At 50.2% G+C, this 67,561-nt stretch overlaps 6 protein-coding genes across 13 annotated transcripts in view; 1 reads left to right on the top strand and 5 right to left on the bottom strand.

The window, feature by feature from the left end:
- Positions 1-7,006: 7,006 nt before the first annotated feature.
- CATSPER4 (cation channel sperm associated 4) lies at positions 7,007-19,157 on the bottom strand. Its single transcript, XM_004741111.3, has 11 exons — positions 19,046-19,157; positions 18,848-18,922; positions 18,236-18,379; positions 14,549-14,650; positions 11,649-11,746; positions 11,371-11,491; positions 11,027-11,160; positions 9,603-9,777; positions 8,615-8,826; positions 8,120-8,285; positions 7,007-7,465 (listed from the first exon to the last, which is right to left on the bottom strand). The coding sequence occupies exons 1-11, from the start codon at positions 19,112-19,114 to the stop codon at positions 7,412-7,414; spliced, it is 1,350 nt and encodes a 449-aa protein (XP_004741168.1). The 5' UTR covers positions 19,115-19,157; the 3' UTR covers positions 7,007-7,411.
- A 761-nt stretch (positions 19,158-19,918) lies between these two features.
- Positions 19,919-29,139, bottom strand: CNKSR1 (connector enhancer of kinase suppressor of Ras 1). 5 transcript variants are annotated; one of them, XM_013047375.2, is made up of 21 exons: positions 28,932-29,136; positions 26,734-26,891; positions 26,468-26,649; positions 25,778-25,862; positions 25,316-25,357; positions 25,126-25,230; positions 24,509-24,568; positions 24,330-24,398; positions 23,888-23,989; positions 23,736-23,806; positions 23,584-23,657; positions 23,319-23,425; positions 23,211-23,241; positions 22,699-22,871; positions 22,094-22,167; positions 21,872-21,943; positions 21,517-21,590; positions 21,295-21,356; positions 21,114-21,213; positions 20,849-21,030; positions 19,919-20,587 (listed from the first exon to the last, which is right to left on the bottom strand). In XM_013047375.2, the coding sequence occupies exons 1-21, from the start codon at positions 28,981-28,983 to the stop codon at positions 20,318-20,320; spliced, it is 2,145 nt and encodes a 714-aa protein (XP_012902829.1). In that variant the 5' UTR covers positions 28,984-29,136; the 3' UTR covers positions 19,919-20,317. The 5 variants fall into 5 exon arrangements, with proteins under 5 accessions (XP_012902829.1, XP_044919923.1, XP_012902831.1 ...); XM_045063988.1 differs by lacking the exon at positions 25,316-25,357 and having other exon boundaries at positions 28,932-29,139; XM_013047377.2 differs by lacking the exon at positions 24,509-24,568 and having other exon boundaries at positions 28,932-29,138.
- A 4,222-nt stretch (positions 29,140-33,361) lies between these two features.
- On the bottom strand, positions 33,362-34,338 carry ZNF593 (zinc finger protein 593). Its single transcript, XM_004741114.3, has 3 exons — positions 34,039-34,338; positions 33,737-33,799; positions 33,362-33,645 (listed from the first exon to the last, which is right to left on the bottom strand). Exons 1-3 carry the CDS (start codon positions 34,236-34,238, stop codon positions 33,504-33,506), a joined length of 405 nt encoding a protein of 134 aa, XP_004741171.1. The 5' UTR covers positions 34,239-34,338; the 3' UTR covers positions 33,362-33,503.
- Positions 34,339-35,672: 1,334 nt separating this feature from the next.
- Positions 35,673-39,164, top strand: CUNH1orf232 (chromosome unknown C1orf232 homolog). The gene is made up of 4 exons (XM_045063987.1): positions 35,673-35,826; positions 37,144-37,227; positions 37,316-37,413; positions 38,809-39,164. The coding sequence occupies exons 1-4, from the start codon at positions 35,743-35,745 to the stop codon at positions 39,107-39,109; spliced, it is 567 nt and encodes a 188-aa protein (XP_044919922.1). The 5' UTR covers positions 35,673-35,742; the 3' UTR covers positions 39,110-39,164.
- Positions 39,165-40,004: 840 nt separating this feature from the next.
- Positions 40,005-43,489, bottom strand: FAM110D (family with sequence similarity 110 member D). Of its 2 annotated transcripts, none has more exons than XM_004741115.3 (2): positions 43,341-43,489; positions 40,005-41,541 (listed from the first exon to the last, which is right to left on the bottom strand). In XM_004741115.3, exon 2 carries the CDS (start codon positions 41,445-41,447, stop codon positions 40,608-40,610), a length of 840 nt encoding a protein of 279 aa, XP_004741172.1. In that variant the 5' UTR covers positions 41,448-41,541; positions 43,341-43,489; the 3' UTR covers positions 40,005-40,607. The 2 variants fall into 2 exon arrangements, with proteins under 2 accessions (XP_004741172.1, XP_012902846.1); XM_013047392.2 differs by lacking the exon at positions 43,341-43,489 and adding an exon at positions 43,170-43,276.
- Positions 43,490-66,751: 23,262 nt separating this feature from the next.
- PDIK1L (PDLIM1 interacting kinase 1 like) overlaps positions 66,752-67,561 on the bottom strand; it is a 9,599-nt gene continuing 8,789 nt past the window's right edge. For all 3 annotated transcript variants that reach the window (XM_004741117.3, XM_004741118.3, XM_004741119.3), the window contains exon 3: positions 66,752-67,561. This exon is cut by the window's right edge and continues 494 nt beyond it. In XM_004741117.3, coding sequence (XP_004741174.1) covers positions 67,315-67,561 — 247 coding nt within the window. In that variant the 3' untranslated portion in view covers positions 66,752-67,314.

Below are 67,561 nucleotides of genomic sequence, written 5' to 3'. Positions count from 1 at the left end.
TGGGGCATCTGCATCTTCAAGTCCTCTTTAGGACATTTTAGTTTCATGGATCAACAAATTCTGTTTTATTTTTTTTCACGGTATCTATCTATCTATCTATCTTTCTATCTATCTATCTATTTGACTCAAGCCAGTCAGAGTTGGGTTTTCTGCCACTTGCAATACACAGTGTCCTGATACATGTCAAACAGTGATGCTTTTGGGGTGATGAAAGAGAAGCTCATACTTAACCCTTCCCTTCTTTCTGTGCCTGCTCTTTCCAAGTTTTTTTTTTTTTTAGATTTTATTTATTTATTTAACACAGAGAGAGCACAAGCAGAGGGAGCAATAGACAGAAGGAGAGGGAGAAGCAGACTCCCCATTGAGGAATGGGATGTGGGACTCGATCCCAGGACCCTGGGATCATGACTTGAGCCGAAGGCAGATGCTTAACCAACTAAAACACCCAGGCGCCCCCTCTTTCCACACTTCCTACTGAATTTGGGATGAACTGTTTAAAAGTCATTAAAAAGCAAAACATAATGGAGATACTAGTGTTAAATGCATCTGGGCTTATTATTTTGAATTTAAAGACTTTTCTCCTTTTCCTTTTTAAAAGCTCACTGTTTTCTGTTTTGGCAGGCAGGTTTGGTTGGAGGATTGGGTTATAATTTAAGAGCAGGTGCTTTGTACCAATATGTGCTCGGCGGGGGCAGGGTGGGGGTCAACTCAGTCATATAACTTTCTGCTGTTGCAGTCAGCAGTATCTTGTGATACAGAATGCCAAATAATCATATCAATAAAGCTAACCCTCATAAACACAAATGCTATGCAGTAAACATGCTCTTATTACTCCCAGCAGAAGAAAATGAGGCGTAGTTCAAACCCAGACAGTCTATGTTGCAGAGTCCATGTTCCTACCAACCCGGAAAAAAATTAACACCAAAACAAAAGCTGTCTCATTCTCAGTGCATGAAAACACAATGATATACTTCCTAATTTCTAGGGAAGGATTTTACAGCATTTTGCAAGTATCTCACCAATACGGTTTGTTGACAAATGGACAACCTTCTAATGCACCAGCACATACTCAGGGCTTTACTAACCCCCACCCCACCCCGGGTTGGGCTGGTCACCCCAGTCACTTCTGCCTGCTCCACGCTGCTCTACTTTCATTTGAATTCCTCTCCTCTGCAGCTGGGTATATTCCAAGGGGCTGCATAAGTGTTCCTCAGAATGAGGAGTCTAGGAACAGATACTCTGGGGAAATGCATGCTATGATCTGCTTTAAAAATATTATTTTTAAGGGAGTCTTGGAATTTTAAAGGCTCTGAAAAGTCCTGCAGTCAAGAAACTATTTTGTTTAATCTGGTATTTTCCCAATATATTTAACAACAGAACCCTTCTGAGTGTGTGAAACATCTGTTGAAATCCAACATTGAAATCCCATTCTCTGGTCAGCTGGGGTCCCTAGGGTTGGGGGCTGATGAATTGTCCATTCTAGCTCTGCTACAGAGTGAATTTTTATGTTAGGTTAAATCCTAACACTGAATAATGATGGTATTAGGAGGTAAGAACTTTGGGGGTGATTAGTTCATGAAGACAGGCCCACACGGATGGGATTATTGCCCTTATAAAGGAGACCCCAGAGAGCCCTCTTGCCCCGTTGTACTACGTGAGGACACAGAGAGAAGACTGCGAACCAGGAGGTGGGCTCTTACCAGATACCTAATCTGCTGGTGCCTTGACCTTAGACTTCTAGCCTCCAGAACTATGAGAAATAAAATTCTGTTCTTTAAAAGCTGCCCAGTCTGTGGTATTCTCTCCCAGCAGGCTAAACCTACTGTCACAACATATGCTCGGCTGCTTGTCCTCTTCCTAGAAAATCACCTCTACCCAACGGACTCTTCAGATGCCAGTGTCTGGCCAAACCTCACTGGTCCTCCCATAGTCGCTGGACGCACATTTTGTCTGGGCCTTCCCAGAGTTACAGTGTCCACTCTGGCCCCCGCCTCTTCTTTGCTGTAAAGACAGGAGCTGCTCCGACTCACCTGAGTGGGCACAGTAGTTGTCCTTGCACGTATAAACACCCCCACCAGCTGGGTACTCATCCAAAGCATGGGCTCCTGCTCCGGGACTACTGCTCTCAGTGCATTTAGGGACACCTGACTGGACCCGTTCAAGTCAGAGGACTTTGCTGTCCCTGAGGAGCTGGGTGATGAGGGCTATTGAGTGAGCAGCTACTGTCTCAGGTGACTAGGCTGCTGCAGCACCAACACTCGGGCTGATTCCACTGGCCAGGAAGGTGTCTGTGTGGCAGCGCTGTGATGTGTTTTAGACAGTATGCTTATCATGAGGGCTATTGTTGGGGCTGGGTGTGCAGCTGTACTTTCCCCTTGCTGAGCCCCGGACATGCTTATTCCAGGAACAGTTATCCCTAGGATGGTCAAGGCTAGTGAAGTGGTGTGGATGACCGCACTGGTTGTCGTGGGTAGAGATTCTTTCACATTGGTGATCTTGTTCAGTGTGGTTGAGGAAATCATTGTAGCTTACTCCTCAGACACAGTGGCTGTCATGGACCCCATTGATAGGACGCCATCGCCTGGTATGCTTAATGCTGTTAGAACTGTGATCGTGGCTGATATCTGAGAGTCAGTGGACACTGATGATTCCAATCCATTGATTATGGAGCTTGATGCTAATGGGGCTCTGATTGGAGCTCTCTGATTTTGTTTTAGTGCTTAGCTGAAGTAGCTGTTCTAGATGAGGCTGTGCTTCTGGATCTCTGATTTGGAGTCTCAAGTATTGGGGTAGTCTGCTCAGTGGACCCAGCAGAGCTGTTGGCTTGTGGTAAAATGGGAGGAGTAGCTAGTGGTGTACTCTTCTGGACTCTGACATTACTGTCCTCCTGGTTGTTGGTGAGAGGTTAAGGGGAACTGCAGAGCTGTTGTCTCTTCCATTGTTGGATACAGCCAAGGTTTCAGTGAGCATGCTGTAGGTCCCTTAGGCACAGAGATTTTTGTGGAGTCTGCTGTATTTGATTCAACCCCCTGAGTTGTAATAGTGCCTGTAAACAAACAAACAAACAAAAAGAAACCAATACACCTGTTCCCTCCACCAATCCAGAGTTCTTTTCAAATGTTCTGTTGATGAATTATCTTTATTTGAAGAGTCAATAAAAATCTTATCAACACCAACTACACTATTGCTGACTCACTTTCATTTATGTGCCAGCCCTGTGTGAATAGATCTGAACTGATGCATGATCTTCATTCCTCTTACAGATGAATTTCACTAGTGCTGGCAACTATGTCTCCTGTTCAATGACTACTCTAGAGACAGAGTCAGCAAAAGATGGAAATCTGCAATTGCATTTGGTCTTCAGTATCCAGATGACTTTCTTTTTCTTTTCTTTTTTTTTTTTTAAAGATCTTATTTGACAGAGAGAGAGAAATCACGAGTAGGCAGAGAGGCAGGCAGAGAGAGAGGGGAGGAAGCAGGCTCCCTGCAGAGCAGAGAGCCCGACGTGGGGCTTAATCCCAGGACCCTGGGATCATGACCTGAGCCGAAGGCAGAGGCTTTAGCCCACTGAGCCACCCAGGCGCCCCTCCAGATGACTTTCTTGATGTGAATTTCCTACTACATTGAATATGGTTCTAATATTTAAAGATATACATTTTTTGGTATAATGTGATCCCTACTTGCAATCCAAGTGCTTCATTTAATGCAGTAGCTGTCCAGGATAGTTTTGACATCATTCAGTTTTCACCTTGACCAAGTAAGGTGCTGTTCCATTGCACAAGTATTGTTGCATTTAATCCTCACAAGCAACATGAAGTAAAGATTATTATTTCTATAATAATGAAATGATGAAGAAACTGAGGTTCAGACAGGCAAAGAGAACTGTGCAAGGTCACACAGCCAGGAAGTGGTGACACTGCATTTGAAATGAGGTCTGTTAGATTCTAGAGCCCAATGTCTTCCCTGTCACACTCTACCACCCTGCAAAAATGTAGCTTCATACTCCTGGTTGAGTCAACCACTCTAGAGAGAAAGTCCCAAATCAGCTAAGAGCTGGGTCTCTTGGAAACCTTCCTCTTTCCCCTGGGCGATGGGCAGAAATAGGTCCTTAACCCAATGTTCTCTCATTGCATCCTTGGCACAGTCATCAAAGGACTAATTCCAAAAACTGGAAGTGGCCCAACCCAGGTGTTAGGCTCATCATCCTTCCCACAACCTAGCTTTGAAGAGGCACTAACCCTTGTCTTCAATCCTGCCCCCATCTGGCACCTGCCCCCTCCACACCTCACTTTATTCTAGCCTTGTGCAGAGCTAAGGGGTCACAACAGGGCAGAAGAGCTGACCAGAATGTGTGGAAAGAGTAAGAAGACCTAGGTTCTAGAGCTGGCTCTATTACTGACTTGCTGTGTAATCTTGAGGAAGACCCAACCCTCTTCATGCTTCCATGTCCCCCTCAAAACAGTGAGGGGCTTGGGCTCAATATTGTAGAAGTCCTTTAAGTTCCAGTGATCTGTGAGTCTATTTGCAACAAAAATCCTGATTGTAATGAATAGAGGCCATGCCACAAATTTTAATTTGCAGGGAGAGACGTTTCCATTGGATCTGATTTTATGGGTTTTTTCCCCCTCATGTATTTAACCAGTTGTCCCTGCCATGCTATGGTAAAGTCCATCCTTCCCTCACTGATTTGTCATGCTATATGTCATTATATATCCAGACCAATTTCCATGCTCTTTTGTTCCTTTGGTTCACTTGTCTATCACTGCACTGACATCATATTATCTTACTTTAATGTAAATCTCAGTATCTGGTAGAGTGAGTTTCCCATCTTGCTCTTCAAAATTATCTCAGCTATTGTTGGCTTTTAGTTCTACCATATAGTTTAGAATCTGTTTATCAAGTTCTACAAAACCCCTGTTGGGATTTTGGTTGGAAGTGTGCTATAATTATAGATGTGGTAAGAGTGGACAACTTTATGATAATGAGGTTTCCCCATCCACAGCAGTATTTTTGAGAAGGAGTGGGGTGTAGGCTGGCCTCTGAAGTCTGACCTGGGATAGAATCACGTTCATGAGCCTCAGTTTCTTCAGCTATACAACAGGGATATTAATAGTACCCACTTCGCTGATGGTCATGAGGGTTAAATGAGAAGATACCTATAAAGCACTTAGCATGGTGCTTAGCCCATAGTAGGTGCTCAATAAGTAGAGCCTGCTAGTAGTAATGATTATCCCCTCTGTTCCTTTCACCAAGATCGGTATCTGCTTCCTGGGTGCTCGCCAAAGATACTTCTCTCTGGCAAAAGTTATAGATTCATGGGAGCAATAAGACATCTAATTTCCTGCCACCTCCCAAGATCTTCCCCCATACTGTCCTAGAAGCTCAGGACCCAGGGATGCACTCCTATCTGGGCTCAGAGAGGCTTTGGAGATGGTCGTTGTTCTTCACTGGAGTAGGGCAGGGGAGGGCAGTAGGGGTCCAAGGCCTCCAGTCTGGGCCATCTTAAGAGGGAACTACCCAAGCTATTGGCCTGGCAACAGATGGGAAAGACAGAGAGCAAGGGAGAGACAGCTGGGCTGAAAGACAAGATGGAGGGAGTGGACAAAGATAGCATCCTGGGAGAGGATGGATGAGCAAAGCCAGAAGTCCCTTGGAGGTTATCCTGTCATGCTCCTGCCTCCAAATTCACTGGTGTCCCAAGCCATTCAGACAACTTAGGATTGGGCGGGGGATGGCTATACTCACATTATATGATCTTCTTGGGGACATTACCTTCTGTCTCTTCTTTTGACAGCTTCTTCCCCTCTATTTGGGTCTGTGAGAGCCCCCAGAGCAGGATAGATGGAAAAGGTATAATGTGGGTGCTCACCAGGAAGATTAAGGTCTCCTTCCAAAGAGATGGCAGTAGTCGCAAAAATCACTGGATACCCATGGCCCTGCTGTTGATGGTCCTGGAGAGCACTGAGCTCAAACAGGGGAACAGACAGCAGGTGATCCAAGACAGCGAGGTGCTGCTGGCACTGGTGCCATCTCTCTTCTGCTTGAGTATATTACCACCCCTGTCCCCAATTGTCCAGACTCCTTCCTAGCTGGCCCCAGGGGACTTTACAGGGCTGGAACCAATGCAGACAAGAGGTGGATGGAAGGTGAAGTTTCCCACCAGCTGCAATGAGTGGGCCTTTGGGGACTCCCTTTCCAACTGGTAAATATTCCCAAGGCCTCTGTCAGCCTTTGCTGACCAGCTGGGCAGAACTCTGGGCCTTCCAGCCTTCCCCCCAGCACAACACCAGGGAATCTGAGTCTCAATGACATGGATGATCTTACTGGTCTCCCAACTCTTGGGCTAAGAGCTGGCCGCTTGATTTTAGAGCTGCAGATCAATCTCACCATCTCTCCACTGCACACCTGGGGAAAATGAGGTCCGATGACTTACCCAAGGATAAGAATCCAGCCCTCCAGGGCAGGTCTTCTATGGGGCAGCCTATGACTGCCACAGCTTTCTTAGATTCCTGCATTCCTAGCTCAGGAGCTTGCTGTGGCTCTCGATAGTCTTTAGTGTGAAGGTCCCAAGGAGACCTCTCCGGTCCCAAGTATCCCACCAGATCTCATTCATCTGACCCACAAACTCTTTCTGCGACCTTCCAGCAAGCTCCAGGGCTCCTCTCCTCTGTAAAGCTGTACCTGCATGACTGGTTGGTGTGACCTCATCAAACTAGCCCCGCCCCCCAGAATGAAGACCAGTCTTCTCTATCTTGGGGCTGACTCCTTCATCAGACTAGGGCTCCCAACCATGAGAACCAGATTCCCACCCCCTCCCCTGCCAAAAATAAAAATTTAGAACACTAAGGGGAGATTACATTAAGTCAGAAATTTTCAGGGTACATTCTGTCTCCCATTAGACTGGAAAGCTCTAGAGGGCAGTCAGTAACTCTCCCATCAGAAGTCTTTTAAGGGGCAAGACTGGCCCAAGTTTGGAGATCTATCAGTCAGACATTTTGATCCCAACACAAAACTTTATTGTCAATACATAGATTCCTGGCCCCACTGGCTTCACCTTTCTCCTCTAAGTGCTTAGGTCAACTTGGGCCCCAGCTAGCTCTGGCCTAAAGCAGGGGACCAGGGATGTCCATCCTTAGGACTAATCTTGGCTGCCTTGGCCATCACTCCCTTTCCGCGCTCTTTCTTTGCTGTGGGGCTCCTTCTCTCATCCAGCATCCTTCTCCATCTGAATTCCTCCGGACCTGGGGCTCACAGACACAAGCCCTGGAGAAGCCACCCCCTTCACAGCCCCAGGCATTTGCCTAGGTGTAAGGCAGAAGGTGGGCTCAGGACAGACTGTGCCAAGTCACATAGAGATGCAGGAAAATGCCGCAGGGTGTGTGTGTTCAGGCCTTGGCTCCCATTCTGCCTCTCAGCGGCTACTCTTGTTTTTGTTAAGGAGTACGTTTGTGTTGGATTCCTGAACCTGCAAACCAAGGGGCTTGTGTCAGTCCCCCAGCTTCACATGGCATACACCCCCTCACTCCCCTCTGCTAGCTTTACCAGCTACCCCACCGGGCTTCCCAGGGAAGTCCTTCCTATGTCTGACTCTAGCCGCCTAGTGTCCTCTCCAAGCTTGGCAGCTGTGGACATTCACAAGGCTCTGGGTCATTCTAGCCCCCTCAGGTGGTATGGGAAGCAGAGAAAGAAACTAAGGAAAATGGAAAATGGGTGTGTGCCTTTTTCTCCTTAGAAGCTTCCTCCCTCTGGAGGAGGCTGTTCTGGGGCGCTCTAGTGTGAACCCAGGGGTCCTCTGCCCACAGTGAGCCTAGGTATCTGCCACCATGCAGAAACGGAGTTGGTTCTTACCACCCTAAGAAGGAGTAGTAGGTTTGAGGGAGACAGGGACTTAAGTGACTCAGTGGGAGGAGCCTGATGAGGGGTAGAGGCAGAGCCTCTCAGAGGGGGAAGGGGTGGAACTGAAGGGACCCGCCCAGGCTGCCGCGGGCATGCGAGGGTCCAAGCAGGGGATCCGATCTCGAGCGGACAGAAAGCTTGGCTCATGGGGCAGAGGCTACGCTGGCCTGGGGGTGCGAGGCGGGCTAGCACTTGCTGGGTAGGAGAGGGAAGCTGCACGCACCTTCTCCCTGTTGATGAGTGCCGTGATCAAGTCTTGCTGGTAGGTCATATCGCGGATGTCCAGGGAGGAGCCGCTCACCACCGACAGGTTCAGTGACAAGTGCTTGTTCAACAGCTCCTCCTCCTGCTCCTGGTTGAAGCGGATGGAGCGGACCTCCTCCACTATCCTGCGGGCGGAAGGGTGAGTACTTTCCGAGGGCTGAGCGAGTGGAAGAAGCGAGGCTGCCCTCCCAGCTCTTCCCTGGCCTCCACTCCGCTCCGCCCTGCCCCTTCGCTCCTATGGAGATCCAAGCCAAGCTGCGCGCTCGTGTGAGATGGAAGGAGCAGGAAGGTCTGGATTCCGGCTCCTCCACCCACCGACCCCAGCGAGTCATTGAAACCTCTCTGAGCCGGAGGGTCCGCCTTATAAAATGGTGAGGGCGTGAAGCCAGAAAAATCTGAGGCTCCGCTCAGCCCGGACTCACAGGACTGGGGGTACCCCCAGTACCCGCCCTACGTGTTGAGCTCATCTCGGATCTCCTTGTACTGCGTCAGGTTCTCCTGTATTGCCTCGAGCACCAAGCAAAAGTTGTCATAGGTGTTTTCTGAGAGGTTAGACAGGTGGCCCCCCGACAGTGGCTCCTGAGGGACGCCAGACATCTCCAGACGGGCAACCACACAGTGCACCACCGGCAGCTCGTTACTTTCATCCAGCTCCTGCTTGCCTCCCTGGGAAGAGGGAAATGGAGAGGAGACAGACAGCTCAGCCGGCACCCCTCCCCCAGCCCCTTCCCGCTTGGTTTGGGGGAGGATGAGTCTCTTAGGACACCAGGGTTCTAATGCCCTTCATTTCAGCTCCAACCAATCTTAGCCCTCCCACCCTGCTGCGGGAGCTCAGCTTCAAATGCATTACCCCCTCCTCCACCTCTTGGAAAATTCTCATCCCTTTTCAAAACTTAGCACCCAGTTTCACTCCTGATAAATCCTACCTAACCAACCTCTAAAGCTCTACCTACTCTCAAGTCATAGTTCCCACCCCTCAACATTTGGAACGTACTCCCCTTCCACTCCACCAACATTTTGGAAGTCCTACCCATGAATGAATAACACTGTAACTAACATTTAAGGAGTTCTACCTGTGTGCCCACTACTGTTCATTTATCCACATAATTCTCATAATAGTCCTATGAGAGCAATATTATTATTATTCCCATTTTACGGAAGAAGACGTCAAGGTTTAGATTGGTTACCTGCCCTAAGGTTACCCAGCCACCAGCCACTCCGTTTTGAGTTGCCATGGAAACCAGACATCTAGGGAACCCACACCCCTCAGATGGCACACAAGGTGGGGGATGCTGTCCCCACGTCTCAGGCTTGACTTTCTCTAGGCCCTTAAGCGTGTATGCACACATGGACACACACACACACACACACACATACGTGTGCTCCAGTCAGCACCTATACATTCACCCTCTCCTCCCTTCTGCCCTCCCCAGCCCACTTACCTCACTGAAGTTTATCTGATGCAGTTGCCCCTGCTCTCCTGCCTTCATCATTTGCTCCAGATTGGTGGTGACCACGACAACAAACAGGTTGATGCCAATGAAGGCACCAATGGTGATGAAGGTGGCAAAGTAGATGGCGCCCCCAATCTCCATTGCATAGTCTCTTGTCCCTATCCTGGAGATGACAGGCAGGGGCCCCATCACCGCCCTGGTCCTTTGAGTCTCCATTTCCCCATCTATGAAATGTGGACAATATCTCAAGACCTCCCGGGACTTCTGCTACCTCACTGCTATTGGGCAGATCTAGTGCCTGCTCTGATTGTCAAAGGATCCACTCTTTGCTGAGCACCTGCTCTCCTGCCAGGGACAGAGCATAGGCCTCAAGCCAGCCCTCCAAGGTGGGGATTTGTACATCGGCATTATCAAGTTTAATCTATTGGCTATACTCTTTATTCATGTTTTTCTTATTATCAAAAGTAATTCAAGCTCATTATAGAAGGATCAGAAGGAAGAAGTGAGATATGCAGGGAAAAAGCCCATCCATTCTTAATACCTTATTATGAATCTCCTAAGTAAGAAGGTCTTTCTCCCTTTCTCTCTCTTTCCATACATCCCGCCACCACACACATATGTATATATACACTCTGTGCCAGGCTCTATGCTAAGAGATTTATACAGCTTTTCTCTATTGATCATAGCAGTTCAGATATAGTTAATTATTACAATTCCCAACTGCCAGGGAAAGAAGTTGAGGCTTAGAAGAGAGATGAAGTAACTTGTCCAAGGTTGCATGGCTAGTGTGATGGAGCAAGGACTCAAAAGCCCAGCCTTCAGTCTACCTTTACTGCTCACCCTGTGATTTTTCCACTGCCTACATCATACTGGGCAATGCCCGCAGAAGCCCTTTGCCAACTGTTCTATTCCCTCAAGAGAAAAAAGGTATCAGTCAGAGAGATCTACTCTCTAGAGGGGACGGGAAACAAGTAGGGTTGAGATGTAAAAGGAAAAGACATAAAGAACAGAACCTGGTGGCCATCTGTGGCCAAAAATGACCTTGGGCAGCGGCTCTATGAATGAATGAAATGAGACTCCCAGGAGTCCAGGCAGTTTGATGGACTCGAATGGGGACTGGGAGGCTGTCCTGAAACCACAGATCTGCTCTCTTGCTCAAGGTCTCGCTACCCAGCTGTTTAGCATGACAGGGGCCATCTTCATGAATGGGTCTGCAGTAGGACTTCGAAAGGGGGACAAGGCCTCGAGAAAACCAAGACCAGTCCTAGGGGGTCTCCTTTTCCCTGATTTGAAGGCCCAGGCAGCCCCCTCCTGCTGGGCCATCCTCCTCCTAAGCCCTGGATCTCTACTCCTACTGCCTTGTCCCACTGGGGGTCGGGGGAGGGGGGAAGAGATACCCTACAGACACTCACTTAAAGTTATTGTAGATATCCACCCAGCCATCTTGGGTGATGCAGATGAAGAGGGTATACAGAGCAACCTGCATGTTTTGGAAATGCCTGGGCAGAAATGCACCAAAGAGAGTGACCCCAAACACGGAAAACACCTGCCGGAGAGACCAAAGAAGATGCCTGAACTTTACCCAACCACCTTGGAGACAGGGCAAGCAGCTGCCATGCAAAGCTGCCAAGGGAATCCAGGGGTTCAGGCTCAGAGGCCTCTCCTCTTCTCTATCCACCCCCTCCCCCCAGTCCCCAGTGACCTGGGGGCTCTGGTCAGGGAAAGGGAGCAGCTGGGGGTGGGGGAGGGCACTGACCAGCATGAAGAAAAGGATGAGGGTCATGATGTTGGCCATGTCAGGCACCGACTGCAGGATGACACGGATGATCCGGGCCAGAGGCTCCACCGCCATGCACACATGTACCAGACGAAGTGCCCTATGGCACAGCCTCTCAGGGGTGCCCCTCGGCCCCTCCCGTGCCCCTCCGCCCCACTTACCCTCAACCTGCCCAGAGGGGCAGAGACGATCCCCACCCCATTTCTCTCCCGGGATCCAGACAGGTGCCCTTCTTTTCCCCAGAGTTCCCAGCTCACCTGAGGGTATAGGTGATAGTGTTGATATTGAGTTCGCTAATGAACAACCCCAGGAGCAAGGTAAAGATGATAAGGAAGTTGAGGATGTTCCAGCCGTCCTGGGGGTGGTGGGGGATGGGGAGGTGGGCCAGCCCCAATGGTGTCTATCAGACCCAGCCCGTGGGGACATCCTGGGTCTGCCCTCCCACCACCCCAAGGATGGGGGAGCTCAATGTTCTTCTCAGGGCAGGGCCAGTCATCTGCTATCCACTGCTGTTATTTCTCCTGCTGCCCCGCAAATGTGCCACAAAACACACAGGCACTTGTTGTCTCCTGTGTATGTCAACAGCCAAGTGTATTCTCAGAGACACACGGTGGAGACTCTCATACACACAGCTGATTCCCAAGCTGAGCACTGGCCTTGGCCAGTGCAGTGCTGAAAATGGCCCTGACCTACAGTTAGGGGACAGAAGAGGGTTTGGGCGCTCCAGGCTTTGTGTGACACATGCTACAATTAATAATAAGATGATGGGGCGCCTGGGTGGCTCAGTGGGTTAAAGCCTCTGCCTTCTGCTCGGGTCATGATCCTGGGGTCCTGGGATTGAGCCCCTCATCGGGCTCTCTGCTCAGTGGGGAGCCTGCTTCCCCTTCTCTCTCTGCCTGCCTCTCTGCCTACTTGTGATCTCTGTCTGTCAAATAAATAAAATATTTTAAAAAATAAAAAAATAAATGAATGTTTATTTTTATAAAAGGTATAAGTACTTGATTTTTTAAAAGATTTTATTGATGTATTTGACACAGAGAGATCACAAGTAGACAGAGAGGCAGGCAGAGAGAGAGAGAGGGAAGCAGGCTCCCTGCTGAGCAGAGAGCCCGATGCGGGGCTTGATCCCAGGACCCTGAGATCATGACCTGAGCAGAAGGCAGCGGCTTAACCCACTGAGCCATCCAGGCACCCAGTACTTGATGTTTTTTTTAAAAGATTTTATTTATTTGCCAGAGAGAGAGAGATAGAGTACACACAAGCAGGCAGAGAGGCAGGCAGAGGCAGCGAGAGAAGCAGGCTCTCTTGCTGAGTAAGGAGCCTGATTCAGGACTCAATCCCAGGACCCTGGGATCATGACCTGAGCCGAAGGCAGTGGCTTAATGCACTGAGCCACCCAGGCGTCCCTCATTTTTACTTTTTAAAAGGATTTATTGGGGTGCCGGGGTGGCTCAGTGGGTTAAAGCCTCTGCCTTCAGCTCAGGTCACGATCTCAGGGTCCTGGGATCAAGCCCCACATTGGGCTCTCTGCTCAGCAGGGAGCCTGCTTCCCTTCCTCTCTCTGCCTGCCTCTCTGCCTACTTGTGATCTCTGTCTTTCAAATAAATAACTAAAATCTTTTTAAAAAATAAATAAAAAGATTTATTTATCTAAGAGAGAGAAAGCAAGTGTGTGGGCACACACATGGAGAAAGGAGCGGAGGGAGAGTCTCCAGACTCCCCACTGAGCAGGGAGCCGATATAGGACTCCATCTCAGCACCATGAGATCATGACCTGACCCGAAACCAAGAGGATTTGGGTTCAATCAAATCAAGATGCTCAACCAACTGAGCCTCCCAGTCACCCCTAAAGATTTTATTTTTAAGTAATCTCTATACCCAACGTTGGGCTTGAACTCACAACCCTGAGATTAAGAGTTGCACACTCCACCAACTGAGGCCCCCGATTGTTGTTGTTTTTTTTTCTTTTTAAGATTTTATTTATTTACTTGAGAGAGGGACAGATAGTAAGAGAGCATGTGAGTGGTGGGGAGCAGCAGAGGGAGAGGGAGAAGCAGGCTCCCCCTGAGCAGGGAGCCTGACTCGGGACTTGATCCCAGGACTCTGGGATGATCATTGCCTGAGCTGAAGTCAGATGCTACTGACTAAGCCAAACAGGTGCTCCTTGATAGGTTTTGGGGTGTTTTTTTTTTTTTAAATATTTTATTTATTTATTTGACAGATAGAGATCACAAGTAGGCAGAGAGGCAGGCAGTGGGGTTCTATTCCAGGACCCTGGGATAAAGACAGAGGCTTTAACCCACTGAGCCACTCAGGCGCCCCCCTGATAGGTTTTTTTAAAGCCTCTTCTCAAACATGCCCAAAGGCAAAATAAATCCCTTGACTTCAGAAACCACTTGACTGCAGAAGTCCTAGTGAAGCAAAGCTTGAGTCTCATTTAATGTAGCATTAAGACCTGTTCCCACCCAAATAGCTCTGACACTCTCCCGAACAGGGGTCAGCAAGCTACAGCCTCTGGGTCAAATCTGGCCAGTAGCCCATTTTTTGTAAGACCCTCAGGCTAAGAATGGTTTTTATATTTTTAAATGGTTAGGGGGCAAAATCAAAAGAATGGTACTTTGTGACATGTGAAAATTATATGAAGTTCAAATTTCAGTGTCTGTGAATAAAGCTTCCTGGGAACACGGCCATGGTCAGCATGTCTGGACTGTTTACAGGGCAGTTGTGCTCTGGGAAGAGGTCAGTGTCTGTCACAGGTCCTGTACGGCCCACAGAGCTTAAAATACTTACCTGGCCCTTTGCAGAAAGTCTGCTGACCTCTGTTCTTGAACCTTGTAAATTAAGGTGGAGACTCTCAAGCCCATTTCTCAGGTAAGCAAAGCAAGGTTTTCCCAAGATCACAGAACTGGGGAAGACTAATCCAGGGACTGGAACCCAGGGAGGATGCACTTCTAGGACAAATTATTTTCTGCTGCATCTCAGACAAACATCTCAGAAATAGTCAGTCTCTTTCTACACATCACAGACACAGACACACCCACGCACGCATGCACGCGCACATGCACACGCATTCTCAGCTTGTTGGGGCAGAAGCACAGGGTTGGGGTACAGTCCCTAAGGAGGAGCTGGGGAAAGGGCAGGAGGGCCCAGGATCTTACCTTCCAGAAAATCCAGAAGCCATTTAACCAGCCGAGGAGAACCTCACAGATGAGGATGGTCAGCACAATGTCATCTATGGTAGAGAACAACTCATAGTGTTTCTATATGGAAGACAGAGAAAAAGAGGAGCCGAGAGGTCAGTGGAGCAGAGCCTGGGGGAGGCCGGAGAGAACGGGCATCCACGGGGGAAGGAAGGCCTGTATTCCTGCTGCTTCTCAGCCTCAATATCCTTGCGGCGCCCTTTAGAGCACATTTTCCATGTACATGGGCCGTTCATGTTAGCATCACCCCCTCCTACAAAGTAGGTTTTATTCCCATGTCACAGAGGAGGAATCAGAGAGGTGCCCAAGGTCAGATAGTTAGCAAGAAAGACTGTTGTCTGGCTATAAACTTTCCCTCCTAACCTCTAGAGTAGGGACACGCAAGAAAGGGGTTTGGGAGAGGTAGAACAGTCCCCAGGACTGGGAAGAAAGGCCCTGCCCCCGAGAGGGCAGATACAAGCCTCATCCTTCCTTCTCTGGTTGTCCCAGCCACTCCTGCTTCTCCAGCTCCCAAATCCCCCAGACAAAGCCTGGCCAAACTCCTGTGTATCCCCCTTCCTCCTGGGTCCAGTTCCCTGGGTGGACTGATGGATGGATGGATGGATGGATGGATGGATGGATGGATGGATGACTTGATGACCTTGAATTCTTTTTGAAATCCAACTCACTTTCCTCACCAATCTCTCATACCATACTGACCCAACTATAGTTGTGACCCCACTAACGGCTCCGAGAACCTGTGATTCCACCCTGGCAGTTACCAAAATTCCTGTAAAGACTCTTCCCTTCCTTTACCTCCATGGTCCAGACTCAGTGCCTCAAAGCTCACTGCCACACACAGAGGCCTCCTGACTCCCCCACCTTACCAGCACCCATGTCCTCTGGTTCATGAGAGGCTGAGCAGAGCTCCTTAAACCCAGATGGGAGGTTAAGGTTATGAGCCCGCTGCCTGTTCCACATTCCCAAAGGGCATCACAGGCCAGGGATGTCTGTTTACAACAAGGGAGAACTTTCTTTCCCATCATCTGTCCCCTCAGCTCCATCCCGCTGGCCCTGGGAGGCAACAGCTCTCCTCACTGTTTACTACGTGACCTTCCTGAGTAGGCCTCCTGCCTTCTCCAAGTCATGAGATTCTAGAGTTTGCTTCCTCTGCCCACAAGCCTGCCATGGCTCCTGATGGCCTACAGGGTCTAAACCAGGTCAAAACCAGTCTGACATTCACAGGCCTCTAGGATTTTACCATCATGGACACATATCAGCATTTTTGACCAGGACCCATGGGAAGATGGATGTGCTTTGTATTTTGCAGCAGAGTACTCTCTCTTCCTCCTGCCCTCCCCCGCCTCTCTCTCTCTCTGTCTCTCTCTCTCTCTCTGTCTCTCTCTCTCTCACACACACACACACACACACACACAACTTTTACTTCCTTCTTTTTCATTTGGCTTCATTCTATCTCAGAAGCCTGGTGTCTGCAGTCTGGACCCATCTCGCAATCTGTGAGGGGTAGAAGCGGCCATCTTGGGTTTCTGCCTCCACCACACCAGAGGCCGTTCTTGTCAAGGCCACAAGAACTGAACCTGAGGGATGCTCCATGATCCTTCTCTGGCCTCCTCTCTCACCTTCTCTGGCCCTGCACCCCACCCTCCCCGACAGCCCATTCTCCCGGGTGTTCCCACTCCTCTGCCCACCCCTCCTTATTCTCCTTTCATTTGGCCGCCACCATTCTCTGTCTTCACTCGAAGGCTCTCCTCAGAGCTCTGTCCTGTGGTGCTTCCCTTCTCACTGGACACTCTCTCCTCAGGTGGCCTCATCTCCTTTAGCTTCTGGCCACCATGTACCCAGATGCTGTCAACCGTCACGCTGCCATCTCTATCCCTGATCTCTTGGTTCAGAGTTGACCTCCAACCTCTCCCTAGACCTCTCTGTGTGGATATTGCCCTGGTACCTCCAACCACCACACCACTCAACTCAATCTGACCCCAGCATCTTCCCCACACCCTCTGTGTCCCCCACATCCCAAAATCAGCACCGTCCCCACACAGTTGCTCAAGCCAGAAATGTGAGTCCTTGCTCTCCCTTTCTCTACATGTGTGAGAGGATAAGGTATGTTAAACAGTGTACATACATTAAGCGCTTACTGTTTGTTGGAAAGAATAGTGATCGGGGACGCCTGGGCACCTGGGCTCAGTCGGCTAAGCCTCTGACACTTGATTTAGGCTCAGGGCATGATCTTGAAGTCCTGGGATCAAGCCCCACATCAGGCTTCCCACTCAGTGGAGAGTCTCTCCCCTCCCCCTCTGCTCCCTTTCCCTGCTTGTTCTGTCTCTCTCTCAAGAAAATAAATCTTAAGAAGAAAGAAAGAAAGAAAGGAAGAAAAAAAGAAGGAAAGGAAGGAAGGAAGGAAGGAAGAAAGAAAAAGACCAGTCAGGAAGGCCCATGGATTTGACTCCTACAGAGCTTTAGACACATGACCTCTTTCACCCATGGCCCTTGCCCAAGTCCAAGTCCCACCACCTTTCACTGAACACAACACAGTCTGCCTGGCCCATCTTTTCCCATTCCCAGCTCCCTCCATTCTGTGTTTCACCCTGTGGGAGAAAGTGTAAGTTTTCTAAAACACATGTCTGGTCATGTGTTTAAATCATGGTTACTTCTATGCTTTAAACCATTCCTTGGCTTTCCAATGACGTAGGGTAGAGGCCAGCATCCTTAAGATAACTTAAAGACCCTCCAACAGCTGGCTGCTGACTACTTCTCTGAAATCATCAGCCATGGCACTGGACGCTTTTACAATATGGATTTCAAATGGCGCAGTTCATATATGTAGCATATTCCTTGTAGGAAATTAAAACATCAAGGATAGGGGCACCTGGGTGGCTCAAGGGTTAAACCTCTGCCTTCAACTCAGGTCATGATCTCAGGGTCCTAGGATTGAGCCCCGCATTAGGCTCTCTGCTCAGCAGGAAGCCTGCTTCCCCCACCACCCCACCTGCCTCTCTGCCTACTTGTGATCTCTGTCTGTCAAATAAATAAATAAAATCTTTAAAAAAACCCCACACACATCAAGGATAAGACCAAAAGCATACTGGATTTCAAGATGGACATACAGAACTTGCTCACAAGATCTTTCTTCTATCCGTAAACACTCTTTCCCACCTCTCTCTGCCTGGATGACTCCTACTTACTCCTTCTTCCCATCTGAAGCATTCTTTTCCCCAAGAAGCCTTCCCTAACTGTAAGATTAGGCAGGTTCGATGCCTACTTTGAACTTCCACGTACTCCGTGACACTCAGGTATCCGTAATGACATGCTTGTGTCTGAGACAGCATTCGGTCTACTGTGATCATACCTAGAACTACTCATAGTGACTTTTGATTAAATTGGAATACCCTCCCCCGCCAGGCACCCATTTGTCTGCCTCTGCTCACACTATTTTTCTCCCACCCTCTCTACAAGTCTGGGCCCCCTCCACCACGAAGTCTTCCTTGATCTCTAATTTCCTAGAAGGTCAGAGCTGGCAGGCCCGTGAAGAACATTCAATGCAACCGTCATGAACAGGTAAGGGTCCTGAGGCCCAGAGAGGAAAGTGGCTTGCCCAGGCCCCCTGTTAGATCCGTGGGGGCAGAGGTCAGGCTGGAGTCCCACCTGGCCAAGGAAGGAGTTGGTGCGCAGAGCAATGGTGATGGCGTTGACCACCAGCAGGAAGGCCAGCAGCAGCTGGAAGGCAGGGTGTCGAAGCAGCTGCTGGATATACATGCGAGTGATGAACTCCTGGATGTCCCAGGCATCCTGGGAGAGGGCGGGGGACCTTCCTTCAGGCAGGCGTCACATGGGAGGCCTCGGCCTGGACATTTGTTCTCAGTGAATGGGGGCCCCTGGATGAGGGCCGCTCTAGGGGGAGAAGCTGCCTGAGAGGGGTCTTGAAATGGGGGTGTCGATCACTACCTAAATGGCCATTGAAAGGGGGTGACTGCTGGGGAATCTTTGTGGGAGTCATTGCAAGGGAGACCTTTGAGGGCTCAGCTGGTAAGTGACTGTCATTATACGGGGCTCCCATGGGGAGCACTGCCAGGTGGGTACTACAATGCCATGAGGGGGTCACTGCAGGGGCCACCGGGAGGGTCCTCAGGGGGATGTTTAGAAACTAGAAGGGGCAGAGTTATGATGGCAGCCCGTGGTCCCTGGGATGCAGCGGCACAAGGCTGACTGTGGAGGCAGGGGAGGAGCTGCAGGCCGCCGCCCCAGCCTCCTCCTTACCTTGGTTCTCATGATGTCCTGGCGGTTGATGAGGACTTGCTCCTCTGGCCGGGCGTAGGGCTCATCAGGGGCCCTCTGCAACGGTCAGCAGAGCGCCCATCAGTGCAGCTGCAGCCCCTGGGACCCAGGGCGATGCCCCGGCGCCCTGCCCCTCCCTGGCATGCCCAGCTGGGGTGGACCGAGGAAGGGGCCACCTACCAGGATAGTCAAAGGTTTAATACTGGTATCGGTCCACTGCTGCCACCAGTTGTCTTGATTACCTATCATAGCTGCTCAGTCTCCTCCCACCCGTCAAAGAAACTTCTTTCCAAGTGGTCTTGCTCCCCCTCGTGGTGATATCATAGAGGACTCTGTGACCTCCAGCTGTCTGCATTCCACCAAGGAATTCTGAAACCGAGAAAAGCTCCTCCCACTGACTGCCCTCGGTACCCCACGGACAGAGCCAGGGACACCAAGGGGCTGGGCGGCGGTCAGAGGTCAGAGGCTGATGGGAGAAGGTCAGGGCTCTTGTGCAGCCTGGTTGGAGACACGGGGCTTGTCCCTTCTTCAGGTCCAGGAGCTAGAGGTGAGACTGGGAGGAGAGAAGAGAGGCCCCGAGGCCCTCCTCCCAGCTGACCTCAAACTGTACCGCTTCCCACCAGCTATGCCGCCCATGACCCCAGTCCCCAGGGCTGCTCACCCTGTCCTTCTATGCAAGGTGTGCTTCTCCGTCTAGAGTTAAAGGCCCGTCTGTTGCTGTTCGTGCCCCCACTGAGGATGAGGCAGGAGAGCAGCCCTGATCTCCGAAGTGCTTGGAGAGATGCTTACGTGGAAGCGCTCACTCGTCATGGATCAGCAACTCCGCATCCTGACAGGCACAGACTTCAGCTACAGGGCCCAGGCCGCTGGTCTGCACACATGGTGGCCTAGTTGCCAAGATTATCTAGTTACCAAGTTAGTTCCCAACCAACTACTAGTTACCAAGACTAACTAGTTACCAAGACTAGTTACATTCATGTCCTCCTGATACTTTCCATCCTTGTCCCCTGCGGGAGCAGATTCGGGGTTCTAATATACAAAGGCACACGCAGATTCATTTTAAATAAACTGATTTTATTTTGTTGAAAGTGTTTGTGTACCATGAGCACCTATACAAGACTGGTTTGGGGAAGGGAGAAGGGCCAGAGATGGAGGGGGACAGGTTTGTGCCCCACAGGTGGGAGGATGAGGGGGGAGAAATTTCAGCCCAGCTTGCCACTCCTTCATTGGCAAGAAAGAAGATGGCACGGAGTGCACTTCACTTTGACCCACTCCAAGGGAGAGAGGAGCAGAAATGGTGACACGTGGGCAAAGGGGGGCCTCTGGGAGTGACACACAGATTACTTCCAACCCTGAACAGAACCCAGGGATGCTCTGTCCTGGACATGTCAGGACTTGGGGGCTGAGGTGGTCCTCAAGGCCAGAGGTCAGGAGCCAGGGTATGGACCAGGGTCAGAGGTCAGGAGGTCGGAGGTTGCTTTCTGGGGTCAGGGGGCAGAGATGGGACTGCTCCTCAGGGTCAGAGGGCAGGGGGTGGGAAGACTGTTCTCTGGAGTCAGAGCTCGGGACTTGGGAGGGGCCCTCAGGCTGCACCACTCCCCAGCCTCCCAGGCCCTCTGAGTAGAGCTCTTGATTCTGCTCCTTCCACTGCCGGAACTTCTCTCCTGTCAGCTCCGGGTCACCGAGCACTTCCTCCAAGGCCTGCAGCTCCTGCAGCTTTGCCTGTGAAGAGAGTTGGGGGGGGTTAAGGGGTCATGATCACGTGGAGAGAGGGGCCAGAGCCCAAGTCCAGAGCTCACTCTGGAGTCCAGGTTTAGAACCTAGCACCTGGCTCGGCCTAGCCCCAAACCTGACATTGAGAGGCTGGCTCCAGGAACCTAGAGCTTGGCCCAGTCCAGAGCTGAGCCCAGCGCTCAGGGCCTGCAACCAGAACAGAAAGCCCAGAGCCCAGTCCCTCCCCATGCCCAGTGCCCTCCAGCCGACCTTGAGCGTGCTCTGTAGCGCGCGCACGCGGTGCACTCGCTCATTGAGCTGGGGGTCTCGGTTGCGCCTCATGAAAGAGCTCCGCCACTGTTCGTGAGTGAAGGGCTGCAGCTGGCCCAGAAGGGACACGCCCCCCTGCCTCAGCCCCTGCACCATTCCCTCCAGTGCCCCTTCGCTGCTGTCTGTGGGAGGGAGAAGCAGATGAGGATGTGCCCATCCCAGCTTCCCCCACCCTCCAGCTCAGCTCCGAACCCCAGCGCAACACCTGATGGCGGGCCAAAGGAAGTCCGTGGGCTGCCCTGGGTGGGGGTAGCTGCAGGTGACGTGTCTCCATGGAGTGGACTCCAAACTTGGGCTGGGCTGGGCTGTGGGCAGGGTATACGGAGAGGTGGGTGTCACTCTGAGCCCTATGGTCAGCTTTTAGCCCCCACCAGTCTCCTACTCACCGAGGCTGAGCGGGACCCAGCCTCATCGTCAGGGTCTTCTGCTTCTGTCTCACTGTAGCAGTCTGGGGGGGAAGATGAGCAGAGAGGGAGCCCACTAAGCCCATAGGGTTTGGGGAGGCCAGGGAACAGGCCAGGGCACTGGAGTTTCCAGCCCCCATTCTAGGAGAGACAGAGGCTCAATTGAGACCCACCTGGTGGGACCCACCCCTGTGAGATACCCACCTTCCTCTCGCGGCAGGGAGGCCCGGCCTGGAGACTGGTACTTGGAAATGCAGGTAATGAGATGGCGTACCCACCTGTTGGGAGGTCGGGGCGGGGGGACAAACAGGTCTTGGAGTTTTCATCTACCATATGCCAGGGGATTTTCACCTTTATCATCTTCTAACTTCATCTGCAGAGCACCTCTGAGAGGTAGGAACTCTTATTAACCCATTTTATAGATGAGGAAACTGAGGCTTGGAGAAGTGAGTGCCCTGACCAGCCACTATCAGACAGTGGGGCTTGGGATTCAGGTTCCTGAGCCAGGCTCGCAAGCCCTCATGTGGGAGTGGGGGTATCAGGGGGAGGTGGCACTCACATGCTCAGGTCCTCCAGGGTATCAGCAGCAAAAATGAAGGGTTTGTACATGTCATGCGTGAGCTGGAACACACTGCCAGGGAGGCCATGGGAGGCCTCACTCAGCCTGGTGGTGCCCATCCAGAACCCAGGAGGCTGCCCAGGAATCCTCCCCTCCCCCGGTCTCCTCCTCCTCCTCTCTTTCTTGCCCCAGCCCCCCATGTGTCACACTCCAGGACTTAACTATTTTTTCTTCTGATCCTGTCCACTTTCCAGACTGTAGTTGGAAACATTGATGAGGCCCTCAGCCTTCTCATCCTGGAGGGGAATCACAGAATGAGGGTCAGCCTGAAGTCCCATTACCCTGGAGGCCCAGTCAGGCTCTGGGGGCAGGGAGAGGAGAGTGTGGTTCCTGGGCTCTCCAATCACAAATCTCCCAGTGCCTAGAGCTCAGGGCAGGAATCTGGGGTGGGGGGAGGGGACACAACCAAGGGGGGGGCTCTTAAGCCAGGAAAGGGGAGCCAAAGGCAGCCAGGAGAACAGCCACAAGGGAGAAGACTGCTTATGCGTTTGTTCTGTTATCCGATGAGCTTTGCAGAGCCCTAATATGCAGAGCGAACAGGACTCTCTACGCTGCCCATGATGCCTTTCTCAGCCTGCTTTCATACAACGTATCCATTCGTTTCTCTCCAAAGAGCGAGCTCATTTTATAGATAGGGCTTGGGGTGGGGTGGGGGGGTCTGTGGCCTGCCTGTGACCACAGGTGGAGGGGCTGGAGGAATAAGGACAGGACCGTGGCTCTGACTCCCGCCTTGACCCGTGCATGGGGCGGGGGAGGAGGGGCCTCACCTGGGGCTGGCGGTACCAGTAGAGCGTGTGTCTCTTCAGCACAAACCAGCAGCGGCGCCAGCGAGGGCCCATGAAGCCACCCGGCACCTTGCGCAGCAGAAGCCATCCGTCACAGTCCGGCTGGCCCAGCTCCCGGCATGACACCCGCCGGCGACTCAGCCGCGTCGCCACGCCTGCAGGAGCACGGCCCGGCCCGGGTGATCAGACACCCCCACCTGCCCCCCACCCCCCGCACCAGCATTCCCAGCTGATCCTTCTGAACCCGTACTGTGCTTGAAGTGTTACAGGTCTCCCCCTGAGGTAGGGCTGACTCTTCCCATTTTAGAGACGAGGAAATGGAAGATCAGAGAAGCCCACAGCCCAAAGCCACAGAGCTGGTAAGAGGCCCAGGCTGCTGAGGAGACGCTGTGTGTGCAATGGGCAGGGGTGGGGGGTTGCGTCTTGCCAAACACTGGAAAGACTTTGAAGAGCTCCTGTCAGGGGACCCTCAGCCAATCAAGTATGTCTCTTACCTTTTGATTTCTTCCGACCAGAAACAGGACTCTGAAAAGGCCCTAAATGGTTAGAGAAGGGTCTGGGCCCAGAGCCACACACCCCTCCCTGCGGAGCTCTCCCCTTACCGTGTCAGGCTGTTCTGGGGCTTCCTGAGTCTCCGCTACCCCTGCTGGGTATGTGGCTAGAGGTGCAGGGTGAATGGGCCGGGACTCAAGGTCAAGGGAGGTAGAGTCTGTCAGGAAAGAGGAGAGAGAGAAGGGTCCATGAGCCCAGCCCCAGGCTGGGCAGCAGGGTGAGGATCTCAGAGTCGGTGGGGAGAGCAGGGTCAGAGCCAGGCATCCCACAAGCCTTGCCGGGGACATCTGCCACCTGCTGGGACTCTGCAACTACCTGTCCAGGTAGGGCTGGGTGCAGGACTTGGGTCTGAAGTCAGGTCAAAGGCAAAGACGTCTTCGGATGGGGCCCTGGGGAGAGCAAGGGGAGATGTGGTGAGTGAGCCCATGGCACCCCCGCCCAGACCCACCAGCGGCAGAGCCTGTTACCTGGGAGACAGTGGGGTGAAAGCCAGCAGTGGACTCGACAGTGGTGCGGAGCCCGGGGTCTGAGCAAGGGTCTGGGGAACAACCAGAAATGGTGACGGAGCTGCTGACAGGGGTCTGAAAGCGGGATGGGAGCAGGGTTGGGGGACTGGTACCTGAGGAGGGGTCTTTGGCACGGGGACCTTCTTCAGCACCAAGCTGACCCCGGCCGGCTCCCGCAGCAGCTCCCTCAGCACGTTCTTATGGGGCCAGCCCACCTGGACAGGGCAGGGGGCGGGGCGGGGCAGGGCAGGGCAGGGACCCTGGGCTGAGGCAGCGGCCCAGGAGGCTCTGGAGTAAGCCAACAGCCCCCAACCCTTGCCCTCAGCCTCCGGCCACTCCCCCTCCAGCCCCTTCCCCTTGGCCCTGCCAAGGCCACTCTGGCTCATCTCACAGACAGCAGCTCCTACAAGCCTGGTCTCCACAAGGGACTGCATGAGGCCCCCCCACCCCCACCAGCCCTGGGTTTTCTCAGCAGCCCCTTCACCACCTCCCCACCCCACCCCAACCCCACCCCCCTCTGCCCGGAACAGCCACATCCCTCTCCTCCTCACTCACCACCACCTGCTCATTGACCTGGACAATCTCGTCTCCGGGAAGGATCTGCAGCGGGGAGTCAGCAGCGACCTGGAATGTGGGGTGGGGCTTATGGGGTTCGCTCTCCACAGGCCTGAAGCGGGCTCAACTGGAGAGTAGGGCCTTGGGGCGGGCAGCTGAGAAGGACGTAGGATTCTCACCTGGGGGCCCACACGGGACACGAAGTGCAGGCAGTTACCGGTGGTATGGATTTCCAGGCCCTGCCCAAGCAGAGGCCATAGTCACTGAGTGCTGGGGGGCCAGGATTATTCTGTGGATGGAACTGAGGGGACAGCTGGCCCCAGGTAGGTGCTGCCCAACTTGCTGTGTGACTTTGGGCCTGTCACTCCTCTCTGGGCCCCTGCTGCCTCCTCTAATAAGGGCCAGGAAGAGGCTGGGCTTGCTGACTAATGAGGTCTCAGATCCTCAGCCGCCCTCCTGAAGGGATCAGTAGGGCTGGGGCAGGACAAGGGCAGGGCTGGGGACTCTGGTGTTTTCAACCAGTCAAAGATTAAAGCAACTAAGTCTGTGTCCTTTCCCCAGCCCCCTAATCTGCCACATCTGTGTCCAAGGGCTGGAATGTGTCCCCTGAGACCACATCAGCTAAAGCCCCCCAGGACTGGAGAAAGTACTTAATGACCTAAGACCCCAGTTAAGTCCTCTAGGCCTTTACCAGCTGCACAGAAGAGGGCTTCCAGCCGTAACTGTACAGCATTCCGGGGGCTCCTAGAACCATATTTCAGGGCCCAGACAAGGCTGCTGAGAGGTCATTGCTCACCAAAGGGTCATCCAGCTGCACACGCTCCAGCAGGGCCCTCTGTTCCAGCAGCTCCTGGGGGCTGCAGCGCAGGATGTGGTGGCAGATCCCGGCCACGTGGCTGCACTGGGGGAGGGGGCATGGGAAGCTGAGCCTCGAGTCCCTTCCCACTGCCACCCCAATGCCCCCACTCAACTGAAGCCACACTCACAATCCTCAGGACTTGGCTCTCCCTCTCGGCTGCCGGACTGTCCTGGAAGCAGAGAGGGCAACAGCCTTCCTTGAGGCAGGAGCACTGCCTTTGCCCAAGGGAAGGGTGGGCTTCCCTGTGGTCCCTTCCCGTGACCTGAATGCTGGTCTCCTCCCAGAATGACAAGGCCTCAGAGCTTTGGCTCCAGGGTCTCGTTCTGCTGATGCCAAGCCCCAGAAATCACCATACATCCCCTCCCCCGCTCCACCCCCATCCCCAGAGATGAACTTTCTGAGCCGCCCCTGCCAGCTAGAAGACCCCATGCCCCCATCGCCCCCTACCCCGTGGTCAGGCCTTCTTTCTTCCTGCCCGTCTCTTCCCAACCCCCACATGCCATCCTGTGCTGATTCACAGGTTATAAAAAGCTCTAGCCTGACTTGGTCTGTTACGGCCTGGGCCAAGCCTGGCCCTTGGTTCTCCTACCTCCTGCAAGGCCTGGCCCAGCTCCCCGCACAACTCCCCAATCTTCTGGCAGGCCGAGAAGTCATTTAAGTGGGAGAAGAGGTACCTGGCAGGGGGCAGGATGGTAAGGGCAGTGGTTAGGGGACTCTGATGACCAGTCAGTCATGGAACCACTCATGCGCAACTACTCGTCTGCCAGACGGGAGGTGGTGGGCGGGGGGGGGGGGAGATATCTGCTCTGATGGGTTTTGCTTGGGGTAAAGGAGAGAACTAATACATCAACAGAGCTTAGCACAGGACTCATCTGTCAAGCACCCAGGATGTGCCAGGCCCTATTCCAAGCACTAGGGAGAGACCTTACACACATGATTACATCAATGATGATATAACTCCAGGAGCTGTGAGATGTAGGGAGCTCTGAGAACCTACAACAGGAAGGCTTCCCAGAGGAGTGACATTTGAGCTGGCATCTGTGGGACCAGCAGCAGCAGCTGAAGGGAGTGGAGAAGCTTTCCATGCAGTGTCGGGACAGTTATGATGACGAGCCGCGGGGTGAATGGGAACCCAGGCTTCCCAGTGCCTCTGCATGGACCAAATAACCTCTTTGCCCATCTCCACAACATCTGAACATCAGCATAGCTCTATTCTCTCCCAGGCCGCAGAGGAGGTCAAGGATGAGAAGGGTCCCCTCCCCAGTAGGGTTTTAGGTACCTATTGAGCCAGAAAAGGAGGGTACGGGCCTCATGCACCAGCTCCACAGCTGCACTGAGGACATCAGCAGGGGGCTTGGCACAGCCTTCCAGGTGGCCCTGGACTAAGCTCTGGAAAGCATAGGTCCTCTGGAGCAAACCCTCTGTCAGGCTCTGAAGGTTCTCCGTCTGTAGGCCAGAGCTCTGGACCAGAAAAAAGGCAGGTTATCTCCTGGCAGCAGCCAGCCCCCCATTCTCGGCCAGCGTGGCCACCATTCATTCACTCACCAGGGCCCGGAGCTGTTCCACCCCTTCTAGGATGAGCTCCTGGTGACCGAGAGGCCACACAGTCAGGGCCTCAAGGCTGCGGGGACAGAGCTGGAGCAGGTACTTCCCGGGCAGCTCCCAGTCCTCAAAGCAGTAATGCTGCAGGGAGTCATCGAGGCCTGGAGGGAGGACAGGACTGCCATGGCCTCTCGGGCCACTTCCTCACTCCCACAAAGTCCCTTTCTCTCCCATCTGTTCCTAACCACAATCCTAGGACCCAGGCTGGGTTCTGCCCATTTCACAGATGAGACTAATGAGTGAGTAACATAACTGCTCTGTGCCTCAGCTGGGAAATGGCAGTAATATAAGCACCTATTTTCTGATCCAGTGCGTACCAAATGACAGGATACATGTCAAGCAGTTGGCCCATTCCCTGAATCATGGTAGTGACATCTCCCATTGTATCATTAGCAAACTCTTTCCCGGACCTACAAGGCCTTGTATGAGCAGGCCGCCACCTGCCTCTCCAGTCTCACCCCCTGGCACAGCCCCTCGAACTCAATACTTTAGATCCAGAGCACGAACTCCCTGGGGCTCCTGGAATGCTCTTTTGCCTCAGGGTCTTCGTATGTGCTATTTCTTCTGCCTGGGTAGTTCTAGCTACTTTACCTGCCTTTTTAATACAACTCCCTCCAGGAAGCCTTCCATAACTCCCCAGAGCGGGTCCAGGACTCTCCTGCTCCCACTGCCCCTCAAGTTCTGGGCCATAAATAACTGTTCATCTTGAACTCTAGCCCATGCCTGGCACAGGGTAGACAAGGCAGACCAAAAATAGGAATAATATCTATTAAAAGCTTATCATGGGCTAGGCAAAATTTCAAGGGCAATCTACATGTTAACACATTTGGTGCATACTGAGTGTAGAAGGTAGTGACTCCTGTCATCCCCACTTTACGGGACGCCTGGGTGGCTCACCCTTCGGCTCAGGTCACCATCCCAGGGTCCTGGGATGGAGCCATGCATCAGGCTCTCTGCTCAGCAGGGAACCTACTTCCCTTCCTCTCTCTGCCTGACTCTCTGCCTACTTGTGATCTCTGTCAAATAAATAAATAAAATCTTAAAAAAAAAAAAAAAGTAGCTTGCTCACCCTTTGAAGGAATTCCTTCCATTCCAAGTCAGGCTCTATCACCAGGGAGTGTGAGTGTCATTAATATTTCTCCTTCATTCCCCAGGTGACATTAAGAACACTGGACTGCGAGTTCCCAAACCTGTGACTCCAGGTATACAGCCCCTGGACAGCCCCTCTGCCCTGTGCAGTGACCCTGCTGCACTGCCTTCCTCCCCCAAAGTCTCCTACACTGAGCCACACAGGCTAGGCTCCTGCCATGATTGTCTCATTTTGTCTACCTCATGAGAGTTGCAGACTCTCTCACCTTATGGATGGAGAAACTGATACCTCTGGTCGCAGAGCTGGTGAGCGGAGGGGAGGGGCCTGGAGCTCGGCCTAGGAGTCTGACTCCAGGCCTGAATCCGTGCTTTTCAAGGGCTGGTCGCTCTGAGCCCTGAGCCTGCCAGCAGCGTCCCCCGTTCCCCTCCACTCCGTTGCGAGCTTCCCTCCCAGGAAGGCTGTCAGGACTCCCCTCCCCTTCCCTCTCCTAACTGCAGTCTGGGCCGTTTCCCACCCATCGGGGCTGACGCTGGCCAGCATGTCCTCCCTGGAGGCCCCCAGGGTGGGGCTGTGCCAACCCCTTCAGTCTGGCTGGGCCTTCTGTTTCTCTCACTGGGAACCTCAAGGTGGTGAGAAAGGAAAACACAGGAGGACCGGGCCTATTCCAAAGCCCAAGGAAATCACTTCCTGGCTCAGTGCGTCAGTTTCCGCTTCTGAAAAATGGGTTTAAGAACAGCCCACTGAGCTCTGGGGCCGAGGGAAGATAAAGGAGATTGAGTGGGCGGGGGCGCGCTGGGGCAGTCTCTCTGTTTTCCTGACACCACCTCCGCCACCCTGGCCGCCACCGGCGTTATTGGGGCGCCGGGAGACCCATTCTGAGTTCTCGGGGCCCCCGGGGTCATGCCGCCGATCCTTCTGCCTAGCACAGTACCGGGTACCTGGCAGACCGTCTATACAGGACTTGTTGACTAACCGACAGACCTGGCTCCTCCTTTTTTCCTTTCCCTCTCCCCTCGCAGCGCCCCTCAAGCCCGATTCTGCCCAGGCCCACCTCTCAGCCAAGCTGCCACCTTCCCGGGGGTCCAGGTCGCCACTGGTTCCATGGCCGAGACCGCCCGCTGGGATCTGCTCTCGCCGGGTCCCGCCCGCGCAGGAATTTCCGCCCGCGGAGTCGGGCCTGGGGAGGGACCTGGGCCGGGCGCGGGGCGGAGCCACCCGCACACCTGGGCCCAACTTGCACCGCCAGGTGAGGCGCTGCGACCGCCATTGGCCCGCCGCTGGCCCGCCTCCTACCCCGCCCTCCAGGCGTCCTCCGGCTACTCCGCGGCCCGACCCGAGGCGGTGTCCCTGCTGTGAGACCCTAGGATCCCGCCCCAAACTGCACTTTGACTTTTAGGCTTTTCAAAAAAGAAAAAAAGAAAGAAAAGAAAAAGGTGAGCAGGGAGTGCAGCAGCAAAGCACAGAGGTTAGGGAGCCAGAGCCCTGACTGCAAATGTCCCCTCCGCAGCTTCTTAGCTGTCCAGCCTCAGTTTGTCTGCAAAATGGGCTGCTGTGCATAGTACCTGCATTAACAGCTCTAAAACTTTTTGGAACAGGGGTTTTTAGTTTCCCTCTTTTTTGGCACACAGACCCTTCTGGCACTCTGATGAAAGTACAGACCCTTTCTCAGAATAGTGCTTTTGGAAGCATCCCACAAATTTATAAGACACCTGGGTGGCTCAGTCAGTCAAGCGTCTGTCTTTGCATGATCCCAGGGTCCTGGGATCCAATTCTGCATCAGGCTCCTTACTCAGTGGAGAACCTGCTTCTCCCTCTGCCTGCTGCTCCCCTGTTTGTGCTCTCCCTCTCTCTCTGGCAAATAAATGCAATCTTAAAACAAAACAAGACACAGATTTATGATTGGGGTGCTTGGCTGGCTCAGTCAGTACAATGTGTAACTTTTCATCTCAGGGTTGTGAGTTCGAGCCCATGTCCGTTGGGTGTAGAGATTACTTAAAAAAAATAAAAATCCTAGGGGTGCCTGGGTGGCTCAGGTCATGGTCTCAGGGTCCTGGAATCGAGCCCCGTGTCGGGCTCTCTGCTCAGTGGGGAGCCTGCTTCCTCCTCTCTTTCTGCCTGCCTCTCTGCCTACTTGTGATCTCTGTCAAATAAATAAATAAATAAAATCTTTAAAAAAAATAAAATCTTTAAAAAAACACACCACAAATTTATGATACAGTATTATGTTTATTAGCATTAAATAAGACTATTAAATTTTCCTTTTGTAACAATATCAGCATGTTGTTCACCTAGAAGAACGTTCAGCTGTGGGGGAGTCTTTGATTCACCTTTTTGCACGTATTTATCAGTTAACAACTAAGCAGAGGGAATGCAGGAGATAATGGGGAAGCCTAGGTCACCAGCGTGAGAACGGGTAGATGAGATGCACCATTTGGTCACGGATCCTCTGCTAGGCCACAGCTGCCCAATCAATGGTGGCTACATAGCAGGAGTGTCTGAAAGAGTGTGATTTAGCAGTGGGCTAATAACTATCACGATTTTGAAATAGTCATGAGCATATATAATGTGGAGACCGTTGAACAACTGTATATTTTGATATGAAAATATCTGTGATTTCAATAGGTGACAAAGACACAAAGATTGATAAGTCAATCCATATAGAAGGGAATGGTAAATTTGGGTTATAAGTTAGTGAAAAATGTAACATTTTTTCCCATCCAAATTTATGGGGCCCCTGAATTCTGAATCCCAGTTAAGACCCCTTCTCTTTGAACAAGTCTGAAACATACTGTTTAGACTGTCACCATCCTCACCACCACCATCACCATCATCACGCCATGCCAGGAGACTCCCCGGACTTCGTAATCAGACAGAATCAGTTCCATCTGCTCTGTGACTGAGACTAACCTCAATACCTCTCTGAACCTGTTTTTTCCCATCTAAAACAGGGACATCTACACCTTAGCACAGTGAAGATTTGCTCAAAGTACTTTGAAATCTGTCACATAGGATACACAGGAGTTATTATTGCTTTGATTTTGTGGAGAGGGGCTTGGCCCTCTGGCTGTGTCACTCTGGAATCCCTACCAGTGCCCCAATGCTTTCAAGGCCTGTCATGATCTTGCCCTAAAACCCAAATTCTGCACTTGGCCTATGGATGGCTCTTATAGTGTGTTTCAGTTGTCATCACTGAATAATTTCACATACAAATCCAGGTCTCTGGACCTTGGCCAGCTCTGCTGACCCCTTCCCACTTTCACATGGGGCATCGAACATGAATGCAGACTACTGGCTGTATCTTTCAAGGTCCCCGCAGGTCCCTGCAGGCCTTGCTCCCTCACTGGTGACCCAGGAGGCTCCAAATGTGCAACACAGCCCTCACCTCTGGCTTCCTCCTTTGACTGACGCCTCCTTACACCCTGCGCAGCATGTGTCCCTCCATCACTGCTCCACGCTGCACCCCCCTTCCACATTTTTGCCTCTTCCTTCAACAGCCTTCCTGTGGCACTCTGCGGAATCCCAATAAACACAGACCCTGTCTCCACCATCCTGATTTCGTCAAACACCTTCCCTGAGCCAGCCGGCCCCTGCCCTCCCCGAACACGAAATCCTGCAGGGGAGAAACAGACAGGAACTCACCGCTCATACTCAACTGCTCCCCTGAAAGGCCTGGGGGCCTCACACCCACAACCTTGCCTTTATTTTGTGTACCTGGTAGGGCTCGGCAGGTAAGGGTAGAGTAAATGGTAGTAGTTTTACGAGTTTATAAGAGTTACTTCTATACATTTGCTGTAAAACATTCAAAGGTTAACAGTAGGGCATTCTCTCTCTCTCTTCCATTCCCAAACGGGGACTACTGAAAGTTTCCATTCTCTACATAGGCAGATACGCCACATGCTATGTTTTTCATTTTAGGAGATAGTCAACACCAAATAAAATAATATACATTCACTGCTTAGAATACTGCCTGACACGGTTGGCCACTGGTTTTTAGCATGCCGTGGACAACTTTCTTAATCAGTATATACTGATATCCTTTTATTGTTCTCAAGCCAAGAATAGGAAAGTCCCTATAGGAACTTCATCTTGGAGAAAGAAGTGGTATGTGCCTCTCCCCAAGGTAGGGGCCGTTGATCCAACAGAAACCAAGTGAAAAGGCCTACCGCTGTTTGGGAGGATAGGAAGTTAATAAGGCACTCTGCTCCTCCTTTGCTGAGGACTGACTGGTGATATCCAACCATCTGAGGGGTAGGGAAAGAGCCGGAACCAGGGCTGGGGAGACCCTCCCAATACCTGATCCAGGTCTAAGACTCCTGAGCGCTGCCAGGCAAGGCCTCTCCTGACTACCCAGCCTGGCCTCCCTGGCGAGTGGGGGAGGTGCTGCTCAGGCCTGATGCTGATCTCTCTTGACAGCTGTTCCTGAGGCTGGCAGGATGGGCAGGAGGGGGAAGGGACCAGATTTAAAGGTTTAGCTGCCCCGCCCCCTGCCAGACTTGGGAGAGCAAACACTGGTGAGCATCCTCTCAGGCATGGCTCTCATGCATATGGGAGGTCAGAAACCTCTATGCCCTGATTTCTGCTCCTGGGTATCACCAACACCACTACCCCTCATTCCTGCTTCCACCTCACAGGCCGCCAGGGAGACCAGTGGCATCCACCATGAAATTCCGACGCCTGACCCCCGGCTACTTCCGGGTATTACAGGTAAGTACCTCTCACTGATGGCTTCGGCCACCGACCCCCCGCTTTTCCATTACCATAGCTGGGCTGACACCCCCAGCAGCCAGGCTGTCACGTTTGCTGCCGCCTGAGCAGCCAGGGCCCAGATGGGCAGTGAAGCGAGAGGGATTGGGATGGAATCTCCCTGGGGCAACAATGGCACACGTATCTCCTTCACCCAGCCGTCCCTTCTCCGCTCCTTCCCACCCTCTACCTTCCCGGAAGTCTCAACTGACCCACCCCTCAGATGGAGCCTCTGTGTATCTCCAGATGCAGATAGCTGGGGAGCTGAAAGCAGAGCCCCGAAGTCCGCTGACTGGGGTTGTGGCTACGCTGCTGGCTGTCCTGGGACTGGGTGGCTCCTGCTATGCTGTCTGGAAGATGGTGGGGCAGCAGCGGCGGCCACAGGCCTGAGGATAAAGTAGGCGGCCTCTTACCTGGGTCCTGGGGGACGTGACTCAGTGGGGGCTGTAATCTCGGGAGCCCATTTCTTTTCTGAGGGCCAGTCCCTGCTCTCATGAGAGCAGGACAGTATAAACCTGATCCTTCCTCTCCCCTTCACTGACCTGGGTTCCACTTTGGGTCTCCAGCTAAGATGCAGGATCCCCGAGGGAAGGCAAGGCTGTAGGTTCCAAAGCTGGACCAAGTAGGGAATAGACAACCTAGGCCCTGTAAACAAAAGTAGCAGAAACACCCGCCCCCACCCCCACCCAGGGCAGGAGCTGGGGGGAGTGGCTTGGAGGTTAGGGTCAGAGGCAAATCTTCTCTAACCAGTTCCTTTATTGAGGGTGAGGCCATCCACTCCCCAAGCCCAGGGCCAAAAGAGGTTGGCACAGTCTCTCCCAGCATAGCCCTTGCCTTGCTGTCCACGGGCAGCTCCCCTGATTTGCACCCTCAGGTCATGTCAGGGAGTTGTGTCCATCTCAGGGACCTCAGTGGATACTTCCGTGGGCACTGCCAGTCGCTGGGGGGTCATATAAGAGCCCATTCCCGCTGCCCTTTCGGCCTCTTCCTGACTGTAGGGCTCCACGCTCAGCTGCTTTAGCCTGGGAGAAAGAAGAATGAGAGTTGGGAGCTGACCAGACGCAAGACCTGTCTGCCCAGACGTTCATCAGTCCTCTCCTTACTCCTTCATACCTTTTCTTGTGGTCTTTGGATCGGAAGTGGGTCTTCAGGGTGGCGGAATCGATGAAGTATCTCCTGTAGGGATGGGAGGTGGGTAAAAAGAGTGAGGTGATGCCTCTCAGATATGCCTATCTCCCTGAACCTAGCTATTCCTGACACTTGGCAGCGAACCTGAAGGGATGGGAAACCAGGAGACCCACGGGTCGCACGAGAAAGACCCTGCACGTCCCAGGGCCCGGACCTCACGCCCCTGTCTGTCCCGCCCCGCCTATGCTTCTCCTCCCCAGGCCAGGCCCGGGCGGGGCGGGACTCACGCGCAGGCCAGACAGCGATGCAGGCCGCCCCCTGGCAGGTCGGGGTCAGGCTCAGGGCCCGGGTCTGGCCGAGACCGTGCGGGAACCTGGGGCCGCAGCTCGCGGTGAATCTCATCCAGGTCCGGCCGCCGCCGCTTCGCCTTCATCTGGCGGGCCAGGGAATGGGCTCGGTGCGCACCCGTCCGGCGGGAGCGACCCATGGCCGGTGACAGAGGGGCCAGGACGCCCAGAGCCGGGTCGGGCGCACACGTGTGGGAGCTTCCGGATTGTGGGATGACGTTACGTGACGCCCGGGGGCAGACCAGGCTCCTCCAGACCGCCTCAGATGACGTCACTTGCGCAGTTGGAGTCTTGAGCGCCCCCACGCGGCCATCAACGTCAGTGACGGAGCGCGGGGCGGGGCCCAGAAGCGGCTTCATCGGACCTGAGAGAGGCTATTGCTGGGGAGCTGCTGGGTGGTGCGTGCCCCCGGGGGATTCCGGTCCCTGCCCTCCCGTCCTGCCTGGCCCAGCGTATCTCTGCGTCATCCCCGGGCACTGTCACCCCTAGCTTCTACCCAGATCTTAGACTCTGAGGTCAGTCGAGAGAGGGAAAATGCTTCGCGCATCTCTGGAAGGCGCTGGAAAATGTCCGTGATGTGAATAAATGAATTAATGAGTAAGAGTGAGTACGTTTGCGATCCTGGCCCCCACAAAGATTCCTGAGATACTTCCAGTTCCTGACAAAGCCCTCACCACTTCTCACCGTTCCCCACTTATTCCCTTGGGTCTCCATCCTTCATCCACCCCAGTCAGATCCCTGAGCAAGGAGTGTTCCTCCTCGGGGAGGACAGTGCACAGGCATGTCCTCAGACTGAATGGGGGTCAGCTCCTCTCACGGGAAGAGGAAGTGCGCACAGAAGGACCTCTCATCTTTGCCCCCTTTCTCTGAGCCCTGGATTCCCAGGCATGGGCTGGCAGCAAAGGCAAATACAGCCGAGGTGTTGTGTGCTCAGAATGGGGAGAGGGCCAGAGGGCCTTTCCCCATTCATCGGAGCCTGGTGCCTTTCTGGCTGACCAGAGGAGCTCAGCAATAATTCAGGGACTCCAGCTCTTTGGAACCTGTTGCCAGGAAACAGGTAGACGTGCACTTGCATCCCTGAGGAAGGGAATCAGTTTCCAGCCCAGACAAAGCAATGAAATGTAAGCCCAGGATGCCAACTGGGGACCTTAGAACCTCCTCAATCCAGTTCACAGCTGAGTAGGGATCTAGGGCAGGCCCTGTTTAGGGCACATCTGGTGTGACTACAGACACAGGAGCACCAGAGTGGGTCTTGGGCCCAAAGACTTTACAAATGGACTTTGTGAATGAAAATAGATTTTTCCTAGAGCCATTCCGAGAGATCAAATTCAAACTCAAGTACCCCTAGGGCCAGGAAGGAGGCCTCCATGGAGATGTCTTCATTATTCTTGGCCAATATGGGTCAAGACCAGGGACTGAAGCCACAGAAGCCAGCTCTGTCCCATCCCCACCCCAGACTCCTCTGGATCAGATTCACCTGCTGGACACTGTGCCAGGTGGGGAGACTGGTGCATCTTTAATGAAGTCACCTGATCCCTGGGACAGGCTCCTGGCCTCACCAAGTTCCTGGAGCCAGACCCACTGGGTGATCACTGAGTCACTGCCTGCCTGAACTAGGGTGCCAGGTGTGTTTCCCCTGCAGCCATGAACCAGGCCTTCTGGAAAACCTACAAGTCCAAAGTGTTACAGACCCTAAGTGGAGAACCTGAGGAGGACCTGGCAGAGGAGGTGGGTACGATCTATGCTTGCTGAGTGGGTCCTGGAAGAGGGGCAGCAGGTGTGAAAGTTACAAGGAAGGGCAAGGGACAGGCTCTGGGGGAAGGGCACATTTGTGCAAAAGCCAGCAGCACATTCAGGGATGACAAATGGCATGGTGCAGAAAGCCAGGGTATTGAAGAAAACAGGGAGAAGATTTGGGGACCACCGGAAGAATAGTCATTGTCACCAAAGATCTCAAGGGTTACCGCATGGAAGAGATCCTTCCAGCACCAGTGGGCAGTAGCCACCGGGGGTACGTGGGGCTTGACACGACTTTCTAGTGGGCAGGGCTCAGTGGAATGCAGATGGCTTGCCTTGAGAGGAAGAGGGTCCTATGGGACTGGAAGTAGGAAAAGCGGCACTTAACGTGGAGTCACCATTGCAGCATCAGGTCAGAGCCTGAACTTGGACCATCTTTGTCCTGACATTAAAGATCAAAAAGGCTCTGAAACTGGGAACCGTCTTCCATCCAGATGCTGTGATATACGGTAGTTGTGCAAACAGGTGTTGCAAGGGCAGGAACTATTTCTGTAAGGGTGTGTGTGTGTGTGTGTGTGTCAATGTGAAGAAGCATCTGTCTAGACAGGTGGGTGTCCCAGGCTGGGCTTGTGTAGAAGTAGCTGTGGGTTTGGTATAAGGACTGGGGTACGTGCAGAATGTCCATGAAATTGTACGGGTGGGCGTGAACTAGAGATAGGGATTTTCGGGTGTGTGGATTTGGGGCATGTCTCTTCCGGAGACCCTCTGTGCAGGCACTGGCAGGTGTTATATTTATCCTCTGTGTTCGTCTCGGCCTTGGCATCTGTGGAGGGGTGGAGAGGTGGAGGGAGTTGTGGGTGGGCCTCCGGGCAGCCGTCTGCATTGGTGTAAGTGTACAGGTGTGAATGGGGTAACCAAGGACATGTTCTTGTAGAGGTGCCTCCCAGGACGTACATGTAGCACAAGGGAAGAGGTATAGCTGTGTGGGGTTGCTCACATACAGGTGTGTCTGCATTGGCATGCATGCCCTTATCCACACATTTCTGGGTGCGTGTGGATGTGTCTGTGGGTGAGCAGGTGTGTGCTCAAGGTGGTCTGCAGGGGTCTACTATCCAGGTAAGGTATGGGACTCGTGGCTTTATGTAGAGGGCCACCTGTCTGGATTTACGGGCTGTGTGAGTGGATGAGATGGGTGTTTAGGTGGGAGGGTTTGGGGTACTGGAGTGTGCATACCAGGCTAGCAGTCGGGGAGGGAGGTCTCATTCCTCTGGGGCCTCTCTCATCCTGGGAGGGGGTCTTGTGTCCCAGAGAGGGAACCCAGCGTTAGCGGAATCTGAGCCGGCAGAACCCGCAGAAGAGGCTTTCCATTCCATGTCACAGTTGGCCCGCCGGGTGAGTTTTCCCTTCTTCACCCCAGCCCCGGGGCGCCTGGCAGACGCTGCTGTGACCCCCTCCCTGACTCCCAGCCCGTTCCTCCCAGGTTCAGGGGGTTGGGGTGAAAGGTTGGCTGACAATGTCGTCTCTGTTTAACAAAGAAGATGAAGACAAGCTACTGCCACCGGAGCCCTGTGCGGACCAGTACGTGCGTGTTGGTGGGGGCTGGGCTGGGCCTGACGTCCCAATGTCCTTTCCTTCTGATCTATTTGTCTATCTTTCTGACCAGGGAGCCAGGGGGAGAGCCAGCTCCTGGCCATTTATGTTTCTCTCATCAGGAAAGAGGCCAAGTCGACATATCTGGAGTTTAGGTTAGATCTCAGGAGAACTTTAAGGGCTGTTGGAATTGAGGTGCTAGAAAGGTACTTTATACTCTCTCTCCTCCCCATCTGCATGGTTGGGGGGTGGTCCTCTCCCTACAGCTGAGGAACAGAAGAGAGAACATTTAGGTGTTCAGAACAGAGGATGGTCCAGACCAGTGGTTCCCAGTGCTGGTCTAAACCCTCCTCCTCCTAGGAAGTTTGTGCCAGACCCTCAAAGCTTCAAAGCTTCTGATTCGGCAGGTGTGGGCTGAGGCCTGGGATCTGAATTTGCAGCTTGCTTGGGAGGACCTGAGAGGCACTAGTTTAGTTAGGAACCACTGATTTAGAAGGGCTTTGATGCTGGGGGTAGGGGTAGGACCCAGGGAAGCTCCTTTCTCCTTGCTCCATTCTGGCACACACTCCCGCTCTGCCCTTTCCTCCAGCCCAGTCACACCCTCTTTCTTTGACACTCCCTTATTCCTTTCTCCCCTGGGGGTCCCCCTGACCCACCCATCTCTCCCTCCCCAGGGGTCCCTTTCTTCCTCCTGGCGCTCATCCCCTGTCCTTCCCAGAGCTCCAAGGACTCCTCCTCAGATCTGAGGCTCCCACCTCAAGACTCGGCATCTCTCCTTGACTGCTCCTCCCCCACACGCCTTTCCACCCCTCCAGTCCTCCTCCCCACTAAGCCATCATCTAGGCCTTTCTCATTTCCTTGGGTCGCTCCACCTGTCCTTCTCTCCAGTGTGTCCTCATTTTCCCAGTCCCCATTTCCCTCCATCGCTCTCGCCCCCGCCCCGCCTCTTTCCCCAGGGCTGCAACCCTGGTTTCCCGGACCTCTTCTCCCCGAGCCTGACTCCGCCCCAACCATCGCTGGGTCCCGCCCCTCGTCCCGGATCCTCCCACAGCTTTCCAGACTTCACGGCTCAGGCTTTCTTCCCTCCTCTGGCTGTAGTCCTCTCCCCGTCTTCCTTAAACGCCTGACCCCGACTCTTTCCCAGGAATCGTGGTCTCAGTGCCCTCTTCCCAGACCCCTCACCTGATCCCCTGACACTGTCCCGTCCCAGCCGCCTTTCCCTGTGCCTCTGAGCCCTCCGCGGACCTCCAGTCTCCCGCCCCACCCCCGTCACCTGACCTCCCTCTGGCTCCTCCTGTCCCACTACTGGCGCCTGCGCCTTGTCTCCCCTCTTCGTTCTCTCCTTGGGCCTCTCGGCCGATGACACCCGTCCTAATCCCGCAGCCCGCTGGCGGCGCGGTCCCCCTCTCAGGCAGTGACCGAGACGGAGGCGGAGCCGCGTAGGCCGGGATTCTGGGACGCGTTCGCCAGCAGGTGGCAGCAGCAGCAGGCGGCAGCGGCGTCCATACTGCGCGGCGCCGAACCCAACCCGGAGCCAGACCCCGAAGCCCGGGACGAAGCCGCAGAGGAGGCCACTGAGCGCCCCGAGCCGGGGGAGGCCGACAACGTAGCCGGCTTCAAGTGGGGCTTTCTCACCCACAAACTGGCCGAGATGAGGGTGAAGGCTGCGCCCAAGGGCGACTAGTCGGCCGGCCCAGCTGGACACCCCCTTTCTTCCCCCACTCCCATAAAAACCCTGACCCGACACCCCTTGTGACCGCGTGCCTTTGTCCGGACGGCGGGGATGACTGCTTTTGGGTGGGCAACCTCAAGGCAGATCCAGCTCAAAGCGCCCTCACTCCCTTCCCCCACAAATGTACAGGGAGAAAATGACGAGACAGCCCTGGCGTCGGATTTAGGATACAACTTTCCAGGAAACTGGGGAACCCCAGAGAACAGGCCCCCATCACCTTGTTCAGCCTCTTTAATTCAACAAACGTTGCCTGTGGCCCTCCTGAGCGCAACGTCCCTGCACTGGGGGAAGGTCAGTGACTCACTGACCAGCGGGTTCCACGAAAGGTGACAAGTTGAGACACAAAAATAAGGCTGTACTTGGGAGCTCAGAGATGAGGCCAACTGAGGAATTCAGGAATTTCGGAGGGAGAATGAATATATGTAATCTTAGAAGGATGAGTGGAAAGGGGAAGGTAGCCTAGGCAAAGGAAGGAGGACCCTAAGCAAAGACTTGGAGATGTGGACTTGGAGGCAGTCGAATGACCTTGTGTGTCTTTGAGGGAAAGGAAGACAGTGGCCCTATGTGAGGCTGCCAATGATCAAAGTCCTGGTTTGAATGGTCCCTTCCTTTATTGTCCTCAATTCTGGATTTTTCCTGTCTCAGCCCATTCATAGCTAGTAACCAAAGAGTGCAGCAAATCTCCAGGAATGGGGGCCTTTTCGGGCCAGCAGACCCACATTTCTGGAGCAGACCCCTCCCCAGAACTCCCCAAACATGCTGTTCCAGGCTCCCAGATCTAGCCTGGATCGACCTCTGGGGGTCGATGGTGGAGATGATCATAATGGAGTTAGTACTGATTCAGTAGTGGTTTTAGTGGCTGTCGTTTATTGAACACTTCCCTATATGCCGGGCACTTTACCATGCGTTTTATGACCATTTCAAAAATATTTTGATCACCGAGGGGTGCAGCTGTGGTTCGGGGAAGTTAAGTGCTTGCCCAGGGTCACACAGTGAGCCGGGAACTTGCATTCTAAAAACCCAGGCGCTTAACTCGGCGCAAGCCCGCCCCGCCCCCTTCCTCAATAGCTGCTCTCTAAGCCAACATCACGACTCCTTTAAATAACGTTTTGGCTTTATTCAGCAGGTTCTCCGATCTCCCACCCCAGGCTTCTCTCCCCAGATCCGGCCTCCACAGGGGCCACATAGCTGCCCCCTCCCCCTCGGTCGTCTGCTCTGGGAAGGGCCTTCCGAATAATTCTGTCCCATCCTCCCAAGGTTCGCGGGGGGGGGGGGGGGGGTGGGTACCAAGAATCCAGAGGGAAGGGCTTTCCTAAAGGCACCCGGCGCCTCAGAGACAGGGCGCCCCTGCCCGTGCCCGGGTCCAGCCCTGCATCCACCCCTTAGCCCTCCCGGGACCCTGGACCCCGGACCCCGGACTCCCCCGGAGCCCGCTCCCGAGCGGCCGCGATCACACCTCGGACTCGCGCGGCGGGCCGCGGGCGCGCTGGCAGCCGTACAACCACTGGATGACGCGCGCGTTGCGCTCCACCACCGACACCGGGGGGCGCCCGTCCCGCCCCGAGCCCGCCGCCTCCGAGCCGCCGCCGCCGCCGCAACCACCGCCACCGCCGCCGCCAGCTCCGTCCGGGCGATCCGTGTCGCTGTCGCTGGACGTCCAATCGCTGGCGTCCCCAGAGCCTAGCGGCGGCGACGTTCCGGGCTGGGAGCTGGCGTCGGCGCCCCAGCTCTGCGGAGAAAAGCGCTCAGCGCCCAGCACCTCCACCAACGCGCGCTCCAGGCCGCAATAGTTGAAGAAGCGCTCCTTCTCCGACAGGGGTAGTGAGCATGTGGGGCACAGCGCCCGCTTTCCTGCCGCTTCCGGGGCATCTTGGGGCGCGGCCCAAACCCCAGGAGCCGCTGGTCGCTCTGTTGGGCTCGGACTGCTGGAGGTGGCGTCTCGGGGGGCGCCCAGGAAGAGGCGCCTCACCAGCCCCTGGCCCTTGGCGTTCTCTTTGTTCACCGAAGCCTTGCAGTCCCGCTTCTGGCGGTAGAAGATGAGGGAGTCAGGCCTTGGCAGCCGCCTGCCGCTGCTCCGGCGGGCGGGCCCGGGCGTCCTGGGCGATGCAGGGGGCCCCAGCTCATTGCAGGGGTGCGGGGTGAGCGGTCCGGGACCCCCACGCAGAGCGGGCTCCTGGCGTCGTGCTATCACTTGGTGGGTCTTGACATACTTGGCTTTGTCGGCCTCCAGCCTCTCCACCGCGCTGGGGGTGCGTCCCCTGGACGGGGTGGAGGGAGAGGCCAGGATCATCTCAGCGGAGCTGGACAGGATTGTACCCCATAAGCCACTGGAAGTAGGCAGCTAGTTGAGGAGCCAAGAGTAACTGACCGGAGCTTCCTGGTGCCTGCAGGGAAAGAGGAATGGTCAGGAAGAGAGTCCCTGAACTTCTCCTGCCGTTGGTCCTGGGAATAGGATCAGCCAGCCACCCCTCCTCCATCCAAATCAGCCGGTACCGTCCTTAAGGGGCAGAGAGGCTCAGGCTACCCCTCCCCCTCTCTATCCCTCAAAGACATTGAGCAGGGGCGCCCTGGCCACCCAGAAACATGCTCCTTTGAGGATGCCCCAATCTGGCCATAGAGCCATGCCAAGCAAGCATCAGCAAGTGGGACACTTGGAAAAGGAAATGGGGCTGGTCCCGGCTCAGTTCCCGAAAGTGGCCTCAACCGGAAAAAATACCTCTTCCCAACCCAGCAACTTTGAGTCCAAGACAAGAAGGCTCCCCAGCCACAGGCCGGCTCCAGCAGGGCCCACCCTTCCCGCCCCCAAGCACCCGAGGTCAGGGATATAACCACAGGGTAGGAGCCTCCGGTAATCACAGCCAACTGCCCTGCCCAGTCCCAGCTGGGCCACAGGGAAAGAGACAGAGAGGTGGCGACCAGGTCATGTCACCCAGCCACCTCCCACCTCTGTACCCCTGCCAAGGGAATTCCACAGTGCCCGCCTGTGAACACCACCTTGCCTACCTCTGCATTTCCATTTACAGAAAAGGAAACTGGTAGAGAGGAAAGGGCTTGCTCGGGTCTCTACTGAGAGGTAGGGGCTGGGATTGAAACCTGGGTCTCTAGCCTTGCAGTGCAGAACTAGTTCAGATGGCCTGTCTCTCTGTCCCTCTCATGTTTTGCTTCTCTTCTTGCTGCTATAATCCCAAGCACTTTCCATTAGACCTGGGCCCTTTGCCTCACTAAAAAGTTCCTTCCACAGATTCTTCCCAATTACTGGCACTCCCAGCAATCTGCCCTCAGGGTCTCTGTCCTCTTCTCATCCTGAGACCCCCGTGACCCTTGTCCGCCACCTCCTCTGCCACTGGGGAAGGGGACCAGAAGGGGTTGTAAATCAAGAGCTGATGATGCTGTTGGCAGTAAGAGAATGGGCCACCCACAAGGCTCAGCACAACCCCTCCCACCCCTGCTCCCTCCTCCCTGAATCCTCCATTCAGTTGAAAGGGACATAGAAATTTTGGGGGCTGAGAGGACTTCCAGTCAGGAGGTCACAAAAGAAAAGAACTTTCCAGGACAGGGGGAGGCCAGAGACCCTGCCAAACCCCCCACTCCAGAGTGTGTGTGTGTGTGCATGTGCACACACACGCACACACACGCACACACACATCCCTATCTAGTGTCTAGTAAGTCAGTCCATAGGTAGTTGGTGACTGGTGACTGCGAACGCAGGCAGCCAGGAGAGCTTGGCAATGACCTCCCTCCTGGCTCCCAAGAACTATACCAGGCAATGGGTCCGATTCCAAGGTCCCAAGAGGGCACTGTGCTTATCTGACCTTATGGGTATGCTCCCGTCCCTTTCCCTCTTCCCAGCCCTGAGCAGCAAGGCTATAAAAAGTCCCTAAACACAGGGACTAAAATAGTCTGCCATCCACCGTCTCTTCCTGCCTCCTGGGTTGGCCCTGATGCTCGACCACAGATGTTCCGCCCTAGAAGCCTGGCAGACATCCTTGTGCCCTCCGTCCCCTTTGCTCACCTTCTCCCAGTCCTGTGGTTAGTGGTCTGAACTTTGACCACAGCTTCAGATCTGGACTTGGTGGGGTGGGGGAGGGCGGGAAGCATTTGGTCACTGGTTTGGTGCCAGCGTCCCTGCCCTTGGGTCCCCGAGTGCCTTCCCACCCCAGCCCTGGGCTCGGGATGCACTCACCTCTGTGCCCTCACTGAGGCTAGGCTTGCAGCAGGGGTCCCTGGGCAGGACCAGACAAGGGCAGGAGGGACAGTAAGGACTGGAAGTAACTTTGGTGGCAGCCAAACTCCACTCTCCACAGGAAAAGGAGAGAGAGCCTCCACACCCGCCCCTCCAGATTAACCCTTGCCTTCCTGACCTGGAGCCTGGTCTCCAGTTAACTCCTTCCTGGTCACAGTCTCAGTACTGGAGAGGACCTTCAGACCAGGTCCAGACCCTTTATTTTATAGATGGTCATACAGGCCCTGACAGGGTAGGTGATTTGCAGGGAGGCACAGCAAGGTTGGGGTACAGCCCAACAAGGTCTCCTGATTCCCTAGCTCCCTCCAGAGGCCTGGGGTAGGGATATGCTAGTCATGTGAGGTCAGCCCCCTCTGCTAGGCCTTGGCAGAACCTCTTAGTTAAAAGACAAGGTAGAGCAGGGTTCTAGCCGATTGTGCTTGTTTTCCTCTGTAGCAGGTTTAGGCCTGTCCTGGCTGGGATGTGTGGAGGGTGGCAGGCCTGCTCTCCCTAGGTGTGAGGCCAGGAATCTGCAGCCCAAGGGTGGGGTCTTTGGTGCTGCGGATGGACGTGCAGGGCGAGCCTGTCCTAGCATGTCATGTCTTGGCACGACAGTCACCTTGGAGCCCATTGGAGGTGCCTCTGCCCAAGGTCCTCTGATGGCCAATGGGATTGGCTGGGAAGAGGGAGGTAAAGGGATGATTCCGGGGCCAAGCCGGTGTCTTTGGCCTCCTTTCTGCTTTGCCCCACTGGGGACTTCTCAAGGTGACATCTCATGTCTCAAGGCGAAGCCCTGTCCCCACAGCACTGGTGTCAGGTAATTTCCGCCCCCATCTCTCCAGTAACCTGCAGCACCCAGAGCTCATAGCTCAAAGCCCTTCCCAACAGGCCCCTGCCCCACCCCTAGCTGGCCACTTTCCACAAACCCCTTTCCTTCCCTTGTAGAACTGTGAATGTTTGCAAAGCACATTCACACCTGTGCTCTTGGATCTCCTTTGTTTCTCCTAAGAACTCGGAGAGGGGGGGGGGACTTGGCGGTAGGGGTGACCACCCCACCTGAAGGATGAGGAAATGGGATCTTGCCAAAACCCAACTCTGAAACCACCCGCCGCTTTATGCTGCACCCTCTGCCTGTCAGGTAAGGTAATGAGTTTGAGAAACCAGGAGGCCCATTTGCTGGTAAGAGATTTTAATCACATAGTCAAGGGAAGGTTTTTGGGTTTTTTTGTTTGTTTGTTTATTGGTCCACGATAGTTCCATATTGCATCCTGATGCTATCTATCTTTGCAAAATATTTTTATCTAGGGGCGCCTGGGTGGCTCAGTGGGTTAAAGCCTCTGCCTTCTGCTCAGGTCATGATCCCAGGGTCCTGGGATCGAGCCCTAAATCGGGCTCTCTGCCCAGCAGAGAGCCTGTTTCCTCCTCTCTCTCTCTCTCTCTCTCTGCCTACTTGTGATCTCTGTCTATCAAATAAATAAAATCTTAAAAAAAATTTTTTTTTTATCTACATGCTCACAATTCATTCCTGGGACAATCTTTGGGGAGTAGGGGGTTTTACTTCCCCATTTAACAGCGGATAATACTGAGGCTTAGAGATGTGAAAGGATCCATCCAAACTCACACAATGAGACTAAGAGTTAACTTTTTTTTTTAACAGCTAACTTTTATTGGGGGATTAACATATGCTAGGTGTTGTTCTGTGATTAACACATTTAATCCTCAAAACAACCCAGTGAAACGGTACTTTTATTCACCTAATTTTACAGATGTGCAGGCCCCTAGCACTGAGATCTGGTTGTGAAGGGGTTAAGCATGGAGGCTGGGCAGGGCCCAGCTGGGCTGCTGTCAATGGCAGGAAACCTGGCCTGTGAGGGAGGGGGAGGATGGGGCTGTTGTGTCTGACTTGATGCAACCCCCATCCCTTTGGTCTTAAAGGAGCCTCCAGGTTGGGTGGAAGGGCAGCCAGAGTAAGGGTTGGAGGGGGGCAGGGGACTTCTCAGCTCTTTTCTAGGGACTAAGACAGAGTTTGGGCTACAGAAAGAGGGGATTCAGAGTGGAACACAGGTGCCACCCTGGGGCAGCCCCGGGTCTGAGGACGGTAACTGGAAATGACCCTGCCTCCTTGTGCACTCTGTTAGAGTCAGAGAGGGAGCTCCAGGCCTCAGAGCACCCAGTTAGAGAGGGGAGACACAGCTCTGCCCTCAGCAGTCCAAGATGGGGGGTGTCTGAGGGGTGACAGTTCCCTGTCCCAGGATGCCAGTGGACACATACTGGCAGAGAGGCTCATGAAGGAGAGGTCAAACTAGATCGGCTTTCTGGGTAAAAGAGGCCCCCGTACCCCCCCACAAGGAGTTAGAGGGGATCGGTTGTGGGGGTTGGGGGAGATCATGAGGTGGAGATCCAGCAGCCCGCCTGCTGGGCTCTTGGTCATACTTGCTATGAACCGGATCCTCTGTCTTTCTGGTCATGGATCCCTAGGGAGATCCTTAAAGTGGCTCCTTCCGGTGCAAGAGCCAGGACTTTGAGCCCGTGGGAGGCCAAATCTGAGAGAGGTTTCCTTCCTATTTCCGAGCTCATTGAGCTCATTCCCGGACCACCTTGATGATCGATTGGAATGGGTCTGAGTCAGAACCGGCTCCTTCCGGAGGAGAGAGTTGGGGGGAAGGGGGTGTAGGCTGGGGGGCAGCTCTGGTCAGTGTCGGGAATAATGAGATGGCTCAGGAAGGCCTTCAGATCCAGCCCCAGACCCCAGACTAAGGGCGGGGGGGGGGGTTGGCTGTTCTGCCCCCACCCCCGCCCTTAGCAGCTAGCTACGGCCCCCCTCACCCCAGCCACAGGCACCTCAGCCCTATCTTTCATGCTAACCCTGGTGTGGCCGCTCACTGGCACCGTGGCCTGGAGCACAAGCTTAACCTCTTTGAGTTTCCTTCAGCGTAAAATGGGAATGACAAGACTTAGCTCTTGAGCGGCAGGAGGAAGTAGTGGCTGCGGTGACTGGGAAAGCCTCTGGTGCTGTAAAGAGCTCATAAATGTTAGACGAAACTGCCTTTTAGCTCCTGCCCAGCCCCGACACCTTCCCGACACCTCTGGCCCAAATCCTTTCTCTAAGTCCGCAGTCTCAGCTGCTGTCAACAAATCATCCTGGACACTGCAGTGAGCTGTGAGGTCAGCAGATAGGTCAGACATGGTTTCTGCTCTCAGGGAGCTTGGCCTGCTTAGGGGCTGGGGGTGGGTGGCGGTGGCGGTGGACAGAGGCATGGACTGATCACAGCTCCAGCCAGGGCAGTGCTTCTGTGACAGAGGCCAACAACGCAGGGGACAGCGGAGGACATTTGTTCTTCCAGAGAAGCTGGGGGCAGGGAGGAAGGGATTTCCTGTCTGGTTGGGAGGTGGGGGGTGGGTGTTGGGGGAGGGCCCGTGAGAGCTGGAGACCTAAAGACAGCAGGAGGGCCAGGGGGTCAGTGAGGGGGTGTAGGGACAGGGAGCGGGGAGAAGGGAGTGCAGGAGAGGGACAGAGACAGAGGGAGAGAGAAGGAGGAGAGGATTAGCAAGGGAGAGGGGCTGGGGGTTGCTGAGAGGGAATATGGGGTGAGGAGAAGGGAGAGTTCTGTGAGGAGATGTGTGAGGTGGTGGGGGTCCTGAGAAGAGGCAGCTCCGAGGAGAGATAGGGCTCTGGGTGGGGTCTGGCTTAGAGAGCAGGAGGGGCTCACGCTGTTGTGGGCACCAAGGGAGGGACCCCTCCGCTGGCCCTATGCACCCCCACAGAGATTAGAGCAGCTACTGTGCAATTCGGGGCCTTCCGTTTAGGAAAGAATCTCAGCCACAACAATAGCCTGGCTCCAGCTTCTCCCGGTGAGAGGTGCGGCCTCTGGGCAGAGCTGGCGCCCCCCCGCACCCACTGCGGGAAGTGGGGGGATGGCGGTGGGGGGGCGTGGAGAGGAAGGTGTCGTTAAGGTTGTTTGTGGAGCACCTCCGCGTTGCCAACCAACGAAGTGCGCCCCCGAAGTGAATAAGAGATTGGATTTCTGCTCTCTCAGTACGTGGGGCATGGTGTTAGAATGAGGAAGCCAAGTCTATGTACTGTGTGCCCTGTGCAGGGCGCTTTGTGCAGTAAACCCCCCACCCCCCACCCCCTGTCCCTGCTTCTCACCAAATGCCATGTGAACGCGGTGAGGGAGCAGCCCGGGTCAGAGAAGTATCTCAGCCGGGTCCACAGCTGGCAGCCAGAGAGCAGGGCCTGCAGAACGAGCTCCCAGCTCCCTGCCCAGCAGAAGGCAGTACCTGCAGCATCCGGTCCTGCAAGTGAAGCCCGGAATGAGGGCAGCCCCAGCTGCGGTGCTCACTGCCTCCACCTCCGCGTCCACGTCTTCTTCAGCACCTCCATCATCCCCACCTCCCAAAGCTGTCCTAAGCAAGGTGCCTCCACATCCAGTACCAGGAACAAAACCCATCCTGTCTCCACCTAGTGCAGGAAGGAACATGTGGGCAAGAAACGGGGGTTCTTGTGGAATGCAGCGGCAAGAAATCTACCCTCCGGCAAGTATTGACAACTATGAGTTCATAATGACATGTTGAAAAATGCGGCTTGATTTTTTATTTCTTTTTTTTTTAAAGATTTTATTTATTTATTTGACAGACAGAGATCACAATTAGGCGGAGAGGCAGGCGGGAGTGGGGGGTGGGGGTGGGGGAGCAGGCTCCCTGCTGAGCAGAGAGCCCCACGCAGGGCTCGATCCCAGAACCCTGGGATCATGACCCGAGCCAAAGGCAGAGGCTTAAACCCACTGAGCCACCAAGATGCCCCAATTTTCTTTTTTAACACAGAGAAAGTCATGAAAATATCAAACATGACAGAACTTAATTATTATTGAACATATATGGGTATTTTGGTCAAGGGATAGCAATACTGGATGAGTAAGAAAATAAAGATGTGACTAATTCACAAATTGTTCCATCTTTATTCCATAAAATCTATTTTTCTTGCTTTGATTTGAGCAAAATTACCAAGTATGTTGCTATAATGAAAAGTTGCAGAGCTACTGGCTGGCTCAGTCATTAGAGCATGTGACTCTTGATCTCAGTGTTGGGAGTTCAAGCCCCAAGTGTAGAGCTTACTTAAAAGGACAAAAAATAAATGGAAGAGTAAAATGCATTGTTTAATATTGCAAGATAGTCTTTTTTTTTTTTTTTTAATCAGAGAGAGAGGGGCGGAGAGAGCGAGCACAGGCAGACAGAATGGCAGGCAGAGGCAGAGGGAGAAGCAGGCTCCCTGCTGAGCAAGGAGCCCGATGTGGGACTCAATCCCAGGACCCTGGGATCATGACCTGAGCCGAAGGCAGCTGCTTAACCAACTGAGCCACCCAGGCATCCCTGCAAGATAGTCTTTAGCCATAATATGTTAACTATTGCAAAATCCATCTACACATCGGAAGGTTTGAAGTGGAGCAAGAAAATGGATGTTCAGTACTTGCTGGAAACAGTCCATTCTCACTACAGCACTTCCAATCTCTGAGAGGAAGGATTTGACCAGAGAACTAATTTGTCTCACCTAAGGTCCATCAACACTCAGTCTTCTCCATGTCCTGAACCGTGGTTGGCTGTGATGTCAGCAGAAGTGCAAAGTGTCATGGTATATGGATGAGGTCGACTTCTGATTCAAGGACATAGAGCAAGAGGTGTGGAGAAGTGTTTGTTTCCCCAGGGCTGAATGGTGTCAGGTATGAAAGCAGATGGTGAGGATTACAGCTTATGCTGTGTAGCACCGAGATGCTTGTATGGTCTTAATAAATGACTTTAGGGGCACCTGTGTGGCTCAGTGGTTAAGCCTCTGCCTTCAGCTCAGGTCATGATCCCAGGGTCTCCCACTCCCCCTGTCTTGTAGGGGAGTATTCCCTCTCTCACCGTCTCTCTTTCTCTATCAAATAAATAAATGAAATATTTTAAAAAGAATAATAATAAATGACTTTTGGGAAGATTTTGATATCATGTCCCCTTTGAAGGGCATGGATCCCTCTAGCTAGTTTTTTTTTTTTTTAATTTTATTTGTTTATTTGACAGAGATAACAAGTAGGCAGAGAGGCAGACAGAGAGAGAGGGGAGGAAGCAGGCACCCTGCTGAGCAGAGAGCCTGATGCAGGGCTCCATCCCAGGACCCCGGGATCATGACATGAGCTGAAGGCAGATGCTTAACCCACTGAGCCACCCAGGCATCCCTACCTCTAGCTAGTTCTAAGGGTGGCACTGAGCTATGGCCAGGAAGCTGCTGTGTCACACTGAACATACCCAATGGTGGGGACATACCTTTCTGTACGTGAGGAGGGTAATTCACAGAGAAGGTGAAGGTTGAGAGCTAGGCTGATACCCCAAAAGGTGAGTATTATAACCATCACCCCTAATATCAACCTCGTATTGTAACTAACATCTTAGTGTTACCCCTGAATTCTAATCATCCACTCCTTCCCAGTCATTGTCAGCTTCTCCATGGTTCCTAGCACTGTAAACATCTGTGAGTTTTGCCATTCAACAATTGCTCTCATCCTACCCTGACTTTGGCCACCTGTGCTCTCAGAGTGGCGTAACTTGACTTGGAGCAGGGTGCTTGACCTAGGCTTGGGTCAAAAAGCCTATCATGTTTCTTTGGCCCCAATATTTCATTTAAAGATGGATATGTAACTCAATTACAGCCAAGGGGACTTTTGCTGAAACTGTGGCAACAGATCTCTCTCTTCCCTATAATGCAAGAAGCCCAGAGGGTCCAGCCTGCCCAAAGACTGAGTCAGCAGAGAAGGAGCAGCCCTGAGAGTCAGAGCCAGAGAAAACTGACCTTGAGGAGGGGGCCTTCTATATTTGGTCATATCTGAAGCAAACTAGTAGGGAAGCCAATACCTTTCCTTTTGGCTTAACCATGCTGGGTTGGTTTTTCAGTTACTTACAGTCAAAATAAACCAGAAGGAGATAACTTTCTCTCCAGAACTGTGTTACCTTCATCACAGTGCCTGTAGCATGGGCCCTGAACAGCCTTCCTTTGCTTACTATCACAACCCATCTCTACGCTAATTTCTCTGGAATGCTCAACAAATGCCTCCAGGTTTTTTGTTGTTGTTGTTGTTGTTTTTTGTTTTTTGTTTTTTTTTTTTTTCAAAGCTGACTTGAAAGAGCAGTTGAAGTTCTCATAAGGGGTCAGGACACCAAAGTCCTGGTCTTGGCTTTGACACAAACTCACTCTTGGTCTGGAGCAAGTCACACTCTCTTGTATTTCAGGTTCTGATATGTTAAAAGGAAGAAAGTAAATTTGACCATGGCGCCCCAGTGCTATTCCTTGGTGGATTCCAAATGGCTACATAAAACTACCTGCGGAGCTTGCTAACAAGACAGATGCCAGACCTCTGCTTTCTGAGAACCTAATTTAGTAGGTCTAGTGGAGAATCAAGAAGGAAAGAATATTACATTAGGTCAGACTGATTTTATTGATATGAATGCCCTTACTAGAGATTCTAGATTTAATGTGTTATCTCTTGCAGCTGAAGGTAGCTCTAATATTGCTTGTTCAGTTGAGGTACTCAACATGGCCTGTAGTCACTAAGGCTGAGATGTCAGCATTTTTCTGGTTAATATGTCTCACGTCTAAAAAGATAAGGAATGTTGGAGATTTATCACATGAGATTGCATATATTCCCCCAATGAGGGCTCAGAGGGTAGTTCTTTGCCCAGGTGTTGAGATAAGCCTAAGTGAGAATAGCACCAGCATTCTTGAAAGTTTTATGGTCTCTGTCTTCTGCGATTTGGGTATATTGGGAGAGGCACCACTGAGATGTGCTCCCTGATTTCATTAGGGGTGATGGTGTCCTGAAGGAGTAAAGGCCAAGCTGAACTTGGCCAGGGCTGCCAGAGTCAAGGTGGACACTTTCCCCGCAGGATGAGGTGATCTTCGCTTACTTGCAGGGATCTTTGATCAGAGTGTCCTAGGAATGAAATAGATGAGCAGCTTATTAGATATCCTTGAGTTGTATCACAGAAAACCCTCCATGTCTTGTGGCCAGAAGCCTAAAGTGAATTGTTGTCCCAATGGAGAGTCTCAGCCTTACATCTAATTTCCACATCCAAGCCAGTTCACAGAGCTGATGTCTCCACGGAATAGGAGGTCAGGTCCCACAAGTGGATAGTTTGTCAGTGTCTGTCTTCCTCTAAGGACGGGGGATGGGAAAACTCAGACCTTTTAGGCATGACTAGATATTTACTTCGGAATTGATGCTATCTCTGGAAACCCACTGTTTAACATGTCTGAAATGAAACTACTGATCTCTTATGCCCCCAGATCCATCTCGGCATGCTTCCAACCGCTCAGGCCAAAAGCCTGGAGTCATCTTGGACACATGTCTTTCCTTCACATTCCTCATCTAATCCATAAGCCATCTGTTGGCCTATCTTCAGACTCCCCACTAGACCTACTAAATTAGGTTCTCAGAAAGCAGAGGTCTGGCATCTGTCTTGTTAGCAAGCTCCGCAGGTAGTTTTATGTAGCCATTTGGAATCCACCAAGGAATAGCATTGGGGCGCCATGGTCAAATTTACTTTCTTCCTTTTAACATATCAGAACCTGAAATACAAGAGAGTGTGACTTGCTCCAGACCAAGAGTGAGTTTGTGTCAAAGCCAACTATCATATGATAGTTGTCTTTCTCTGATTGACTTATTTCGCTAAGCATAATATCTTCTAGTTCCATCCACATCATTGTGGATATCTCCTGATTTAAGTCATCTCTGTCCCACCCCACTCCTACCACCTTGGGCCAAATGCTGTCCTCTCTTGCTGGCATTCCTGCAATAGCCTCCAGGGTTCCCTCCTAACCTCAGGCCACCCAGCAGAGATCAATCCTTTCCAAAGTGGAAGTTAATCACCAAGTCACTTCCAACCCAAATTCCTGAAAGAGGCTCCTCCTCCTTTCACTGGAGTGAGACCCAATCCACCCAAAGGCTTACAAAGCTTTTCCTGACCTGAATCTTTGGCTGTCCTCCCTCTCACCCACCCTGCCACAGATATTCTGGCCTCCTGGCCTGCTCCTTGAACACACGACCATGTCTACCTTTGGGCTTTGACCCTCTGCCTGGAATGCCTTACCTTTAGCTCTCAGCTTCGCTAACTCCTTCTCCTCCTTTAAGACTTTGTTAAACTCTTGCCCCAATGAGATCTCCCCTGACTGCTTCATTTAATAAGTCAGCCAGCATCTTTTGTAGTGTTCCCAACACGGCTGCCGTGCTCTACTTCTCCTTTGCATCTTCTTGTCGGTTTGTTTTATAACTTCACAATTCTATCATACTAAATGACATGTTTGTTCATGCTCATACATGTCTCCCCAACTAGAGTGTAAGTTCGCTGAGGGTGGAGACCTTTACTTTGTTCACGGATGTGTTCCCAGCACCTGACATGGGGCCAAAGACTTAGTGGGTTTCTCAATACATTGTTTCATGAATGGATTTTGAAGAAACCATGGAGAGACTGGGAGGGGGGGCTTGAGAAGTTCTCTTGAGGGTCTTGGGACTGGAGTGATGCAAGCTCCAGGTCCTGAAAGCCTTCCAAAACCATAGAATTTACAAGTTGAATTTTGGAAAGTTTGTCAGAAATATCAGGACATTTAATTAATTAATTAATTAATTAGGAAATCTTTATTAAAAAATTTTTTTATTAACATATAATGTATTATTAGCCCTAGGGGTACAGGTCTGTGAATCGCCAGGTTTATACACTTCACAGCACTCACCACAGCACATACCTTCCCCAATGTCCATAACCCCACTACCCTCTTCCTAACCCCCTTCCCCTGGCAAACTTCAGTTTGTTTTGTGAGATTAAGAGTCTCTTATGGTTCTTCTCCCTCCCGATTCTATCTTGTTTCATTTATTCTCTTCCTACCCCCCAAACCTCCCACATTGCCTCTCAACTTCCTCATATCAGGGAGATCATATGATAGTTGTCTTTCTTTGATTGACTTATTTCGCTAAGCATAATATCTTCTAGTTCCATCCACATCATTGCAAATGGCAAGATTTCATTTCTTTTGATGGCTGCATAGTATTCCATTGTATATATATACTACATCTTCTTGATCCTTTCATCTGTTGATGGACATCTAGGTTCTTTCCATAGTTTGGCTATTGTGGACATTGCTGCTATAAACATTGGAGTGCAAGTGCCCCTTCGGATCACTACATTTGTATGTTTAGGGTAAATACCCAGTAGTGCAACTGCTAGGTTGTAGGGTAGCTCTATTTTCAACTTTCCGAGGAACCTCCATGCTGTTTTCCAGAATGGCTGCACCAGCTTGCATTCCCACCAACAGTGTAGGAGGGTTCCCCTTTCTCCACATCCTTACCAACATCTGTCATTTCCTGATTTGTTAATCTTAACCATTCTGACTGGTGTGAGGTGGTATCTCATTGTGGTTTTGATTTGTATTTCCCTGATGCCGAGTAATGTTGAGCCCCTTTTCATGTGTCTGTTGGCCACCTGGATGTCTTCTTTGCAGAAATGTCTGTTCTTGTCTTCTGCCCAGATCTTGATTGGATTATTTGTTCTTTGGGCAATGAGTTTGGTAAGTTCTTTATGGATTTTGGATTTTAGCTCTTTATCTGATATGTCATTTGCCAATCTCTTCTCCGATTCTGTCCGGTTGTCTTTTGGTTTTGTTGACTGTTTCCTTTGTTGTGCAAAAGTTTTTTTTATCTTGGTGAAGTCCCGAGAGTTCATTTTTGCCCTTGCTTCCCTTGCCTTGGGCGGTGTTTCTAGGAAGAAGTTGCTGCAGCTGAGGTGGAAAAGGTTGCTGCCTTTCTCCTCAAAGATGATGGATTCCTATCTCACATTTAGGTCTTTCATCCATTTTGAGTCTATTTTTATGTCTGGTGTAAGGAAAAGGTCCATTTTCATTCTTCTGCATGTGGATGTCTAATTTTCCCAGCAACCGTTTATTGAAGAGACTGGTTTTTTTTTTTTTTTTTTTCCCATTGCACATTCTTTCCTGCTTTGTTGAAGATTAGTTGACCAGAGAGTTGAGGGTCCATTTCTGGGCTCTCTATTCTGTTCCATTGATCTATGTGTCTGTTTTTGTGCCAGTACCATACTGTCTTGATGACTACAGCACTATAATAGAGCTTGAAGTCTGGAATTGTGATGCCACCAACTTTGGTTTTCTTTTTCAACATTCCTCTGGCTATTCGGGGTCTTCTCTGGTTCCATATAGATTTTAGGATTATTTGTTCTATTTCTTTGAAAAATGTTGATGGTATTTAAAAAAAATTATCTATTTATTTGACAGACAGAGAGATCACAAGTAGGCAGAGAGGCAGGCAGAGGGGGAGGGGGGGAACAGGCTCCCTGCTGAGCAGAGAGCCTGATGCCAGTCTTAATCCCAGGGCCCTGAGATCATGACCTGAGCTGAAGGCAGAGGCCTAGCCCACTGAGCCACCCAGGCACCCCAAAGTTGATGGTATTTTGATAGGGATTGCATTAAATATGTAAATTGCTCTAGGTAACATAGACATTTTCACAATATTTGTTCTTCCTAGGGTGGCTGGGTGGCTCAGTCCGTTAAGCTGCTGCCTTTGGCTCAGGTAATGATCCTGGGGTCCTGGGATCAAGCCTTGCATTGGGCTCCTTGCTTGGTGGGGAGCCTGCTTCTCTCTCTGCCTCTGCCTGCCACTCTGCCTGCTTGTGCTCTCTCTCTCTCTCTCTCTGATGAATGAATAAATAAATAAATAAATAAAATCTTTAAAAAAATTTGTTTTTCCAATCCATGAGTGTGGAATGTTTTCCATTTCTTTCTGTCTTCCTCAGTTTTTTTCATGAGTGTTCTATAGTTTTCTGAGTACAGATTCTTTGCCTCTTTGATTAGATTTATTCCTAGGTATCTTATGGTTTGGGGTGCAATTATAAATGGGATCGACTCCTCAATTTCTCTTTCTTCTGTCTTCTTGTTGATGTGTAGAAATGGAACTGATTTCTGTGCATTGATTTTATATCCTGACACTTTACTAAATTCCTGTATGGGTTCTAGCAGCTTTGGGGTGGAGTCTCTTGGGTTTTCCACATAAAGTATCATATCATCTGCATAGAGTGAGAGTTTGACTTCTTCTTTGCTGATTCAGATGTCCTTTATTTCTTTTTGTTGTCTAACTGCTGAGGTTAGGACTTCTAGCACTATGTAGAATAGCAGTGGTGATAGTGGACATCCCTGCCATGTTCCTGACCTTAAGGAAAAGCTCTCTGTTTTTCCCCACTGAGAATGAGATTCGCTGTGGGTTTTTCATAGATGGCTTTGATGATGTTGAGGGATATACCCTCTATCACTACACTGTGAAGATGAAGAAAGGATGCTATCACTACACTTTTGATCAAGAAAGGATGCTGTACTTTTCAAATGCTTTTTCAGCATCTATTGAGAGTATCATATGGTTCTTGTTCTTCCTTTTATTAATGTATTGTATCAATTGATTGATTTGCTAGTGTTGAACCAACCTAGCATCCCAGGAATAAATCCCACTTGATCATGGTGAATTATCCTTTTAATGTCCTGTTGGATTCTACTGACTAGTATTTTGGTGAGAATTTTTGCATCCGTGTTCATCAGGGACACTGGTCTGAAATTCTCCTTTTTGATGGGGTCTTTGTCTGGTTTGGGATCAAGGTAATGCTGGCCTCATAAAATGAGTTTGGAAGTTTTCCTTCCATTTCTATTTTTTTGGAACAGTTTCAAAAGAATAGGTATTAATTCTTCTTTAAATGTATTAATTCTTCTTCAAATGTTTGGTAGAATTCCTCTGGGAAACCATGTGGCTCTGGGCTCTTGTTTGTTGGGAGATTTTTGATGACTGCTTTAATTTGCTTACTGGTTATGGGTCTATCTTCCCCACAACCTGAAGGGGGCTTCTGAGCTGCTTCTCCAACGCAGCTTTCTACTTACTGAGTCTTAGACACCTTTTCCCACGTCTTCCCTTCAACATTTGCTCTGCAAACGAATGTTAAGCACCCGCTAGTTCTAGAGCCTTGATAATTTTTAAATGCCTTCCCTATAGAGTGGGATTAAATCTTTTTCCCATAAAGGGCCTAGACCTTTGTGGTCTGCTCCCCTCGGCCTCCTGTGGTTCCAGCCGTAGGTAAGGAGGCCAAGCCTGCCAGCCTTAGCGATCAGGAAGAGACTGATAGGAGCCTAGACCAAGCCCGCTCTACGGCATATGTGGTCAGTTGCTTACTTCTTAGAGACTGCCTCCCAATGAGCCTCTGAGATTAGGCAAGCTTGGCACTGAGCCAAAGGCCACAGTGAGCGTTTTGTTTCCAAATTATCCACTCTACCCTCCAATGTCTAGAGGAAGCACAGCGGTTCAGTCCAGGGGATGTACAGGCTCAGACTGCTGAGAGGTTTCTCTGAAACGCGCACAGGGCCCCTTGCACTGGAGCAAAGTATTCCAGGCGTATCCACCAGAGGGCAGGCTTCACCCTTCAAGAAGCCTTCCCCATTCACGTTCACCTACGGACTCTGCCGTCTGAGCTCCAACAGCCCCAGGGTCCACGCCGCTGCCTGGCATTACTCTGCTCTCCCCGGACGACCTCAGCGCTGCTGTCTCCCTGCTGCCCACTCCGATGGTTACTTACCCTGATGCATGGTGCTTTGCAATACCAGTGAACCGGTAAGAGCAGTAATTCCTTCATTTATATTTTCTCCTGCAGTTTGTGAAGTATCTTCACATATATTATTCTCATTTACAAAGCAACTTGAAAAGATAATTTATTATATAGCCGCTTTTTAGAAGAGGTAACGGGCTCACAGAGTGAAGCGGCTACACTTAGTAAAGTCACATACTCAGTTTCTGGTGCGGCTGTCTTTGACATCTCCTGGGTACCTGCTCTATGCCCTGGGAGGTGTACAAGCTGCCTTGTAATTGGTTTAATTCTGCAGTAATTGCGTCCATGAAGTACTGACAGTAGGGGATAGACAAGCAGATCACTGGACCATGGAGAGCTTATTAAGGATACGGTTCAAATCTCCCATGTTCTTACAGAATTTTTGTTTGTTTATTGGCCTATCAGTTACTAAGATTGGTGTGTTAATAAAGCCCATGAGGGGACGGTGGCTTTGTCCAGTTCTCTCCGTGGCATTTTGAGGCTATGGTATTAGATGCATACCAGTTTAGATATGTTCTCTTTCTCCCCCTCTGCTGAACTGAACTTCGTCATTATATAATGACCCTCTTTATCTCTAGTGATGCTTTTTGCCTATCGCTTTTATTTATTTCTTTAGCCTAGTATTTCTCTTCCCCAACATTGTCGGCCTGTGTTCTGATGTTTAGATCTGCCTTTAGTAAACAGAACATCATTGGATTTTTTTTTAAGATTTTATTTATTTATTTGACAGGGAGAGGGCACAAGTAGGTAGAGAGGCAGGCAGAAAGAGAGAGGAGGAAGCAGGCTCCCCGCCGAGCAGAGAACCCGATGCGGGACTCGATCCCAGGACCTTGAGATCATGACTTGAGCCAAAGGTAGAGGCTTAACTCACTGAGCCACCCAGGCACCTGGATTTTGTTCTTTTATTTGGCCTGGCATCCTTATCTCTAAACTCATTCATTGAGATTAATTTATTTTTATTTATGTTTCTCATCTTGGAATGTATATTTGTAGTTTTGTACTTTTTCCCTCTCTTAATTTTTTAAAAAATTAACAGGGGAATCTGCTTAAGGTTCTCTTCCTCTCTTTCCCCTTCTGTTCTACCCCCTGCTCATGCACACTCATTCTATCAAATAAATGAACAAATCTTTAAAAAAAATTTTTTTTAATGATTTTATTCATTTATTTGACAGAGAGGAGCAAGCTGGGGGAGCAGCATAAGGAAAAGCAGGCTCCCCACTGAGCAGGGAGACCAATGCGGGGCTCGATACCAGGACCCTGGGATCATGACCCAGCTAAAGGCAGAGCTTCACTGACTGACCCACCTAGGCGCCCTGCAAATTATGAATTCTTTTTTTTTAAAAAGATTTTTTAAATTATTTATTTGACAGCGATCACAAGTAAGCAGAGAGGCAGGCAGAGAGAGAGAGGGGGAAGCAGGCTCCCCGCTGAACAGAGAGCTTGATGTGGGGCTTGATCCCAAGACCCTGAGATCCGAAGGCTTTAACCCACTGAGCCACCCAGGCACCCCCCAAATTATGAATTCTTTTTTTTTTTTAAGATTTTATTTATTTATTTGACAGACAGAGATCACAAGCAGGCAGAGAGAGGGAGAGGAGGAAGCAGGCTCCCTGCAGAGCAGAGAGCCCGATGCGGGACTCGATCCCAGGACCCTGAGATCATGACCTGAGCCGAAGGCAGCGGCTTAACCCACTGAGCCACCCAGGCGCCCCAAATTATGAATTCTTTTTTTTTTTTTAATTTTATTTATTTATCAGAGAGAGAGAGGGGGAGAGAGCAAGCACAGGCAGACAGAATGGCAGGCAGAGGCAGAGGGAGAAGCAGGCTCCCTGCTGAGCAAGGAGCCCGATGTGGGACTCGATCCCAGGACGCTGGGATCATGACCTGAGCCGAAGGCAGCTGCTTAACCAACTGAGCCACCCAGGCGTCCCCAAATTATGAATTCTTAAAGGAAATTTTATTTCCCCCTTTTCCCAGGGCCAAAGGTGATACAAGCAAGTTTTAACTGTCCTCCCTTCTGGGTGCCAGTGTTTGTCTCGTATCAGCCCTTGTGCTGTGGTTATTATCCTTTGAGGTCTCCTATCCGTGGGAAAGGCCCTGGGAATTCTCTGTATCCTATGTCCTATGCAGACAGGGAAGGAGGATGTTATGGTGTCCAGGCATTGGCAGGCTCCCTGAGGGTTAAGAACAATTTGGGTATTTACTTTCCTCTCTACTTCATTTTGGGGCTTGGCACTCTCCTAACTTTCATGGCAGCTCTAGCAGCATAGTAAAAAAGAATTAAAAAAAAAAAAAAACTTTCTTTATGCAACATTTTAATTTTTTTCATCAGGAGGGTCCCTTAGGTCTCTGATTCACCATATTGTTGGGAAAAAGTTTAAAACATAGGTTTCATGATCACAACTCCTATTTTTTTATGACATTTAATAGTCTTTTTATACATTTTAATATTATGAGTTTTATATGGTATGACTGTGTATATTATTATTTATAATGATATCATTTAACACTCACAACTACCCAGGGAGGTAGGTATCATTATTTTACCTTATTTTATTTTAATTCCGGTGTAGTTCACATACGGTGTTATATTAGTTTCCGGTGTACAATATAGTGATTCAACACTCCCGTATTTACTGCAGAGAAGTAGACATTACTATCTCTATTTTACAGATGAAGAAACATAGGCTCCGAGTTCTGCCCAAGGTTGCACCAACTATATGACTGAACAGGGACTTAGTCATTGGTTTTTACCCTCCACGGGTTCTTAAACTTTGGTGGAAGACATGGACCCCTTGAGAATCCAAGGAAAGCTTTAGATCCTCTTCCAAAAACATGTACATTGATACCAATATACTAAAATTGCAGGGGGCTTGATATCCTACGAAATCTGTCCATGGATTCTAGATGAAGAATCTGTGTTTGTTATAATACTGAGAGCAGATGCTGGAACAAAAAGACACATTCGTTTTTTAGCCTTGATCCCAAGTTCCCATTCCTCTGCCTGTCTTCCAAGACCCTTTGTATTCCGATCCCTCTGTCTTCGTGCACTCTGTGTCCTGACATGCATTCCCCGAAATAGCCCTTCCGGGCATCTGCATGATCTCTCTTCAGTTCGTGGCTTGGCTCTGTGCAGTGCGAAGCAGTGACTAAGATAATGGGCTCTCATAGCCTGGGTTCAGATCCTGAGCAAACTGTAGACCAAGGGTGGGTTATCTTCCCTCCTGGTGCCTCTGTTTCTTTACCTGTAAATGGTGAAGAGTGTTAAGTACTTTGCAGGGTTGTTTGGATTCTGTGAGTCAATGCACGGAAAGCATTCAGAGCAGAGAGGGGCACCCAGGGACTGCAGATATGTTTGAGGTGGTTTTACTCTTCTCCCCTGCAGAGTGGGTCATTATTTGCATCCTCCAGTTCAGTGGTCAACTAGGAGAGGATTCTTGTAAATAAAATAGTTCTGCTATTATTTTTTGGAAACCAAACATTGTCACTTTTTTTTTTTTTGTAGTTTCACATTTTTATTTAAACTCCAGCTATTTAACACACTAGTTTCAATAGTTTTAAAAAGTATCTTAAAAAGTCCCAGGCACACAGTGGTGCTAATTTCTTTTCTTTTTTTTTTTTTTTAAAGATTTTATTTATATATTTGACAGAGAGAGAGAGATCACAAGCAGGCAGAGAGGCAGGCAGAGAGAGGAAGGGAAGCAGGCTCCCCGCCAAGCAGAGAGCCCGAGGTGGGGCTCGATCCTAGGACCCTGGGATCATGACATGAGCCGAAGGCAGAGGCTTAACCCACTGAGCCACCCAGGCAGCCCAGTGGTGCAAATTTCTTGAAAGGCAATTTTTCAATTGCCATTTGAAGAGGGCAATAGTGCTTTCTATGCTGGAGGCTTAGGGCTTCACTTGTCCCAATGGAGAGAAAAGTACTTTGCTTTTAAAGTCTCAAGGGCAATGAAATGGACAGGAGGACCAGCAACCCGACCCACCTCGGCAAAGGTGGGGTCTCCCGAGACTGAAGGGATGGACGGTGTATTGCTGATTTCTGTAAGAATTGAGCTCCAATAGTGACCCATGGCAGAGAGATTTCTGACGGGAAGGAATAGGCCTAAGGCCTCGGTGTTTGCGTAGGGCTGGCCTAGGGATTTAGTCAGTAAGCGTCTCAGTGGACAGAGTTAAGACCAGAGGACTTTCTCCAGGTCTGGTGGATGATTCTAGAGAAGTTCTCTCTAATCATGGTTGTTCAAGAAGGATGAAGGAATGTGGTGGTTCTTATGTCTTGGTGTCTTTGAGGAAATTTATAGTGACACATTGTGTGTTTTGTTTTCTCAACCAAGGGCCAGGGATGTGTGACCCTTCCTTTGTAAGTCTCATAATCCTTTCCATTAGTAATTTTCCATGTCGAATTGACTCATTGCATCTTAGAACTGGAAGGGCTCTTAACTAGCTAGTGCTGGTGGTAATTAATTACCACCCCATTGGACTCTTTTGGTCCTATGTCCCTAAAAGAAATCCTAAAGTCACGAAGTTTCTTTTCTAAGGACGGGAGTCGGCCTAAAGTGAACCCAGATAATCATGTAATTTATCCTCAAAGAACATTTTCTTCTCCGCAGCCCACTGTAGGCCACAGGCACTGACATTCCTTTGAAATACTAGAAGACCCACTGTATTGATATGATTAGAGCAGAAGGGTTGAGGTCATATTCATATAAAATTTTACTTATAATTCTAGTGGGTCCACTGACAAGGCTGGATTCCCTTGTTAGATTCCTGCTTAAGAAGCCCAGTCCTACAATAACATACCTGATAATGATTTAATGCATTATGTCTTCTGTTTCTCAGAAACAGTCTGAAAAATGAAGATAGGGACTTGAGTTTGGGGTGGGGTGCTGAAACGGGTCTGTGCTATTGGTTGTTAGAAGGTAAGCAAATCTAAAAAATACTACTACACTATGACTTTTTGCCTATCCTACAGTCTGACCTGTACTGTTTCAATTGTAATATTTTACCATTTTCACATTAGAATCGCCAATACTTAAAAAATACTAATGTGAGTACCCTTCCTACTGAAACTCTCATTTTATTAATATGAGATGGATCCTAAGGATCAGTTTTTAAAAAATTTAAATGACTTTACTGAAGTATAACTGATGTAAAATAAAGTACCTAAATTTAAGTACTGTGGTGAATTCTTATATATGTATGAAACCTATGAATATACCCATCATCCCGTTTCCCCTGAAATCACAGGCAGACATTTTCCTGAGGGAGAGGATGTTAATGTCTTCATCAGATTCTCCCAAAGGGGAGAAAAATGAAAGCTACTAAGCCTGGCTCATTGAGAGACCATTCATTCATTCAACATATTATCAATATCAGAACACAATTAACAACAATGGCTACCATTTGAGAACTGAATGTGCCAGGTATTATGCCAGGCACTTTACCTACATTATCTCTGACCCTGAGAAAAATTCTGAAAAGTACATATCATCATCCAATGTATCATCTCCATTTTACAGATACGAAAACTAAGGCTCAGAATGAAGGGACTTGCCCAATGCCACATATTAATTAGGCAGGTATTTGCAAAAGCTAGCGTTTAATAGATCTACTATAGCAAACCTATCCTTTAGCTGCTAGGCCATGATGCCTTCAGTAATACCAAGTTGCCTAACTTCTGTTCAGAACAAGCTAAGCTTGAAATACCAGGAATGAAGGAATGAGCAGGAAGTGAAAGAGCGAAGTCAAAGACATCTTTTTTTTTTTTTTTTTCAAACAATTCCCTTCTAACCAATGAGAAATCATTGCAAAAGAGAAAGTACTGCCTTTAAGAGACGCAGGACAGCCCTGAGCCCTCAAGAGGTGTGGCGGGAAGGTTTTCTCAAGTAGGAGTTATTATCTAACCACAAACCAACTGTCTGTCATTACACTGCATTTCACAGGACGTCTATGATTGGTTGACTAGGAGAGCAACGTTTGAATTTAAAGAAAAGACCAAAACAACCAGAGGTCAGTCCTTCAGTGAGGAAGATAAAGCTTTGTTGTTAGAGGAAACTCCAACTGGAGTCTGAGATTAGGTTCTAAAACCCTTACACCATTACCACCCTAACTGGTGTATTACTATTCATTTCATCAAGAAACCAGTCCTTGTTTTAAGTAAAACCCATTAAGAAGACACATAAAAACCAGTGAATGTTCTTTGTAAACTGCCAAGGATTACAAAAAAGCTAGTAAATGCAAATATTTATAGTTTAAGATGCAATGAAAAAAAATTAATCACTAAATAGAAAGCCAGATTTGCCTGTCTACAAAGGCTATGCCAGGACAAGGTGCCAGTCAGAAGCAGCCACAATTCCTGATGCCTGCTTTCCTATTTGTCACTAGATCACATGTAGCATTAATGTTTTCTGTCTCCCATCTTTCCCTCTGCTGCTCCTTTGGACCAGTAAGTGCACTGTGTCTTCAGTACTTTGTTTATTCTGAAGAAGGCATCTATAATAAAAGCTATAAAAGAAAAAAGTAGGCCAGCTGACTTTATAGAAAGGAAACCATGCTTTCAAGTTATAGCTTGAAATAATACCTCTTCCTGGCACATTTACCATATTTCATTCTGAGTCTGGGATAAATCTTCATCTTAATGATATAGAAGGGTTAATGAAAAAAATCATTTATTTTAGGCAATACAAGTTCTTCTGACAAAAACAGAAAGAAAGCATTAAAACTGGAGAACTTGAGAGACGCCTGGGTGGCTCAGTCAGTGAAGCATCTGCCTTCAGCTCAGGTCATGATCCCAGAGTCCTAGGACTTAGTTTGGCATCAGGCTCCTGGCTCAGCAGGGAGCTTCTCCCTCTGACTGCTGCTCTCCCCCTGCCTGTGTGTTCTCTCTCTGACATAAATAAATTCTTAAAATAAAATTGGAGAACTTGAAATGCTGAAAGAAATTCCTAAATTTCAATAATCTTTTCCTCAGCAATAGCTTCTATTACAGAAAGTTTCACTTAATAAGGCTGAATGAAAATGATATTGTTTCAAATTTTATACCCTCTATATATTATGTTCCGGAAGCAAAACAGTACAGAACTAGACAGAGCCACCAAATCAACAATATAATATTTTCAGGGTAGGGTTTTTTTTGTTGAAACTCACTTTATTTAAAAAAAAAAAAACAGTCATGAACAATAAATTACAATCATTTCCCCTTTTTATAAATTCTTCATAAAATATATTTGACAATTTTAAAAGAAAATCTCAAAAGTTGCTTTCATTTTTGAAGTGCTGATGACTTATTTTTTGACCATTTTGTCATGCTGGTGAATTATTTTGTAGCTGCTACAATAGTTTGATTGATAAACATTTTACAATTAAAAACAACAACAACAACAACAACAAAGAGGAAAAACAGACCAGCAGAAAGAACTATTCAGTGTGCTATTTATCTGACACTTAACACTTACTTCATCATAATGACAAAGTATCCCTTAGCACCAAAAATCTACAGGAACCCCGTCTTTCTAAGTGACAACTAGTGCAAAATAACATTCTAGGAACTAACTGTACAACCCCATATTTTAACTGGCCACAGCTGCCTATAAGCTTATTTGAAATATTTGGTCTTTTCTTCAATTAAGACAAATTTCATAAAACACTATAAACCATGGCAAGAGACTCTGAGGAATAATTGTTTATTGAGTACCTATTATGGGCAAGGCACTGTGCACAAATTTTTGCTTTCATTTTTCCTCTAGCAAATAAATATCTAGGAATTTCCAAGTATCATCAACCTTCTTTTATTTCTTACTCCTGGCTGGAAAAGGCCTGTGGCTGTAGGCCATTTTTTTAAACTGTCATTTTACCACCGGACCTTTAGTGCTGAGCTCACAGTAGGTACTGAATAAATACCTCCTGATTGAAAAAAAAAAACAAAGACAAAGAATTTACTATCCTTTTGCTTGGTATCATAGACTATTTTAGAATTTAAGGACTTGAGAAAATTCCAAGAGAAACTTCCTGATCCCCTCATACCTTTGCTGCCAATGAAAGAAAGAAATCACTTCACAGGTGAAATCTTTCAAAATAAATGATAATCGTTAGCTATTTTAAATGAGGCAAGACCAAAAACTATGTACTTAGGAAACGGGGGCTCCAAGCACATAGATATTTGAAGAGCAAACGAAGCACTGGCCCACTACCACCGAATCACCATGAATCTCTGCTGAAATGCCATTTACTGATGCAACATGATGATTCTTCCCACTTCCAGTAACTCAATCTCCTTGGCCAGATCTGTGTTACAGTAATTTGGAGATCCACAGGGTCAATTATCATGAGGTTCCAGTGTATTTCCACCTCTCATTTCCAACAAAATCTTGTATTTATTAGCTTGAAAGTGATGTTCAAAGTATACGATTTTTTTAATTTTAAAAGGTTTTATTTAAGAAGAAAATAGAAGGTTTTATCTCAGTAAAACCTTTCATTCCAAATTTTAAACTTCCAGGCCAATGAATGCAGAATTCAGAAATTTTACATACTCTAATTCTTTGTGCTTTTTCACCTTCTCAAGTTCTCAAATATATTTTAAGTAAGGAAAATATGATAGCAAAATTCCAAAAGTTATGGAAGTTCGAAAAAGCTGAGGAGGAGACACACTGGGTGTCAACTATGCTTTAATTAAAAAAACAAACAAACAAACAAAAAAACTCAGAAAAAAAAGCTGAGGAGACTATGCAACTATTAATAATTTTGGTATTCTTATATATATATATATTTTTTTTACTTTGACCAAAGATTCTAGTGCTTTATAAAGACTAACCTAGATACAATGGCCTTAAAGTCTATCTAACCTTAAAGGCTAATATTCTGTTTTAGCAAAACTTTCTTAGATTTTAATTATCTGCATTTATAGGAAAACAAATTGGAGACAACCATCTAGGGTTAAAAATCAAACTAACTTCAATTAGAGTAACAGTCTATTGGTTTTTGACATAGACCATACCAAATGATTGTATAAAATCGGTAACTTGCAAGTTTCTACTTGAAAGATATAGTGGATGCCACAATATTTCATCCATTTACCACGCTGTATAGGTATCATCTCCCACTTCAGAAAAAGGTGATCAACATTTAACACAACCATATCACTATCATTACTGTGTTAAATTAGGCAAGAGAAAACAGCATTAGTGCCAAAATGAAAGGAATTCCAGTGATTAAACAAGAGACCGTATCAGGACAGGCAATGTGAGGGTAGAGCTCATTTGATTTCTTCAACTTTATGCTGAGGCTTAGACAGTCTTGAAATCAAAACTTACTATATCAAGTAGTAGAGTTCATATATTGCAAAGTTTTCAGAAACAGAGGAATCCTGTGTTCAGATCTGTATCAGATTGCAGATGCTCAAGTGCAGACATGTTCCAGTGCAATGGTTTAATTGGTTAATTGAATGCTTGGTTACCTAAAGAAGGTACGACTGAATCATCAAGGTCCTTGCCAACCTGTTACCACATGATTGCATGGCTACTTCGACTCCTGCAGCTATAGGGCACTGGAGAGCTCAAACATACTTCAGCAGCTTTGGATCACTTAATTTTATGCTTAATTGGATAACTTTAGACCCTCCAAAATGATGCCTTAAAAAAAGCCATATAATATTACAAAAATAAAAAGTGTAGTATGATTTCATTAGAGGGAGGGGCAGGGTAGGAAGATGAGGGAAGGTTCTTTTATTTTTCATCACTGATTTCACCAGCAAATCTCAAAAACCCAAACCTACATCAAATAATTTAAACAGAAGTGGCATTTTCTTCATATGGAATGCAAAATGCACACATTCACATACTTACATATACATAAATATATACATATATGTTTCCTTTACAAAGCTTCAAAGGTTGCATTGCCAGCATGCAAACCTCTTCTTCCATGGAAATTCCTAATACTGACAAGGAATGTCTAAAATACTTGAGACTTATTTCCAGAGAACTGGACTTTCTTCTCTTCTTGGCTCTTAGAGAATTTTCCTGCCAAACTTCTACCAATGATCATTTTTAAAAATGTACACCCACATTGGTAATACACATTTAAAACATACTAACAAAATGGCCAGCTTGGACTTAACAAAAATGAGGAAAAAAAACACCCCACAATAAAATCTAAACCCTTAAAAGGTGGAGTTTAGCTTTTTATATTCTTTTCAGCCACATTATGTTGTTGCATCACTGTTAAAACATAAGCAGCATATCATCCAAGATATTTGCAAACAATGTATGTGTCACGTTTCCCAGCTGCTATCTTTAAATGCAATTTGTACTAATCTGAGTTCTAGTTCAAAAGCATCTGGACGATCCTGAGGGTTTGCAGCCAGCATTTCTTTAATCAGTTGTTTCATCCGCCCATTCATAGATTTTTTCTTCACAGGAATGAGAAGTTCCATTTTGGGATTTTCCAGAAGCGCCTCTCCAACAGGCACAATCTCAGTTCCTTGTTTTACATAACTCCCCAAGAGTTCCTTCTTTGTC

This window comes from Mustela putorius, unplaced genomic scaffold (assembly GCF_011764305.1).
Source record: "Mustela putorius furo isolate JIRA1106 unplaced genomic scaffold, ASM1176430v1.1 tig00003853_pilon_pilon_pilon, whole genome shotgun sequence".
Taxonomy (NCBI): Eukaryota; Metazoa; Chordata; class Mammalia; order Carnivora; family Mustelidae; genus Mustela; species Mustela putorius.
The sequence above is the reverse complement of the archived record's forward strand: the minus strand, read 5'-3'. Positions and strand labels throughout refer to the sequence as shown.

Excerpts from the sequence above, each read along its gene's own strand:
- CATSPER4 (XM_004741111.3), bottom strand. The coding sequence starts at position 19,114 with ATGATAGGTAATCAAGACAACTGGTGGCAGCAGTGGACCGATACCAGT. Across the intron at positions 14,651-18,235 it reads CCAACTCCTTCCTTGGCCAG|AAACACTATGAGTTGTTCTC; the intron begins GTGGGACTCCAG and ends TCTTCCATATAG. Across the intron at positions 8,286-8,614 it reads ATCCGAGATGAGCTCAACAC|GATAGTGGAGGAGGTCCGCT; the intron begins GTAGGGCGGGTA and ends TTCCGCCCGCAG.
- CNKSR1 (XM_013047375.2), bottom strand. The coding sequence starts at position 28,983 with ATGGAACCAGTGGCGACCTGGACCCCCGGGAAGGTGGCAGCTTGGCTG. Across the intron at positions 21,591-21,871 it reads ACCCTGGAGGACCTGAGCAT|GTGGGTACGCCATCTCATTA; the intron begins GTGAGTGCCACC and ends ACCTCCCAACAG. Across the intron at positions 21,357-21,516 it reads CTCCCTGCCGCGAGAGGAAG|ACTGCTACAGTGAGACAGAA; the intron begins GTGGGTATCTCA and ends CTTCCCCCCCAG.
- ZNF593 (XM_004741114.3), bottom strand. The coding sequence starts at position 34,238 with ATGGGTCGCTCCCGCCGGACGGGTGCGCACCGAGCCCATTCCCTGGCC. Across the intron at positions 33,800-34,038 it reads CATCGCTGTCTGGCCTGCGC|GAGATACTTCATCGATTCCG; the intron begins GTGAGTCCCGCC and ends CCATCCCTACAG. Across the intron at positions 33,646-33,736 it reads TCCAAAGACCACAAGAAAAG|GCTAAAGCAGCTGAGCGTGG; the intron begins GTATGAAGGAGT and ends TCTTTCTCCCAG.
- CUNH1orf232 (XM_045063987.1), top strand. The coding sequence starts at position 35,743 with ATGAACCAGGCCTTCTGGAAAACCTACAAGTCCAAAGTGTTACAGACC. Across the intron at positions 35,827-37,143 it reads AGGAGGACCTGGCAGAGGAG|AGAGGGAACCCAGCGTTAGC; the intron begins GTGGGTACGATC and ends CTTGTGTCCCAG. Across the intron at positions 37,228-37,315 it reads TGTCACAGTTGGCCCGCCGG|GTTCAGGGGGTTGGGGTGAA; the intron begins GTGAGTTTTCCC and ends CGTTCCTCCCAG.
- FAM110D (XM_004741115.3), bottom strand. The coding sequence starts at position 41,447 with ATGATCCTGGCCTCTCCCTCCACCCCGTCCAGGGGACGCACCCCCAGC.